At 34.9% G+C, this 72089-nt stretch overlaps 2 protein-coding genes across 3 annotated transcripts; one reads left to right on the top strand and one right to left on the bottom strand.

Moving 5' to 3' along the window:
* Window positions 1-15055: 15055 nt before the first annotated feature.
* LOC136043720 (piggyBac transposable element-derived protein 3-like) lies at window positions 15056-16951 on the bottom strand. Its single transcript, XM_065728624.1, has one exon. It carries the CDS (start codon window positions 16949-16951, stop codon window positions 15056-15058), a length of 1896 nt encoding a protein of 631 aa, XP_065584696.1.
* Window positions 16952-25612: 8661 nt separating this feature from the next.
* Window positions 25613-69349, top strand: LOC136043721 (solute carrier family 35 member E2B-like; the record flags this gene model as incomplete). Of its 2 annotated transcripts, none has more annotated exon segments than XM_065728626.1 (7): window positions 25613-25807; window positions 39029-39196; window positions 42607-42700; window positions 51245-51360; window positions 57291-57423; window positions 61990-62043; window positions 69146-69349. In XM_065728626.1, coding segments are annotated over 6 exon segments (767 nt in total), but the record flags the coding sequence as incomplete, so codon positions are not given.
* Between the last annotated feature and the right edge of the window lie 2740 nt (window positions 69350-72089).

Here is a 72089-nt window from a genome sequence, read left to right as displayed (position 1 = left end):
AGGGTGTAAAACACTTTACTTTTGGTACGTGTTTAGAGTACTTCAAGTACGCTGTCATCGACTGTCATCGCTGTCAGGACGTAAATCCAAGGCAAAAGATGCTGCTAGGTCATATTCGGATAATTTGGCAGCTAATGGGATGGGGAGGGGGGAGAGTTTCCTAAAGTAGATTTAATTATTTAAAGGGACAATATCCTGTATACGCCCCCAGGGCATAACTTTAAACCCTTGCCCTGGGGGCTATTGTGGGTTGTCATCCTTAAAAACATGATTTTGAAACCTTTAAATTGCGTTGAACAAAATGTTTATTTCAAAATTTGATGGCATGTGTCTGGGGAAATTATGGGTGTAGAAGGGGGTGCAGTTGCACTCCAATCACTTTCGACTCTTAAAAAGGAATCTAGACCATTCGATCTTCAGTAAAATGACCCCTTTCGAAGTTTCTACGACAACTCTTTCGATACGAAGTGCCCTGGTTTAAAACAAACCAAAAAAAAAAATATAAATTAATAATACATTGCGCAAACGTTGCTTTTTATTTTGACTGCGCTATTGCACTTCCTATGATACCCTGAATAAGTCCCTATGCAGGGGCAATGTACAGTTTAAGATCTGCCGAAGAGTGAACCAGTAGTTAATGGGGGTATTGAGATTTTACCAAATAACCTGGGGACGAGATTAAATACAAGACCTATGAGAATTGTAACAATAGTAGCAGCTAATAATATTATTTTGCAACAGAAGAATCAACTTCCTTTCCACTTTATTTTATTTTATCCAGTTGCTTTGGTGTTCTCATCGAAGCACTGTATTAGCTTGTGTGACCTATGTGGATCCGTTGCAACAATTGTAGATATTAATATTGTTTTTTTTTATTCCTTGGTTTTGGTTTTATTTATTTTTAGGTTATTTTAATTTTTATCTTTGTTTCACCACCACGAAATATGCTTTTTTCTACTGGCCGTAGCCCTGGTTGTTTGTCATTCATTCAGATTTCTCTCTTAGTTGTTTTAATGTACAGTGTTCCCTTAATTTACCTTTGATACACGGAAAATAAAATACTTATGTCTGGGACTTTCACTATAGCTTCCATTCTAGTCCAGAATAGCAACTAAAACAGCCAGATTCTTGCTTTATTGGATTACACAAGCTTCACTTAATATTGATGTTAAACTTCCCTGAAAGCCGCTTATAATAAGTTTCAAAGTGGTCTGTTTTTTCTTTATTCATTTTCATCATGTCTAACTTTTAGAAAGTTTGAGCCAAAAGTTTTACCGTTGTTTTAAAAGTAAATTGTGGACTATATGGGAAACTGCTAAAATTCAAAAGAACCTAGCTAAAAAGAAAGCTTGAGTAACATATAGTAATAAGTAAAGAAGTAAAGAAAAGTTCAAGAAGACAAAAGCCAAAAATAATTGAACTTGACTAAATCAAAGACAAATATAAAAAAGAAATCTGTTGAAATTGCGCTGACGAGGAAGAATTTTTTCTCCTGAAGATATTAGCATGTTCTTATTTTTACCTTTTTTTTACTCCAAAACAAGAATTTGCCTCTTCTATGCTGATGCTAGTTTTTTTTTATAAATATTTTAGATCACAAAGAGCGAAAATGCTAATTCCTAATTTACACTGTCTATTTTCCTTTATTTATCGGGTTTTTTTTCAGAGCCAAGTTTATAATTAAAAATGAAATAGAAGATATTTACCAACTAAATAAAATCACAAGATAACAAAAAAAAATAATTAAAAACAATTGTTTTTCTTCCACAGACTGTGATTCCGCATAGTATCAATTTCCCTCTGTGAGAAAAATAAGCATTGACATAGCTTTAGGTTGACAAAGACTTATCTTTTTGGGTACCCATCTGAGGCAAAACGAGAACCAGGTCGTCCCTGAATTGGGCGGGAATAGCTCATAAAAAGTAAAAGAGAGATTTAGATTGGGGTGAAGGAGTACGTTCAGCTGTGTTGGCCTCCTGAGGCTTGACGATGCTGTGAGTAGTAGCATTAGTAGTACTTTAGGTGATCCTGGGCTCAACTATACGTTCATTTCGTTTTCATTTCATTTATTTATTTTAATTCAAGGCTTAAATTTCTCATTACTTTTCTTTGTAGACCGACAGATTAATTTTCCCTAGTGTTCAGTATCTTCAACGCTTTATGAACAGTTTTTTTTTTTTACTTTGTCTGAGTAGGGAGCCATCATTTCTAGAATAAATATCAAGCTTTGCTCGAGTGATGTCTGTTTGAGACAAATGCTTCTCCATTCCTGCTTCTAAGTGTCTCGGAGTACGTAATTACAATGCAAAACTAGTGCTCCCAGTTTCAAAAGTCGTACATGAGAAGATAAAGAAATCGCTTTACAAATCATCCCAAGACAGTAGATGAGAGAGAAAGAGAGAAAAAACTATGGACACTGGAAATGGAATCTGATTTTCTGAATGGGTTACGTGAAAATTTACAGAATTGTAAATATTTCATGTTTTAAATAGTTTAAATAATGATCTAAATTCTAGAAACATTTTAAGGTTTTTAATATTTTAAACATTAAACCTAAAATATTAATATTTAGATAATTTAATATTTTGAATATTTAATAAATATTAATATAAATATTTGAAATTATAGTTTTATAAATGCTTTTCAAACAATAAGGAAAGATCAGGAGTTAGATTCTTATGGAAATTAAATAAGAAAAAAACAAGGTTTTTTTAACTGAAAGTAAGGAGCGACATTAAAACTTAAAACGAACAGAAATTACTTCGGATATGAAAGGGGCTTCTTCCTCACCAACGCCCCACTCTTTGCGCTAAAGTTTTACTCTTTCTCTCAACTCTTCTTTTTTAAACAGTAAAAAACTTTAGCGTAAAGAGCGGGGCGTTGGTGAGGAAGAAGCCCCTTTCAGTTTTGAATCAGTTGTTGGTAAAAGAATATTTATTCTGATTTAATTAGACATGGGAATTCTTTCAGTATTTACAAAATGGAGAGAACACTTTTCCGTCATATAAACTATTAAGATGTTTATTCAGTACTGTAACCTAATGGAATATGTGACGTCAGCGAATAAATCGAATTGACTGGAATTTCTGTCCGCTCCATTGATTGAACCTTTCGCAGTCTTAAATTGAGATAATCAAACAGTTCGTGGTAAAGAACTGTAGTAAGGAGCGACCCGGCTCAATAGTAACCAAAACTCTAAACAATTTTGATATCAATAGCTCCATCAAAAGAATTGCATTTTAATGCTGATTTTAAATATATAAGTTTCATCAAGTTTAGTCTTACCCATCAAAAGTTACGAGCCTGAGAAAATTTGCCTTATTTAGGAAAATAGGGGAAAACACCCAATTAAAGTAGTAGGATCTTAACGAAAATGACACCATGAGATTCAGCGTATCAGAGAACCCTACTGTAGAAGTTTCAAGCTTCTATCTACAAAAATGTGGAATTTTGTATTTTTTGCCAGAAGACAAATCACGGGTGCGTGTTTATTTGTTGTTGTTTTTTTTTCCCAGGGGTCATCGTATCGACCAAGTGGTCCTAGAATGTCACAAGAGGGCTCATTCTAACGGAAATGAAAAGTTCTAGTGCTATTAAGTGACCAAAAAATTTAGAGGGCATCTAGGCCCCCTCCCACACTCATTTTTTTCCCAAAGTCAGCGGATCAAAATTTTGACATAGCCATTTTGTTCAACATAGTCAAAAACCATAATAACTATGTCTTTGGGGATGATTTACTCCCCCACAATCCCTGCGGGAGGGGCTGCAGGTTACAAACTTTGACCAGTGTTTACATATAGTAATGGTTATTGGGAAGTGTACAGACGTTTTCTGGGGGATTTTATTTTGTTTGGGGGTGGGGCTGAGGAGAGGGGGCTATGTTGGAGGATCTTTCCTTGGAGGAATCTGTCATGGGGGAAGAAAAGTTCAATGAAAAGGGCGCAGGATTCTCTAGCATTACTATAAGAAAACAATGAAAAATAAACATGAAAATGTTTTTTCAAATGAAAGGAAGAAGTAGCATTGAAACTTAAAACGAACAGAGATTATTACGCATATGAGGGGTTCTAAAAGTACTTTAGCATAAAGAGCGAGGTATTTAGGAGGAGATAAATACCTTGCTCTTTATGGGACAAAACTTACGATTTAGTGTAAAGAGCAAGGTATTAACGAGGGTACTAACCCCCTCGTATACATAATTTAAATATAAGGTTATGAAAGTTTATTACGTAAGTTAATTCTTAAGTTACGTATACTTTTTACTAATAAAAACGTTCGTTAAAAATTAAAAGTTCTAGTTGCCTTTTTAAGTAGCCGAAAAATTGGAGGGCAACTAGGCCTCCTTCTCCACCCCTTATTTCTCAAAATCGTCTGATCAAAACTAAGAGAAAGCCATTTATCCAAAAAAAGAATTAATATACAAATTTCATTTTAATAATTTATTTGCGGAGAACCAAACCCAAACATGCATTAATCCAAAAACGTTCAGAAATCAAATAAAAAAAAATTATTTTTTTAGCTGAAAGTAAGGAGCGACATTAAAACTTAAAACGAACAGAAATTACCCCGTATATGAAATGGGTTGTCCCCTCCGCAATCCCTCGCTCTTTACGCTAAAGTTTGACATTTTGCCACGATTCTACTTTTTAAAACAATTAAAAGCTTTAGCGTAAAGAGTGAGGGATTGCGGAGGGGACACCCCATTTCATATACGGAGTAATTTCTGTTCGTTTTAAGTTTCAATGTCGCTCCTTACTTTCAGCTAAAAAAATTAGTTTTTTTTTATTTAATTTCATATCAAGTGCGGTATGCCAGTTTCACAATAACAAGGGATGATAATGGCGCAAAATTGCATTCGTATTCGCAATACCCGTGATAAGCAGAGAACTTCGAGTTTGTTCATTTGATTACAAGGAATGTTTACACAAGGCCACAATCAAGGGGGATAGCCATATCTCAAATGATGCGAAATCTCGAATAATGGTGATTTTCACCCTAATGAATGGTCAGTAAGCAAAAATACACCCAATTTTATCAGAAACACCGGCAATAAACGGGGGACTGGCACAGTTATCAACTAAGTTGAAGGGAACTAGCGCTGAAGCTAAGACAGAAAATATAAATACGTAGCGAGAAGTGGATTTTCTGGGAACAGAACTGGAGAAGGCCCGACTTAAAATGATTAATATGTAGGCTGATTCGAAAAGAACAAATGTGTTTTTGTTCAATTTTGATCCGTCAAGACGAGCACAGACATTACTTGAAGATATAGTTGTTATCTTTAACCAGTTTATTCCCAACGCCTCGTTATACCTTAGCAACATAAAAGACATTATTCTTGTTAAATGTAATAAATGTATAGACACGCAAAAATTTGGATTATGCCTGACTACACACAACAAGAATTGCTTGCAAGAAAGAAAATAAAACTTGCCCTTGGGAAAGCAAAATAAGCGGGCAAAGAGGCTATGTTGCGTGGTATAAAACTGTTTGTAGAGAACAAGAGTTATATATACAATTTTGCGACTGAAACGATAGAGCAGCGTACAGCACCTAGCGGTGAATATCGAAGGGGAATCGCTAGTGCACACCAGATATCGGCTGCTGGAGGCTTAAACTCAACGTTGATAGATGGCGGAAGACCAAGAGCAGATTCGCAGTTATTGATCAAAAGCGCCACATCTATATAGTCATTTGGTAGCGCATTTAGTGACCATGTACAATTGCAAAATGTAATCGAGGTGCATAAAACACCCATTTCTGTTACTGCACCAAAAGTTAAAAGGAGTGCACCTAGGAGAGGAAATTCTGAAATTATTAGCCCAAATGAATGTGCACGAAATACAACACATCCACCTTGTCTTAGAGATAGAGCCGCAATAAATGAAAGGCAGATCGTACCTCGTAAGCTATCTTTTCAAGATCAAAGCGATTGGCCGCAAGATTAGGGAGACCAGGACCATAGTGTTTGTGAAGGAAAGAATAAATATAGTGAATTGGAACATTCAAGGATAAAAGAAATGAAAATTAATAGTCCATTGGTATTCCAGTCAGTATTTTATGTTTTAGCATTATTTGAAAATTATTTAGAAAATGAAATTCAGTTTGAGTGGCTTCGGTATTTTGGTGTCCATCGTAAATATCAAGGTATGGACAAACTTATGGTGGAATAGCAATTTTTGTATCTGAGAATTTTTTGTCTAAGCATAAAGTCCAATGGTTTAAGAGTGCTTCTTGCAATTTGATATGGATAAGTGTCGAAACCGATGGATGGCTCATTATTTTTTGTGCAGGTTATATCCCTCCAGAGTCGAGCTTGTACGACAAGGAGGATACGTGGTGCGTATTAGAGAATGAAAAACGTTTCCTACCGATTCGTTTTGTCTTATGGGGGACTTTAACGGTTATGTTGAGGTTACTCCAGAAGTTTTAATGTCACCTCATGCCTGTACAAACAAAGCTGCTTGGGAGGTTTAGGATGATTTGGTAATCCATCTCCCTCCGAGGGCAAGTAAGGACCATAGTAGACGGAAAAATTATTTGGGTTGTAAAATTTTGATTTTTTGTGGTAAGGGAAAGTTGTTATTTTGAAAGGAAGACTTGGAAAGGATGGAGGTATGGGAAATTTTACTTGCTTTTCAGAAGCTACTCCAAGATTGATTGATTATATTTTGGCGGATGTTCCTCTTTGGCGTATCTGTGTTGATTTTGAGACGGTGGCAGCTGTAGGTTCGGATCACTTGCCTGTTAAGGCTACTTTTGAGTGGGTTAATTCTAAGAAACTAGTGGCTAACAGAGACAGGAAGAAAAAACGCAGGGAAAATGAGGATTTAAGGATTAGAGAGGCACTGACAGTAATAGGAGAAAAAGAAAAAGATTTTCAAAGTATGATGATAAATTAAGAAGTTCAGCGGGAATTAGAGAAATGTTTAGTTTTATTAGGTGATGGAAAAATAGAGGAGTTAGTAGCAGTAGTTTATGATTTTATATACGAGGTAGGTTCAAAGCTAAATTGCAGAGTTAAGAATGATTAAGAATGCATATTTTGATGATGATTGTGAAAAGAAACACCAGGGAGTTTTAGAAGCCCTTCGGAAAGCGAGGGATAGCATAGGTAGTAGGGAAAATACTAGATATTATATGGATTATAAATTGATTCAGAAAAAGTATAAGAAAATGTTGAAGAATAAGAAAAAAGAGCGTGAAATTAGGACAGGAGAGCAACTGAAGAAAGGTTATAGGGAAGAGGATATTAGGATCTTTTGAAATCTATAGGAGGAATAGAGGTTTAGGATGGTATATCCGCAGCAGATTCTTTGCTAACGTATTTAGAGTAGCGCGAAAATGAAGTGATTAAAGACAAAGAAGGAACTAGCTTGAGTGTAGATCTGGTATCTGCAGTAATTGATGTAGTAGTTAGGCCAATGAAAGAATTGAATTATGATTTGGTCGCTCCAATCCAGATAAGTGAAGTTTGGGAGACAATGAAAGGAATGAGAAGCGGATATGCTCCAGGTATAGACAGAATACCAGCCGCACTTTGGAAGTGGGGACGGTTTTGGCTTCTGCCTGATATAGCAGGGACATTTTCTGGTATATTGAACCGTGCAGAATGGCACTTGTCTTGGTCTACGTCTATTCTAGTGCCGTCATGATTAAGTCTTGGTCTACGTCTATTCTAGTGCCGGGATGATTAAGAAACAAGTTAGGAGAAAAGAGGCAAGATATTTGTCGTGTTTTTTTATTTAAAAGGGGCATTTGAGCGGATAGAAATTAGAGTTGTTGCTCGCACTAGGGCTACCTTAGAGCGTATTTGTTAAGATTATAGCTTCTGTGTATAATATAGTTAAGTTGTAGTACAGGTAAGTAAGGATTTCTCTAGGGCTATTAGAAGTAGACTTGGTGTTAAGCAGGGATGAACAATTTCCTCAAGGCTATTTTCATTGTAGATTAATGATTTTGAAGAACATTTGATAGACAGAGTCGCCCCAATAATTAAGTAATTAAGTAGCAAGAAACTAGTATTAAACGTAGAGAAGTCGGCAGTTTTGGTTTTTAGGAAAAGTGGAGAACAGATAGATCCGTAGTGTCAGTTTACGTATGAAGGTAGGACAATAGACCGTGTGGATGAATTTCAGTACTCAGGTTATAGGCTATCTTCAGATGGGAAATGGAAGAGAGATCTTAAGACGGTAGAAATTAAAGGGAAATAGACTACTAGGAATATTAAGTAAACGTAATATTAAAGAAATAAGGGATGTAGGATTGCTAAAGTATATTTTAATGCTAGGGTTAAATCAGCTTTGCATTAGGGGCAGCTTTGGGGGTAAATTTAGAAAGAATGCAGTTGACGTTTCTTAAGCGTATGTTAGTCCTTGATAATAAGCTTCTTGAAAATATGGCACACTATCTGACATAATTTTTAAATGGTATTGGCTAGAACGCTAATTCAGTAGGGTTGCCACTGAACGCAATGAAAAATTACCATTTTCTTTCAAAATACACCATCAAAATATCACCAAAATAAAAATTGGCTGTGAAACATTTTAGTGTACTGAATATGTCCATATCTGTTAAGCAATTTTCATACCCATGCATTTTTATGGCACTTGGTATTTACCAAGTGACACATAGCGACCACAATTTCTGTCGGTCCCGGTTTTGCTAGTTTCGGCACCATCAGATAAGTTTGGACGATGAAATTCGGCAGGTGTATCAGCGACCAGACCAAATTAAATTACGTATAGTCTTTTCCCCGACTTGACCATCTGGGGAGGAGTGGAGGGACGGTTAATTCGAAAAAGTTAGAAAAAATAAGGTATTTCAACCTTACGAACGGGTGATCAGATCTTAATGAAATTTGAGATTTAGAAGCATATCGTGTCTCAGAACTCTTATTTTGAATCCCTACTGGATTCGGTGACATTGGGGGTGTTGGAGGGGGAAACCTGAAATCTTGGAAAACGCTTAGAGCGGAGGGATCAGGATGACACTGGTGGGAAAAATAAGTACAAGTCCTGGATACCTGATTTTCATAACCGGAACGGATCCACTCTCTTTGGGGGAGTTGTGGGGGGGGGGGGGTAATTCGGAAAATTAGCAAAAAAGAGGCATTTTTAACTTAGGAACGAGTGATTGGATCTTAATGAAATTTGTTATTTAGAAGAGCCTCGTAACTAAGACCTCTTAATTTTAAATCCCGACCGAATCCAGTGTGATTGGGGGAGTTGCGGGGAAGTAGTCTGGAAATCTTGAGAAACGCTTAGAGTCTAGAGACCGGAATGAAACTTGGTGGGAAGAATAAGAACATGTCCTAGATACGTGATTGACATAACTGGACCGGATCCGCCCTCTTTGGGGGAGTTGGGGAGGGACCTAATTTGGTATTTCGGAAAAACTAGAAAAATGAGGTATTTTAATTTACGAACGGGTGATTGGATCCTAATTAAATTTGAATTTTGGAAGGACCTCGTACCCTAGAGCTCTTATTTTAACTCCTGACCAGATCCGTTGACATTGGGGAAGTTGGAGGAAGAAACCTGAAATCTTGGAAAACACTTTGAGTGGAGAGATCGTGATGATACTTGGTGGGAAGAATAAGCACAAGTCCTAGATACGTGATTGAAATAACAAGACTGGATTGGCTCTCTTTAGGGGAGTGGGGGGGGGGTAATTAGGAAAAATTAGAAAAAATTAGGTATTTTTAACTTAGGAACGGGTTACCGGGTCTTAATGAAATTTTATATCTAGAAGCGTCTTGTGCTTCAAAGCTCTTATTTAAAATCCCGACCAGATCCGGAGGCATTGGGGGGAGTTGGAGGGGAAGCCGGAAATTGCGAAGAAAAGATGCTATTTTACGAAAATAATGATCAAATTGTGATTTTCTCGTGAGGTAAAGTTTAAAATCTAGAAAGAAAATAACTTTAAGGAAGGTTATATTTGGAAAAAATATTGTGTAGGAACATTAGGACTAAATGATTAAACAGAATGATTTGAATTTTTGCTCAAATACAACACTGTTTCTTTTTAATACTGTATAGTGCCGTGTAAGATTTTATAAGTGTTTGCCTTTTTCCCTTTTTAATATTTTGTATTTTGGTGTTTATGTTAAAAAGCTTGTGCTTGCTAGTGATTTATGTTCCACTAAATCAAAATTTAGTGCTAAATATCACCTAGTGCTATGATCATTGCAAAAATGCTCATTTCAAAGAAGTTCAAATATTTTATTAATATTTTAATATTTCAAAGAAGTCTACTAGCGTCATAACTGACGCTGTAGTACGGCAAAGACAATATTATTTCAAAAATTTTGATGTTAATTTTTTTTTTTTTTTTTTTTGCAGGGGCAACCAAGCGCCAAGGCTTATTGAAAGGGAAAGAAACTAATAATTGAAACGGTAAGAAAAAATATGTATTGTACCCAATTTTCCATAGAAATATATACTCTCAAATCAGGCAATACTTGATGAAGAAATAAAATGAAATGCTGAGTCTAGTGAATATGCCTTAGAAAAAATCAATAGTTTCTAAAAAAAAAAAGACACGCTAAACGTTAGTACACTTTCATAATGAAAATAGAACGTACTGAACATGTTTTTCTCAAAGCAAAATTTTGGGCATATTAGAACTGTGAAACGTAATTTTTAGGAATATAAAGCGGGTATTTAGAGGTGGAAAAATAAGGAATATGGGTAGATTCCAGAAGCCAATTACCATCAATTGTAATTAGCTACTTCTTATCATCCTAAATTTAGATATTCCTGCAGTATTCTTCATTTCTTACACACTGTTGGATATCAAAATTAGCAGTAGCAGGTTGCAATATCAAGCAAACATCACCAGAATCATCCATAAGATCCTGACAAGCACCATCAAAAAGTTCGTGGCAAAGAGGTAACGAACTGTAGCACCAACCGGCTCAATAGTAACCAAAACTCTAGAAAACAGAATTTTAATACCAATATACACATCAAAAGAATTGTATTTTTATGCTGATTTTAGACCTAAAGTTTCATCAAGTTTAGTCTTACCCATCAAAAGTTACGAGCCTGATAAAATGTCCCTCATTTTTGAAAAGAGGAGGAAACACCCCCTAAAAGTCATAGAATCTTAATGAAAATTACACCCTCAGATTCAGCGTATCAGACAACCTGACTGTAGAGGCTTCAAGCTCCTAACTGCAAAAATGCGGAATTTTCTATTATTTGCCAGAAGAAAGATCACGGATACGTGTTTATTTGTTTTTTGTTTTTGTTTTTTTAGTTTCTTTTTCCCAGGGGTGATCGTATCAACCCAGTAGTCCTAGAATGTCACGAGATAAATCATTTTAACGGAAATTAAAAGTTCTAGTGCCCTGTTAGTGACCGAAAACATTGGAGGGCAACTAGTCCCCCCCCCTCCCACGCTCATTTTTTCCCAAAGTCACTGGGTCAAAATTTTGAGATAGTCATTTTGTTGAGCATAGTCGAAAATTCTAATAACTATGTCTTTGAGGAAGACTTAATCCCCCAAAATCCCAGGGGGGGGGGGCTGTAAGTTATAAACTTTGCCCATTGTTTACATACAGCATTGGTTATTGGGAAGTATACTGACGTTTTCAGGGGGATTACTCTGGTGGTGTGGGGCCAGGGGGAGGGGTTTACAGGTGACGATCTTTCTATGGAGAAATTTATCATGGGGGAAGAGAATTTCCATGAAAGGGGCACTGGATTTTCCAGTGTTATTAAAAAAAATAAGAAATTAAATAAAAAAAAATATGTTTTTCAACTGAAAGAAAAGCAACATTAAACTTGAAATGAACAGAAATTATTACGTGTGTGAAGGGGTTTGTCCCCTCCTCAATACTTCGCTCTTTACGCTAAAGTACTTATAAGTAATTTCAAAAGAACTATTTATTCTAATTAAACGACCTGTTTGATTCAGGGGTCATTCTTAAGGAACTGGAACCAAATTTAAACTTTAGTGTAAAGAGCGAGGTATTGACAAAAGGCGATCTCTCTCATATGCGTAATAAAAATATACGAATAAAGAAATTCGTTACGTAAGATAATTTGTAAGTTACGTATATTTATTACTTATAAAAATGCTTGTAAATAAAATTAAAAGTCCTTGTGGCCTTTTTAAGCAATTAACAAAATTTTAGAGCAGCTAGGCCCCCTCCCTCACCCCTTATTTATCAAAATCGTCCGATCAAAACTTTGAGAAAGCTTATTTAGTCAAAAAAATTAAAATTAAATTGTATATTTTGTTTTTATTACGGTGAGCCAAAATCGAAACCTGCATTAATACAAAAACTTCCAGAAATTAAACAAAAAAAACAAGTTTTTTTTTAACTGAAACTAAGGGAAATTAAAACGAACAGAAATTATTCCGTATTATGTTATCTTCTCAACGTCCCGCTACTTACGCTAAAGTTTAACTCTTTCTCAGAGCTCTACTTTTTAAAACAATAAGAACTTTACCGTAAAGAGCGGGGCGTTGAAAAGGTGAAAGCCTCTTTCATATACGGAATAATTTCTGTTCGTTTTAAGTTTTACTGTCGCTCCTTACTTTCAGTTTAAAAAAAAGATTTTTTTTATTTAATCACTTATTCTAAGTCGTTTTCTGTCCAGCAGGATTTTTAAGGCTTTGGTAAGCTTTTAGTTTTTATTAGTTTCTACAGATGTTCTCCAAAAAATGTTCAAAGAAAAGTACATTAAATTAAATCAAAACTACATTAAATGATATTAAATTGAATTACATTAAAAGTAACACTAAAGCAAAAAAATAATAAGAAATGACCGTTTAAGAAGTCGACACATTAAGCTCTGTTGTTTTCGTTAGAGTTATTATTTTATTGTAGCTATCTAATACATAAAGGTCTTATACACGGCATTCTTGGTAAGCAAAACATAAATTAAAACCCATAATTAGCTCAAACTTTAACACGAACAATAGCCCCAAATAAAAATGCGGCTACCTTCCTCTTAAATCCTCTGAAGAGTAGTGTCTTTTGTGTTTACTCAAAACAGTTTGTATTTCAAGCAGAAGGTTGTTTTTGTCATAGCATCAACAAAAACATCATAAAATCAAAATGGTGATCCATGTCTAAAAATGAGAATATCCAAAACTAAGTGCGGTTGCAGCCCTTCAAATCCTCTATTAGGTTAATATCACTCATTCCTTATTAAAACAGCGATTTCTAAAAATTTTGTATTTCAATTGTGAAATCTTCAAAAGGGAAAGAGAAAGAAATGTCAATACTAGTCAAAGTTGCAGGGGAGATGCAAAAAGTTTTTTTGTAAGAATTGCATTAGAGACTGAAATCAATTCTGTAATTTCTAAGGGCGTTTTTTTTTTGCGGAAACTTTTTATATTCCGATTTTGTCCAGAAGTATAGAAAATTAGTTAATTTTCTTTTAAAATTTTTTTTCGACATTTTTATTTCAATTTAACTTCAACTTACTTTTTGCTTAATTGTTTTTATTATTCAATTGTATTTCAATTGTGAAATATTCAAAAGGGAAAGAGAAAGAAATCTGAATACTAGTCAAAGTTGCAGGGGAGATGCAAAAAGTTTTTTTGTAAGAATTGCATTAGAGACTGAAATCAATACTGTAATTTCTAAGGGCGTTTTTTTTTGCGGAAACTTTTTATATTCCGATTTTGTCCAGAAGTATAGAAAATTAGTTAATTTTCTTTTAAAAAAATTTTTTCAACATTTTTATTTCAATTTAACTTCAACTTACTTTTTGCTTAATTGTTTTTATTATGGTGTAATTATAGGAATATTTGCAGTCTTTCAGTCTTTCATTTTAGACATTATAATTTCTTATTAAAATTATTTTCAATATTTAAATTTTCAGTCAAAATATTTGTAGCACTGTGCAATTAATTATTAAAGGTATTTAGTGGTCGGTGTTGGATTTAGTAGACGTAGATCCTCCATTTTACTAAAAAAAAGTATTTTCATGTCCTATTTTAATGTAACTGTTAGTGCATATAAAATAATGTGCGTCACGCAATTTTCTAAAAGAGTTCCATCTATGTGTCATAAAAAATTGTGCAAATAGCAATTCTTTTTATCCAGACTACACGAAAGATTTAAATTTTACCTCCTTCTTCACCTCCCCTTCCCTAGACTTCCCCCTTCACCAGACCTCCCCCTTCCCTAGATCTTCATCTTTACCATGTGAGTGTTCCATAAATATATGAAAAACTTTGCCTTTTCTCTGGTTTAAAACCAAGAAAATGTGAAATACATCCTTTGAAGAATCACAAAATAAAGTCTTGGAATTCTATTGAAAGAAACTAAGCTTACAAGTTAATCCTTTTCTAAATTTTAATAGTTCGAATACGGTATGTCTAGAAATGAAAACTTGTACGAGGAGGTTAAACCGAATAATTAACCATTCAAATAACGGAATAATAGTTTTTATTAAGATATTAAATAAATATCTATGGAATGAAAAGATTCAATAAGTCTGTGCATAATTTATATTAGAATGTTATTATTTATGTATATTACAAAATATAGACATGAATTGCTGCGGAAATAATTAGCAACTTAAGTTGTGTATGCTAAGGTACTAAACTTAAATTGAGCTCCAGGAATCGCTTCTATGAGGATTTGAACACAACTTAAGTTGTGTATGCTAAGGTACTAAACTTAAATTGAGCTCCAGGAATCGCTTCTATGAGGATTTGAACGGGTCATTGGACAAAAATGATAGCCCTTTGCTTTAAAATATCAAGAATTAATAGGTTAGTGACAGTTTAAAGTTGTTAATTTATATTAGCCAAAATAGCATTAAACTAATTTTTAGTTTCTTTCAATTAGTTTTCTGGATAAATTAGTTGGAAAAAAATATTTTTATTGTCCAGATCATAATTAACCCTTGACAGGCCACTATAAGAACGAATACCAGGAAAAATCTCCAACGTTTCCCATGTGATGTCTAAGACAGACTATTGACAAAAAAGCTTTTGTTTGCATGATTTATTCAAAATTGTCAATTTTAGACCATGTTGTAAAAATACAACAGTAGCCTCTCAAATATATAAAAAAGGGGCTCTTTCACTTGGTGTGAAAGGCTTTAAAACAATTGCTTTTGGCAGTAAGGCACAGTGGAAGGTCACATTTTTCGCATTCAAAGGTGGTATATCCTGATTTGCACTCTTTGCAGCGGCTCTGCTTTTCAGTCTTTTTTGGCCAGTGATCAAGTCCATCAGCTTGAGCAGATATTGCCGGACGGATTCGGTTACGACTTCGAATGGGGCTGGGACTTGCTTCGACATCTGCGGATGGTCTACCACGTTTTAGTTGGGGCATCACACGCGCCAAGGCATACAACCCTGCAGCAACTTCAGACCTGAAGGTTCTCAAGTTCATCGGTTCGTCTCTCCTTAATGTCAGCGCTTTGACGTCTGACCTGAAAAGAAGCCAGCTATTGCAGACTGCTGTGTCAATAAGCCACCAGAAGATTCTCATATACCATTTTCGTGTCCGAAGATGAGTTCGGCACATCTCCACCAGCATGTCCGCTAAATCTACGCCACCCATATGACGGTTATACTCATAAACAATGGCTGGCCTTGAAAATTCAACCCTGGATTTATCCTTGACGCTCCAGCGTCTGCACGTATCCTGTGGTGTTATTCCTGCATACGTCGAAGCCAAGTAAACCATGTTGTTATCTAACCATTTCACTACAATAACGCCGGAATGAATGTCAGTCCTGTAATCTGAAGTTCCTCTCTCTCGTTTCTTCATTTCACCATCTGTGAGGGGCGGGCAGCCCTTCAGTCGTGCTTTGTTCAACATACAAATACAAGGAAATCCTTTGATTTTGAGCAAACTCATTAGTTTCAAGCTTGAAAACCAGTTGTCAAAATAAATCTTGTAGTTCATTTTCTCTGGCAAGGTACTTATCAGACGTAAAACTATGCTGCCTCCAACTCCAAGATCTGGCTCTATGTCATCTTCACCAAGAGTGCCCTTCCCTTGATAAACTTCAAAATCATGTACAAAATCTGACACACCAGCTCTTGTGAAAACTTTTATTCCCCACTTCGTCGGCTTTTTCGGCAGATATTGTCTCAAGCTGCTTCGCCCCTTGAGAGGAATCATTTGCTCGTCAATTGAATGGTGTTCTTCGGGAGTGACTTCAAGAAACTTGGAACGGATATGACCCAGGACAGGTCGAATCTTGTATAGCTTGTCAAATCCTTGTTCTCCAGATTTCTTAGCTTTACTGTTGTCGTTGAAGTGAAGAAGACGTTTGATTTTATCAAATCTTTGTCGGCCCATCTTGTCGGAAATTTTTGGGTATCTGGTAGCTGCTTCCCAGTGCATTCGAAAATAGGGAACTTTTATCACCCCCAATAATAGAATAATGCTCATGAAAACTTTTAGCTCTTCGACAGTGAGGCAGAGGTTGCATCCCTCAGTTTGAAGTGCAAAGAGGTTACTTTGTTCAACTATCAGCTCAAGAAGTTCATCGTCAAAGAATTTTTGGAAGTATTTCAGTGGAGTCTCCAAGATGCCTGGAACTTGGCGAGGCTCTCCTTTCCAAGACAGATCGACTTTTTCTATTTCTACTTTTCTCCAGCCGAATTTTTCTTGGACTTTCAATTTCTTCTTTGATTTTCCAGTACTTGCTGTTGGTTCTGGTTGCTGCTGGTGACTGGAGGGTGGAGTTTCCACCGAGTAATCGTCGCTGGGCTCAGTGTTAGCGTCCAAGTCATCCTGTTCCAAAAAGAAGTGGGGATTGTCCAGTAGAGGCAATAAGTCTTCATCAGAATCATCGGCAAAATCTTCTGGAGACAGGGAATCTGGATCATTGTCATCATCATCGTCGGACAAGTCCGACAACATGTCTTCTGGAATGTCAAAAATATACTTGGCGGCCTCTTCTGCATCAATTCGGCGATTTTGAGCTCGTTTTTTCAGTCTGTCGTAAGATTCCGCCATCTAGAAAGAAAAGAAAAATTATTTAACTTCTAAAATATAACATAGATTATTCCTATGGATTCGCTGGTCTATAATAGTAACAACCACAAGCCTAAGAAAAACAATATGTTTTGTTTATTATCGCATAAGCATTTTTGGTACGCGTTATTCGTTTCACAATTTTGAGCTACGATCGTCCGATGTTGTAGTTTTACAACATGAGGAAATGTATCTTGCTACTCATCCAAATTCTTGCACACTTTGTGAATTTCAACTACAGTAATTTTAAATTGTATATATTTTATACACATATGACATACAAGGAATTTCCCACCTTTTCATTTTATTTCCAGTTTCTGGCTTTAAAAATTGCTCACCTTTTCATTCGTTTTTCTTATCCTTTGGTTTAGTGACTAACTGCGTAGGCCAGGCGTCACACAGCAGCTCCCCGAAGGCATCAATCGACTGCCATCTTTCAGCAAAATCGAAAGATGTTCCTAAAAACAATATTTTTTTACGGCAAGATGTCAGTCTAAGCTCAAAGAGTATAGTTTTGTTTTTCTACAACAATTGTCTCTATAGGGTTAAATATAAGATAGTAAACACTCTCACTGGATTACTTTCTCTCTTACTTTCAGTTACTAAGCTCAGGAACGCAAGTTTTTTTAATCGCTCAGTGATTCTTTAGTTAAGATTGGTAAGAGAGTATGAATAGGTAAAATGGGTGATTATAGATCTCTAGTCAGGTTTGAGAAAACCCGAAACTTAGTTGTCGATCATAAACAATTTTTGGTGGTTGAACAAAGACAAAAAATTGCTGTTAGGACTAAAAACGACAGAGGTATTTCAAAATTACGTATTCACGGAAGTCTAATTTCTCTAATATACTGATGTCCCGTTTCTTTGTTTGATTTAGGTCGGTTTGAGAGTTTAGCGTTTTCTTTGATATCAGAAACCAAAAAACGTACCATTCGCTTTAGACCCTGGCACCCCACCGGTTTTGTTTTCAGTAACAAATGACTGATTTTCAAACAGTTCGTAGTAACGGACTGTAGTAAGGAGCGACCCGGCTCAATATTAACCGAAACTCTAAAAAATGGAATTTTGATACCAATAGCTACATCAAAAGAATCCATTTTAATGCTGATTTTAAATATATAAGTTTCATCAAGATCAGTTATACCCATCAAAAGTTACGAGCCTGAGAAAATTTGCCTCATTTTAGAAAATAGGAGGAAATACCCTCTAAAAGTCATACAATCTTAACGAAAACCACTCCATCAGATTCAACATATCAGAGAACCTTATTGTAGAAGTTTCAAGCTTCTATCTACAAAAATGTGGAATTTCGCATTTTTTTTTTTTGCCAGAAGACAGATCACGGATGCGTGTTTATTTGTTTGTTTTTTGTTTGTTTTTTTGTTTGTTTGTTTTTTCAGAAATAATCGTATCGATTGAGTGGTCCTAAAATGTTGCGAGAGCGCTCATTCTAACGGGAATTAAAAGTTCTAGTGTCCTTTTAAAGTGACCAAAAAAATTGGAGGGCACCTAGGCCCCCTCCTACGCTCATTATTTCCCCAAAGTCACCGGATCAAATTTCTGAGATAGCCATTTTATTCACCTTAGTCGAAAAACCTATTAATTATGTCTTTTGGGATGACTTACTCCCCCGCAGTCCCTGTGGGAGGGGCTGCAAGTTACAAACTTCGACTAGTGTTTACATGTAGTAATGGTTATTGGGAAGTGTATAGACGTTTTCACAGGGATTTTTTTGGTTTAGGGGGGAGAGTTGAGGGGGGTTACGTGGGAGGATATTTCCATGAAGAAACTTCTCATGGGGGAAGAGAATTTCAATGAAGGGGGCGCAGGATTCTCTAGCATTATTTGAAAAAAAAACAATGAAAAAATAAATATGAAAAGTTTTTTCTACTGAAAGTAAGGAGCAGCATTAAAACAAAACGAACAAAAATTATTACGCATATGAGGGGTTTACCTCTTCGTTATACCTCACTCTTTACGCTAAAGTGTTTTTAATAATTTCAACTATTTATTCTACGGCCTTTGTGATTCAGAGGTCATTCTCAAGGAATTGGGAAAAAATCTAAGTTTTAGTGTAAAGAGCGAGGTATCGACGAGGGTTGAAACCCCTCATATACACAATAAAAACATACGAATATAGAAGTTCGTTACGTAAGTTAATTCGTAAGTTACGTATATTTTTTACCAATGAAAATGTTTGTAAAAAATTAAAAGTTCTAGTTGTTTTTTTAAGTAATCGAAAAGTTGGAGGGCAACTAGGCCTCCTCCCTCCCTTCTTTTTCTCAAAATCTTCCGATTAATTGCAATTAATTAATATGCAAATTTCGTTTTAATTATTTATGGGCGGAGAGCCAAGATCAAAACATGCATTAATTCATAAACGTCCAGAACTTAAATAAAAAAACAAGTTTTTTAAATGAAAGTAAGGAGCAGCATTAAAACTTAAAACGAACAGAAATTACTCCGTATATGAAAGGGCTTTTCCTCCTCAACGCCCCGCTCTTTACGCTAAAGTTTCTTAATGTTTTAAAAATAGAGTTAAGAGAAAGAGTCAAACTTTAGCGTAAAGAGCGAGGTGTTGAGGAGGAAAAATCCTTTCATGTACGAAGTAATTTCTGTTCGTTTTAAGTTTTAATGTTGCTCCTTACTTTCATTTTAAAAAAAAACTTGTTTTTTATTTAATTACGGAAAACGGCGGCTTACCATCGCCTGCCTCTGATTTTTCTTATTTGAGAGAGGCTACCTTGAGCGACATATCATTCAAATCCGAAAAAACAGACAAGTCTCTTAAAGTCCTTTAGGACTCCAGTGATACATACTACATAGTGTCACTCGCAAATTTGAGGAAGCAACAACACTCAATACAAGCAACAACACTCGCAAATACACGCAATACACGCAACAACACTCGCAATACAAGCAACAACACTCGCAATACAAGCAACAACACTCAACACGCAATACAAGCAACAGCAATTCTGTAGGATCAAGAATCTTTTTTCAGACTTTTTAATTCCTTGATTTTTAATAAACGGTACCTTTCGCTTCCCTCCGTGTTTGTGTTTTCCTGATACCTGCTGGTGTCCTCAACAAAACGGAATAATCATAGTATCATACCTCTCAACTGAACACAGAAGTATTTCGGACTTAGTTGGTTTGGAGGAGACAAAGAAAGGCAACAGAAAACTGCTTCTTGCAAAGAGCTTATAGCATTTAAATAGACAGAGTTGGGAGGCCTTAAATAGGACACGATTTGAACGGTGGAAGCCGCAACGAATATAAAATCAAATTAGTTCTAATTTCTATCTCCGTTTTAACGGGTAGGGGCTTCGCAGATGGGGGCCGCAACTCAAACTTTTGAGATACGGTGAAATTTGGACCCAAAGTTTAAAATTACATTGAATGCGAGAAAAAAAAGTAGCTACCGCGCTTTGTTTTGTAATTTTGATCTGATTTTAACACTAATTTTTAGATCTCGTAGTGAAGGTCCAAAATTCTGTTGCACAAATTTCTAAACTCTGCGGAGGAAGTATCCTAGTGACATGTCTAGTTATTAAATATATCTAGATCCGAATCAAAGTCTAAAATCGTACCGCAAATTTAGAAAAAAGCTGAGAACTCGGTTTAATTTCTTACAAAATTTTAATATTATTCCTCTTTTTTTCAGAAATCCAAGTGAATGTTCCGGAACTGATTTGGTAAAATGCGAAGTTTGTTACCTTTGCATTTTCTTAGTTATGTCTAACTGGCTCAATTTAAATTATGAAAGTAAAATCTGTTTCTGACCTTAAATAAGTTATTCGCTTACTGGATTTACTGCTTTTGTATTTGTTTGACCTATTTTATTTTCATCTTTTTTCGCCCAAGTTGGACAGTGAGCAATAAAATGAGCGAAATATGGCCTTGGTTACAAAAGTTCAATAACATACTTTCAACCCACGACTTCTTAGAAATAATCTTAACTTAGAATCGAAGATCTGAGCTAAAGTTTTCATCTGCGTTAAAAAAACAGTAATGATGGAAGGAGCCCCCCCTCCCCGTTTTCAGCATGCAAATTTGGAATAAGTTAAAACTGATGTGGATCAGTACTATCGTAGTGGTTCAAAACTTCTGTTAATGCTTGAAATTGTGAGGTCGTTTTATGAAGGAAGAAAAAGTATACGGGAAAAAATATTTTGTTATCCTCTAAATTCCACATTTTTTGCCACAGCGTGACATGTTGAGTCACTTGAAAGACGAAAACTAATAATCCTCAATCCAAGATAAAAAAAAAAATAATCGAAAATTTTTCAGTGAAATACGCTGGAAACTTATCTCAGGGATGGAATGACCGAGGGAATGACAAATTACGGTTAATGACGTGATATAAATCTTAAAATTCAATAATAATAAAAAATCAGTTAAAATTAAGGAGCAAAATTATAACATAAAATAAAAAGAAATAATTCCGTATATGAATCGGGACTATCCCCTTCGAAATGCATCATTCTTCACGTTATAGTTTTCTAGTACTAAAAAAGAATCTTGTTCTAATTAAACGGCCCTTGTGTTTCAGGAGTTATTCCAATCTTTCAATTTTTAATTTAATTTTAGATTTTGTACAAATAGTGCGAGAAATTCGGCTCCCCTCTCCATGAAAAATTCCTCAAAAAATCTCTCCATGAATAGTTCCTCCCTTGTAAACACCTTATCCCTGATAAAATCCTCCGAGTAATTCCAACCTCGCTGAACATTACCCCTGGGGAATTTTCTCGGACGATTCCACCTCTAGTATTCTCCTTAGCCTACTTTCATCTGAAAAGGATTTGTTTTTTCTTCAATTTCTGATCGTTTTTAAATCATGCTGGAAGACACCCCTCCGTGGAAATTTTTCCCGTAAATCACCCTTTCTTTCCTGATGGATAGGTTCTCCCGTGGAAAATCCCTGCATAAAGAATATTTACCGCAGAAAATTCTTCCATGGAGAATTTTTACAGCGGAAAAACCTCCCAACGGAAAAAACAGGCAATTCCAACTGCAGGGAAAATTTCCTCCAGACAATTCCCCCGCAAAATATCACATGTAAAATCAAGTCGCTAAAGGGAAAAAAAGACATATAAAAAGAATTTCCGATAGGAATTCAGACGAATTCCCCCCGGTGAAAAAAACAAGCAAATGTGATTGGTAAATATCAAAGATAAAAAATTCCATGTTTTTGCAGATGGGAGCTTGGTACCTCTACATTAGGGTTCTCTAATACGTTGAACCTAACGCTGCAGTTTTCATTGAGAAACCTTGATTTTCTGGAAATGATTCTCCCCTTTTCCGAAAATCTTAAAAATTTTCCCAGGATCGTAGCTTACGGTTAGTCCCCAAAGCTGTGCCAAAAACCGACGGCACGCCGCCAATGACATTTCAGTGCATTGCCGCTACAAATGCTTTGACTCTTATTTCCCTAATTTTAAGACAAAATGCACTATTCAATAGCACTTTCAAAAAATTTGAATTTACCTGAAAAAGTTTTTGAGTTTACTCGTCTACTGTGGACTTTAGATTATCTTTCACTTGTTTTTGTCTTCTATACTACAACATAGTTATTTCTAATTAAATGAGTTTCAACTAGCCCTGATATCCCTCAAATATTTTCTTTATAAATGTTCTATTCTTTCGCTTGAACAAACTAAGCTCACAAGCATTTAACCTGCCGGTCAATACAATAGCTAACACCGGGTAACGGGCTAAAACGGACTTAATTTTGAAAACTTTTATCACATTATTCCTGAGAAAGAAGATTCACTGGTAAAGCAATAAGGAATAATAGTCACTGTAACGTAGAGAGTGCAGAACTGGGAAGAATCAACCCCCTTATTATGTAGATTAGTTACTGATTATTTAAGTTCTAATGTCGTTTTCTACTTTCATACATTTCTTTTTATACTTGATTTCCATTAATTATCACTATCAAATCATTTAAGTTTACCCTTAGCTTATATGCCAAAGTTTAATTTTTGTATTTATAATGCTGCAAAACTGCAAATGAAATTCGAAGGAAAACTGTCCACTTATTTCTTATTCTTTATTAAGGGGGTCTTAAATGCCAATAACAACACTTTCGTCCTGTTTTGCATCCTCTATTCCTTAGCATCGTCTACCAAGTAATCTCCTTTCCTTTGATGTATGATCATGAATCATGAGCAAATCTTTCGTTGCTGTTCTTTCGAGAAAACCCAAAAGCCACATTCCCACAGCTGATTGGGGTATCTCATATTACAGCCTTCTCTTCAGCCTCAGGTTTTTACGTTTAGATTTTGTAGAGGAGGATTCACTGGAAAATTTTACTACGGAGTCGTCTGGATCATATAATGCCACAGCCCACTGAGCCAGGGCAAAAAAAAATTAAAAATGATTGTAGCTAAATAGAAAATTATCCAAATAAACCAATTTACATAAAAACCACATAACAGAACAACATAAATATAATCTTTTACTTCAGTATAAAAATACTTTATAATAACTGGGGAATAAAATGTTATTTTACAGTTTGATTACATGCATACTCTAAATATATTCTTCCAGCTGAAGAAATACTATAAGTTAAATTCTCTCTCTATTTTGATAGGAAGAACCGCTTGCGAGAACTTGGCCCTAAAAGCTATATATCTAAGAGCTTTCGGAGCCCCTGCCACAAAGAAAGGAAATCGACTAACTATCCTAAAACTTACGTTCAATAATGCAATAGTCGATAAGCGTCTCTCCATTTTGTGTGGACTTTGTAACTTAATATTTAGAGGCAAAAGTGGCACCCTGAGGCAATGTGACCTAAAAAACTAAGCCGATATTCATTTAGATGTTCAGATTTCAAAGTCAATTAGCTATCTCCATTTGCAATGATAGATAGCTATCATTTGCTGCCCAGGCCTTACGAGCTCTGCTCTCTGTTGGGGCATAATATAGTTTTTGTATATTTTTAATTTGAATTAATAAATATTGATTGATTGATTGATTGATCTCAAAGTTTTCTGCCGAAGTCGGATCAGAATTAGCGCGCTAGACTTAAAATCCTTTCTGTGTGAGGACAGGGGTTTGAATTCTGGTGTTGCTGGTTATTTAATTTGGGACAGGGGTCAGTGGCATGGTTCTGTATGCTTAACTAGATTCGAGCCGGCTCTAAATGGTTACCAGGAGAAATGTGGGGATGGCAAAGAGGAAGGACGTGCAAAAGCAAAGGATGGTCCCTGACTCCCATTGCACTTCCTGGCTGAAGGGCGATGAAACTAAGATGAGAACCGCCAGCAGGAACTGCAAAGTCCAACACCAAACTCTTTACCTTCTCTTCTAGTTTTTGCTGTGATGCCATAGAAGGAAAAATAATGGCAAGGTTGAAATAAAAATTGTGTTCAAAAAATGTGTAAAAGAAGTTAAAATTGATGTGTCTTTCTTTTTTCGTCCAAGTCTTGGTCCTGGTAACAAAGCTGAAAACGGACTTTGGACTCCAAGAACTCTTACTCAAAAGAAGTTCCGTAAAGAACTGATATCAATTTCGTTTTCGAAACTTTTCAAAAACAAGCAAAAAAGTTCTATAAATAAAACAAGCGCCGATCAACTGACCATGCGCCACTGTTCAATTATCGGCAGCCCATCACTGAAGATTTTTTCGGCACGCCGACGGCACTCTGCCACCAGGCATAATTGCGTTCTCCGCTATCATCGAATTTTATTTTGGTACGGCTTTGCGGGCTACTTTCGACTGATGATATTAAACTGAATGAATTCTACATATTGTGAATTGCGATCAAAAGCCCATTATATATATATATATATATATATATATATATATATATATATATATATATATATATATATATATATATATACATTGTTATCATATTCCGCCTTTTAGAATTTTTGGTTGTTATTTAGCCGAGTCACTCCTTACTTACAGTTTGTTACCATAAACTGGTTGATAAACTTAATAAATGTATAAAATTAAAATAAGATCTTGTAGAGGGAATTTTTTCATTTATGTGAGCCTCTTAAAATAAGCTATTAAACTATGCTGGAAGAAATAAAAAAAACTGCTGCTAGTGACAAAATAAGCTTTGAAAAAATCATGAGAAACTTCTGGGGGGTTAGGCCTCTATCTTTCCCCTAATTGCGCCACTTCTTATTCTATCTGTAAGTTATTATTCCCAATTATCGTTATAATTCAATATCGATGGAATTTTGCAGTTACTTGGCACGTTATTTTACTTATCACACTGAAATCATCAAATCACTACAAAAGCAAAAGGGTAATTATAAACTTACCGGTGTCAAGCCACCGCGCCAACGGTCCAGGTGAGCCGCCGACATATCTTCTTGTGACATAATGTCTTTTACCATCGCCACTCCGCTGAGAAATTGACGCGACGTCAAGCATTAATTCCTTCAATTATTTTTAATAATGACTTAGGTTGATGAAGTATGTAAGATTTGACCTTGGATGAACAACGTAACTAAGTTAAGGAATATATTTTTTATATAGCCCTAACAATTTTCATGATCTGGCTGAAAAAGGAGCCTCACAGCCAAAAACAAATCGTGAAGACACGTATATAATTTTTGGCAAAAATACTGCTGGTTATTTTTCTGAAAACCTCTAGCGCTGCAGTGACTCTCTTCTCTTTACGCATTGAATTTTAAAATTTTTAACCATGGATACTCTTGAAGCCAGGCGAATATGTAAAAATTTTAGAGTATGATGTGTGTTTTACTCATTTGAATCTTGAAGAATGGGATGAGGATAAACCTGTTGGTCTTGACTTAGATAGCCAAGCTACACCTCGAATATTTTATTTACTGTGTTTGGGAAAGTCAAAGGTAAGCTAAGCCAAACATTGTTTGTCTTATAGCCTGGGCCAAGTCTACTTTTATCTCTATAATACAGGCAATATTCTAGTTGTGGTGCTATGTGTCCAGAACCTTAATAATTTCTTTGGAATGTATTTTGAAGTAGCCTACATAGGCTACTTCTACTCATTCTCCCTCTAGACTTTTGCTGGTCTTTTAAATGCTGGTAAGCTTAGATCAGTTTATATTACTGATCATAATGCTTATAAATCAAAATTTTATTCAGTTTGGAAATAAATTGTTTAACATTAATATAGGCCACACCAAAGATAGCTACTTATAATACAAATCCATATTCAATAAGCAATTCTAATCTAAACCATTTTTCTGACTTTTCAATTTAAGTATACAATTTTTGCCATTGAGACTTTGCCATCAATTAACAATGGTGCTGCATTTGTCACAAACCATCTGAATTTGAGGCAGAGGTACTTGTATGACAAACCCACTACCACTCAAGTTGTTCATTTATTGGGTCAATGTTCCTATTACCTGAACAATTGCTTAGCATCATGAAACTATTGTTAATAGATACATTTTGACTTTTGGAACATCTTTTCTCTCTTGCAGAATTATTGCAAACCTCTCTGTTATGTAGTTATTATATACTTGCACATTAGGGGGGGGGGAAGCATAGCATATATTAAATACAGGAATGGTTAGTTTATGTATTTAATATATGCTATGCTTTACCCCCCCCCCTGATGTACAAATATATAGGCCAAATTTTTTTCTAAACTATTACAGATTTGTGATTTCAAATATCCAATCAACAAAAATGGAAATGATTACAATTCTATATGTGTAAATACAGGATATTTTGGCTGTAATAACTCCATAATGGTGAGTTTATGGTAGTTTTGCAAGAGAGAAAAGATGTTCCAAAAGTCAAAATGTATCTATTAACAATAGTTTCATGACCCTAAAAAATTGTTCAGGTAATAGGAACAATGACCATTTATTGATGCATTATAGGATTTTATTTTGTTACTTTCTTTTAGCTTAGCATAAGGCATCATAAATAGAAGTGACAGGATTAATGGAAAATGTATAATGTAGGCTATATATTTGCATATTTGGTGGGTTTATAAAGTATTTGGACAGTGTAAAATTTGAAAATAATTCTTAATAGGCTACATACTCTGCAGAATAATCATGACTAACATGCTAGGCATGCAGACTTGCTATACTTTACCCCTGCCCCCTAATGTACAAATATATAACACAAATCTGTTTCTAAGGTGTTGTATTTTCATCTAACTTTAGTATGTTTTAATTAGGATTAAATGTCATAGAAACATACTAGAAGAATATTAGGTAGTGGGTATATCATATAAGTACCAAACTCTACGAAAATCTGGAGTCCAATCTTGCCAAAGAATGTAAGACAAATCCTAAAAAATTCTGGAATTATGTCTCTAGCAAGAACAACTCCCGTCGAACTATCTCCAGACTGGTGAAACCCTGTGGCACTACCGTAACCAACATAACCGTACCGTAACCAACATAACTGATGTAGCAAATGAACTAAATAGGCACTTTGCTTCAGTTTTCACTTGTGAACCAGAAGGCCCCCTGCCAAACTGCCTGGGCTATGAAGCCCCCACAATGATGGAGCAAGTCAGCATCAACCCCTCAAACGGCTTCAAAATCTTGACACAAATAAATCGGCTGGACCAGATCACTTGCACCCAAGACTGCTGAAGGAACTGGCAACCATCATCGCAGGACCACTGTCTGACCTATTCCAAAAGTCTATTAATGCCAAATCTGTCCCATCTGATTGGAAAACTGCTTTTGTGACCCCAATATTCAAAAAAGGCAGCAGACTTAAAGCAGAAAACTACAGACCTATAAGTCTCATATCAGTAGTCGCAAAAATCCTTGAAAGAGTGGTCAATGATGCAATACTGGAACATTTGAAAGTCAACAATATCCTATCCCCTAATCAGCATGGGTTTCAACCAGGAAAGTCAGTTGAAACAAACTTACTGGAAACATATGACATCATTACAGATTTGCTTGATAAAGGATTGCCAGTGGACCTAGTTTTACTAGACTTTGCTAAGGCCTTTGATAAAGTCCCACACAAAAGGCTAAGAGAAAAGCTTACTGCTGCCCAGTTACACCCCAACCTGGTTGATTGGCTTATGGACTTCCTGTCAGGACGAACCCAGAGTGTCAGGCTATTTGGTGTTGGAGGTGAAAAGGTCTTTTCCGAGCCCTGTGATGTCATCAGTGGAGTACTGCAGGGAACTGTTCTTGGTCCTACACTGTTCAACATCTACATCAACGATATATTCAGCGAGGTGGAAAACAACTTGTCTCTCTATGCTGACGACTCAAAGCTATTTGGAGCAGTGAATGTAAAATCCCTGCAAACAGATGTCCAGAAAATCCAGCTGTGGGCAGACAAATGGCTCTTATCATTCAATATAAGCAAGTGCAGCAAGCTACACTTTGGATCCTCAAACCCATGCGCCCAATACCATATGCATGAACATGCCTCCAACTCCGATTCACCCATCAAGACCAGCACAGAGGAACGCGACCTTGGGGTCATTGTTGACAGCCTTCTCAAGTTCCATGCCAACACCATCAAGAGCGTGTCCCAGGCCAACACAAACTTAGGTCTGATCAAAAGAACAGTTACCAGCAGATCCCCACTAGTTTTCCTGAAACTTTACAAGGCACTAGTCAGACCCGTTTTGGATTTTGGCATGTGCGCTGCCTTCCCAACATACAAAGGAGATGTCAGGCTAATTGAGGGAGTCCAGAGGAGAGCAACCAAGGCCATCACAAACCTTGGAGACAAACCTTATCAAGATCGTTTACGGGCTCTCAACCTCCCTACCCTCATGTACAGGCGCAACTGTAGCGACATGATGATGACCCGCAAATTGCTGAACTCATCATATGCCAAGATCCTGCCCATCCACCCAGGCCCCCCACAGTGCACCAGAGGACACTCAAAGAAGCTGTTCAAGCAGTCAGTCAGAACCAGGGCCAGAAAAAGTTTCTTCACCAACAGAGTCATCAACCCCTGGAATGAACTGTGTGAAGCAACAGTCTCAGCCCCCACCCCCGAAGCATTCAAGAAGGCACTGGATAAAGAGTGGGCCACAAAAGACTGGAAGTATGAGTGGGACATTCCGTCCTGCTCATACCTGCTATGAGACATCACCGATTCAACTCAGGAGCATTCAACAGATCTACAGATCTTAATTTGCTCCGAAGTGCAAATTAAGGTAATTAAGATAACAAAGTGTTGATATTTTAGCCAAAACATGAAAATTCTGTCTGAACTACTTTTAGACTAAATTCTAACAGTGTTTGGCTCTAGCTTTCATAGTTCTTTGGGAAGGGAATTTATAGATACTCTATGCTAACAATTAAATAAGACTTACTGAGGGATTGTCTCAACTGTGCAAGGATCTCTGAGTGCTATAATCTATATTCTTATTGTGTTGACAATTATTCCTCTGTTTATGCCTGCATTGAAGAAATGCAAAGTTATCCACTTCAGTTAAAAAAAAAAAAGAAAACAAGACACCAAAATTCAGTTGGGTCAATGGACAAAACAAGACAACCTACTATCAGTAGTCATGCTAAACAAGACCTGGGTTTGTCAGTTGATAAAGAGTTAAATTTACAACTTTCAAGCTGCTCAACTATAAAAAATCCATCCCAAATACTTTTCAACTGGATATCTGTTCAAGAACAAGATGACATGATCAATTCAAGAAGCATGCCAACTCAAGACCACATAGTAAATTCTTATCTAAATGGATGAAGAGTCTATGGAACATGCAAGACCAGTGTATAGTCTCTTCTAATGAGTTATTCAAATATCATTTAACAAGGAATTATGCAACAAGCCTTGGCAATTAGTTTGGGGCTCATCTTGCTAGTCAGCATGCTAACTTCACTGATGAGTGACCATCCTATTGCTGGCAAGTCATATTTACAGTAACAAAATACAAGAAAAGATTTTTGAGCTTCACACATTTGGTCAATCTCTATTTATGAGGTTTCAAAGATATGCAAATATATTTCTAAATTTGGGAAAAAGAACCATTAACATGACCTAAAGATCTACTGAAATAACATTTTCATTTTTGTAATTAAAGCCAAAGAAAAAGAGACTGAAGACCAAAAATTAAGGTGTTTTTGTTTTTGCCAACATTCCAATAGATATCTGTCAAGTAGGTGAATTTCTAAGACTTAGAAATCAGAAGGTTGATATATTAGCTTGTCAATACATTCCCTGAGTATATTTTTGGCACTTGATTTATTACTGAAAGTCACACTTTTAAGCACATTCATTGGCTTCTGAAATAGGTAATAAATAGTGCCTAGTAGTCTCTAGTTAATAAGAGCTGACTGAACAGATACTAGCCCACAGCTCAAAAACAGAATCATTATATGAAAGACACATTCATTTTCTAGATCCAAAGGACTTTATAGACTAATTTGAAAAAGAACTCGTTTTGTGACAGGGGATTGGTACTTGGACAGTGTCTAATTTCATAGAAGTTGCACTAAAATTGTAGACCTTTCCATTACAGGGCTACAAATTAGGTGAACATGCCACTCATGCCCTTTCTAAACAATCTTTATAATTCTAAAATTGGGTTGTTGAGAAGAAAACATGTTAAGAAAGCAAGTCTTACTTCATAATATATAGAATAATTACAGTTTACACACTTTGACTACAGCTCCACTTTACTTTGCCCCCAACCCTACAAATGTTCAAATATAAAGCCTAAATTATGTATTTAGTGTGTGATGTCTGGTTTTGATTTCTTCACAGTTGATTTAATTCATAGGTACATGGTTGGAAAAAGAGTAAGGCATTGGCAGAATACACAGGAATTCTGAGGAAAATGACTACTAGCCTATATTCAGAAAAAGTAAAAAAAAGTCATCAATTGATGTCATCAAAGCCTGATTCATAGCTCAGCAATAGATTAAATGTTAAAAAATAGTTTCTTCAACTGAAAGTAAGGAGCAACATTAAAACTTCAAATTAACAGAAATTATGGCATATATGAGGAGGTTTGTCCCCTCGTCAATGCCTTGCTCTCTATGCTAGAGTCTGAACTTTGTTACAATTCTTTAAGAATGACCCCTGGATCACAAATGGTGTAATAAGAATAAATAGCTCTTTTGAAAGTACTGAGAAAACAGTGTAAAGAGCAAGGCATTGACAAGGGGGTGAACCCTCTCATATATCATGAAAAGAGAAACCCAATGCAACAGCACAAACACATTAAAAAAAAAGAGACAGAAGGAGAAAAGGAAGACTGTTTTCCTAAATTAGTGATTAATATAGACCAGCACTTGAATGAGGCCTTAACCCTACTCATCCATACAATCACATAGGTCAAACAGCATAGCCAAACACAATCAACCATAAAGAATAATCCATGGACAGGCAGTCATGTCGTCAATAAGTATAAGTCGTCATTTACCAAACAATAGAAAAAATAATAAAGACAAATAATTCAGAGGCAACAACCCAACACAAGGGCTCATCAGGAGAATACACTGGCCTATAGGGTTTCGCCACTTTAAATTCTCTACCCAGCCAAGTGTTGTGGCTACCACAGAATATCCATGACATCCTCATGTCAGGTATCACCCCCAAAATACATGCCTATGAAAAAAAAACGGCAAATGTAAAACAACCAAGTAACACCAAAACAAGCTTATCCTGTTAATACATCCCTCTTTTTAGCAACAATAGGTAAACTAAATTTCTCATCGTTTTTTAAATAATGCTGGAAAATCTGGTGTTGAATGCTGAAAAATTATCTTTCCCCCATGGAAAGATCCTCCCACGTAACCTTCTCCCCTCCCCTCCCCCCTATTAGAAAAACCTTCCTTGAAAATGTATGAATGCTTCCCAATAACCAATACTACATGTAAACAATGGGCAAAGTTCACTACTTGCAACCCTTCCTCCATTGGCATGGGGGATTAAGTCATTCTCAAAGACATATTAGATTTTTCAACTATGTTGAATAAAATGGCTGTCTCAAAATTTTGATCACGTGACTTTTGGAAAACAATGAGCATGGGAGAAGGCTTAGTTGCCCTCCAATTTTTTGGTCACTTAAAAAGGGAAGAAAAAAAAGACATACATCCACAATCTTTCTTGTGGCAAAAAATATGAAATTTCACATTTTTGCAGATAGGAGCATAAAACCTCTTCAGTAGGGTTCTCTTACATGCTGAATCTTATGGTGTGGTTTTCATTAAGATTCTATGACTTCTAGGGGATGTTTCCCCCTTTTTTCGAAAATAAGGCAAATATTCTCAGGCTTTTAACTTTTGATTGGTATGACTAAACTTGATGAAACTTATATGTTTGAAGTCAAACAGTTTGTGGTAACAAACTGTAGTAAGGAGCGACCTGGCTCAATAGTAACCAAAACTCTAAAAATGGAATTTTGATACCAATAGTCATACCAATAGTCATAATACTCCCTAAAAGTCCTAGAATCTTAACGAAAATGACACCATCAGATTCAGCGTATCAGAGAACCCTATTGTAGAAGTTTCAAGCTCCTATCTACAAAAATGTGGAGTTTTGTATTTTTTGCCAGAAGGCAGATCACAGATGTGTGTTTATTTGGTTTTTTTTCCCCAGGGGTGATCGTATCGATCCAGTCGTCCTAGAATGTCGCGAGAGGGCTCATTCTAACTGAAATGAAAAGTTCTAGTGCCCTTTGTAAGTGACCAAAAAATTGGAGGGCACCTAGGCCCCCTCCCACACTAATTATTTTCCCAGTCAACGGATGAAAATTCTGAGATAGCCATTTTATTCAGCGTAGTCAAAAAACCTTATAACTATGTCTTTGGCAACCACTCACTCCCCCACAGTCCTTGTTGGAGGGGCTACAAGTTACAAACTTTGACCAGGGTTTACATATAGTAATGGTTATTGGGAAGTGTACAGACGTTTTCAGGGGATTTTTTGGTTTGGGGAAGGGTTGAGAAGAGGGGGATATATTGGGGGAACTTGCCATTGAGGAATTTGTCATGGGGGAAGAAAATTTCCATGAAGGGAGCACAGGATTTTCTAGCATTAATTAAAAAAAAGTATGAAAAAGTTTTTTCAACTGGAAGTAAGGAGCAGCATTAAAACTTAAAACGAACAGAAATTATTACGCATATGAGGGGCTCACCTCCTCCTAATACTTTGCTCTTTACGCTAAAGTATTTTCAGTAATTTCAACTATTAGTAATTATTCAACTATCATTCTATGGCTTTTGTGATTCAGGGGTCATTCTTAATGAATTGGGACCAAAATTCAAGGTTTAGTGTAAAGAGCGAGGTACTGACGAGGGCGTGAACTCCCTCATATATGTAATAAAAACATGAGAACACAAAAGTTCGTTACGTAAGCTAATTTATAAGCTACGCATGTCTTTTACTAATACAAACATTCGTAAAAAAAGTTTCAAGTTCTAGTTGTCATTTTAAGTAACTAAAAAATCTGAGGGCAACTAGGCTTCCTCCCCCACTCCTTTTTTTCTCAAAATCATTTGACCAAAACTATGAGAAAGCCATTTAGCCAAAAAAAAAAATGCAAATTTGGCTTTAATTATTCCTCTGCAGAGAGCCAAAATCAAAACATGCATTGATTCAAAAACGTTCAGACATTAAATAAAAAAAAACAAGATTTTTTAACTGAAAGTAAGGAGTGACATTAAAACTTAAAACGAACAGAAATTACTTCGTATATGAAAGGGGATGATTCCTCTTCAACGTTCCGCTCTTTACGCTAAAGTTTTTTACTGTTTTAAAAAGTAGAAATTGAGAGAAAGAGTCAAACTTTAGCGTAAAGAGCGGGGCTTTGATGAGGATTCGGCCCCTTTCACATACGAAGTAATTTCTGTTCGTTTTAAGTTTCAATGTCGCTCCTTACTTTCAGTTAAAAAATCTTGTTTTTTTTAATCACCATAAAAATCTGATTCTTTTGCTGTATCTATTGGTATAAAAATTTCGTTTTTTAGTGTTTCAGTTACTACTGAGTTGGGTCACTCCTTAGTTACAGTTTGTAACCACAATCTGTTTGAAAGGTCTCCAAATTTGTTGAAATAGCCTATATTGATTAATTTGTATCTTTGCAAAACATGGAAAGAAGGTTCCTAACAGTGGATATGATGCAAGTCTAGATAGTTTTAGATGGTTGAAGCTAGGTTAGTAGATGTTTGAAACTGGACTAGTTAAGCTTGGCAGAATGCAAGCTAGATGATTTTTTCTTGTAAGATATGTTCCTTTTCTTATAAGAAAACTTAACCAAAATTTGCTATTATATTCTAGCCCCTTTAAATAAAACTAGGGCAAAACTCCCCGGTATGTAGATAGTGTGTAATCTTGGACAAATATCTTGAATAAAATGTAAGTCTCCATATATACAGACAACCTTTACAGCCTAGTATATTTAGTCACGATTATCTTGCATTTTAATTAGATTAAACCTGTCCAAGATTAAGTCAGTTTGTTATTTAGATACTTTTTTCTTACTTTGATGTCCTCTTTCCAACATTATGCAGTATTTTTCAAGATTTTGCTCAAAATTTTCCTATGTGGTTAAGATTAACTTTCATTTAAAACATTCAGTATTGTAGGCCCATATGGCTAAAATATCCTAGCTAATCACATTCTCATTTATTTGAACATATCACATATCCATTTGGACATATGGTATGATAGAGATTTTATATTGATTCAAATGTTACAGTGCTGATTAGCTGTCTAACTACAGAGTATTTCATATTGGTCTTGGTAAAATTCTAGATGAGAGGCATATGTCTATTTTGGAAAGTAATTGAGAAAGGTAATGTAGACTCTCAGCAATGAATCTAGAGCCTCACCAGTCTGCTGGGAAGGTACTTTGAAGTGTGAATCTCCAACCCCTCCCCTTTCAAAGCACAATGACCACTGATGACCTTTTACTGTCTTTTTTTTAAATATGGAATCTTGAGAAATACATAGAGTGCTTCAATGAAGCACAAGGAAAATGTCTTGAGCCTCAAACCTTTACTCAATCCCAATATGTAAGGTTATGAATAATTGAAAATTTACCATTTTTTTAATTTAGTTGCTTTTCCATGAAGGTGAAAGCTGGATGCAAATCATGCATCAACACTAACCTTTATTATAGCACTATATTTGTTCAGTAAAAAGATGTCTTTTATTTCAAACAGCTCTCAACTCTCTTAGAATCCCTTTTTCCAAGTTTAAGCCATGTCAATACTTCAGCTAAGAGGTCTTTGTAGTGTGTTAGTCACCATTAATGTCCTAAAGACAGCAGTTTAATTTCAAGTTTGCGGCATCGAAGTCTTCTTGATAATGATAAACAAAGAGATAGGATGTCCTCTACCTCTAGAGTCACTTAAACTACCATGCTTTTTGTATTTGCATTTTTAGATGTGTATTCCCAGAGATTCAACATTCTTTTTCAGCTCACTCTTAATAAATTAATAACTTCACCAAAGTAGCCATTGATATCAAACCCTTGCATACCTAGTCCTTATGCTACTTTTGCAGTGGTAACTGACCTAGTAAAGAACCCTTTTTCTGCCCCAAAGAAAGTTCCCGTTTCCAGGAGTGGTAACTGTTATTCACTTTTAACTTGACAATAAGTTTTAATCTTGAAATTTTTCTTTCAGAATTAAATAATAGCCTCAAACCTTCAGAAAATTGCTTCAGATTGGAAAGTACGCCACTAGAAATGCCATGACCTAAAATCTTTCATTAGAGGTTTATAGCCCCCTCTTAAAACCAAAAACTGACAGTATCATTATGTCTCAGTTTTTCAACCCCATGCTGTTAGGTAGTATTAGATTGCTATACTTACGTAATACCATATGGTATTTTTCTCTGGGCCTAGACTACGAAATGGGGGGTTTCATGTTCAAGTCTAATACTTGAGGTTTTTTTGCAAATGGTGTCAAATCAAGTAAGACATGAACAGCTCCTTTCTTCAGAAGTAAAGTACCCTTCCCATTGTCAATCAAAACCACGATTGTGAAACAAGAATGTTGTTTCGAGTTACGAAACTTCTCTTGTGAACCAGAAAGGGCTGGATAAAAGAGTGAAAGAGAACAATGGAAGCTTGCAGAAAAAGAGCAAAAAAAGTAAATTCTCAATGAACTTTTTTGAGAAAGCAAGGAATAAAGGGCCTTGAAAGGTCATTACAATAAAGAACTAAGCTGCTGGGTACAAGGAGCCAGCTAATGACAAGATATTTGAAGAATCCAGAAATGAGCTGAAAATGGGCATTGAAAAGGAAGACCCAATTGAAATTCAGTTTGCCCAAACCATATTGGATGGGCCACTTTTGTTGCACACCAAACAGAAAAAGGAATCAGCAGCTATAGAAAGTACTCGGGTACTTATATGCAAAAAAAAGCAGTTGCTGATAACTGCGCTTTTGAAGGTCTAAAAAATGAAAAGTCAAAGCCAGTAAAAACAGCAAACAAAAACAAACCATGATTTTGAAATGGTGTGGTCTTGTGGTGATTTTCAGGTCATTAATCAAAGTACTGACCTTTGTATTCTTTAAGTTTTGCACCTTTATAGTTGAAAATCAAGGGAAAAAAGAAACATGGGAAGATTCATATGGAAAGCCAAGGGGTTGAATCACCTTGATATTATCCATTTTTTTCCAGATGATGATGAAACTCCATTGCTGACTGTCCTGGTTTCAAATTGATGAAAAATGGTTTGAATATTGAATATGACACTGATGGTATCATTTATACAGTAAATGGTCCCATTGGTCCTTTTTTGGTGTCAAGAAGGTTCCTAAAGCTCCCCTTTTCTGCCAAAAAGTCCCTATTTTGACTTCCTAAACCTGCGGCAGCCCTGTTTCTCCTAATGCATTTATTGTTACCATTACAAATCCCATTTTGAGTCCTTGAAGATGTCCTTAAAGTTCTTGAAAGGGCTCCTTATTATTATAATTTTTACTATTGTTGTTTTGCTTATAAAACTAAAGTCCAATACTTATCAATATTTCATTGTCGTCTATTACAAGTGTATATATTGTTTTCAACCAAACATAATAAACTTGACAATCTATAAGTCTTTTAGTTTACCATTTTAAAAGTAGGATACCTCATGAACTTAAATATTGCAGATTACATTTGCTTTCAGATTACAAAGTTGATATAGAAAAAAAAGAACGAAATTAATTGAAAAGCCAATAATAGCTTACAGAAAATGAGCCAAATAACATATTGCTTTCAAGCAAGGAAGTTAAGTTTAGTGACAAATTTACTGTATTTCAGGAATAAAAAATAAAAAAAAATACCATCAATTCTCTGTTTTTGGTCCCTCTAAATATAAAATAACAGTTGCTTCTCAGCACCCATTTTGATGTTAGGTAATAGCAATAGGATATGCTCAAGACTTTTTTTTGTTTTTTGTTTTTGCGCCATAAGCCAATTTGTGATCAGAAATAAGTGTACAAAAGCGGAAATATATAAAAATATCTGGCCATATGGGTGGGGGGACCTGGACATACCTATACCATATGTATTCTGTGGTAGGCACAACACTTGACTGGGTAGAGAATTTAAAGTGCCGAAACCCTATAGGCAAGTGTATTCTCCTGATGAGCCCTTGTGTTGGGTTGTTGCCTCAAAATTTTTTGTCTTTACTGTTTTTATTGTTTGGTAAATGACGACTTATACTTATTGACGACATGACTGCCTGTCTTTGGATTATTCTTTATGGTTGATTGTGTATGGCTATGCTATTTGACCTATGTGATTGTATTGATGAGTAGGGTAAAGGCCTCATTCAAGTGCTGGTCTATATTAATCACTAATTTAGGAAAACAGTCTTCCTTTTCTTCTTCTGTTTTTTTTTTTTTTTTTTTTTTTTTTTTTTTTTTTTTTTTTTTTTTTTTTTTTTTTAATGTGTTTGTGCTGTTGCATTGGTGATTTTTCTTTTCGTTATATATATATATATATATATATATATATATATATATATATATATATATATATATATATATATATATATATAAAACATGTTTTATCTGATTTCAGTCTTACAACACAAATTTAGTGACACCAAATGTACTTGAAAAAAAGAGAATAGAAACAACTGTTTTAGGACTCAAATTGGAATTTATGATGATAGCAGTTATTTATTTGGAAAGGGCATAATAACTAACGAATTAATTAAAATATCTTTCAATTTATAATAGAGTCCTATGCTTAACTCATTTTTTTTTTCAATTGGCATCATGGATTAACAAGAAATAAATACAAAAACAATGGTTTTTGTATTTTCTAAACAAGAAACTTTCTAAACATGAAATAAAAACAATGGTTAACAAGAAGTAAATACAAAAACGATGAAAAGGCCAAACTCAGCATTTTTTTTTTTTTTTAAGTTCTTGGTTTTACCCTGACATTATGGGGAATGGCTTGTATACAATTGCAAAAGTAGCAATTATTGTGATTTTAAAAAGGCACTGATAACCAAATAAATTTTTTTTCTATCTTTTTCTGTGATGCAGCATCCTTTTTTTTATTGATGTGAAAGTTTGATTAAATATTAAAGAAAATAGTCCACAAAAAGTGATTATTCGTTCTTTATTTATAATGATGTACCATAAGACTGACAATACAACTAAAAACACTTAAGATTAGTGTGAGGGACCCTGTCGTCCAAAAAAAAAAATTAAGATGAAATGTAAAATGATGAAATGAAAGTTTTATGAAAATGAAATGTAACAGCTGATGAAAATGAAATGAAAATGAGTAGGTGATGAAAATGTATTGAACTTTTAGGATAGGGTGCAATGGCATATTAATTGCACTTTTTTATAGATTTATGATGTTTATGAGTATAACTGTACACAAGGAGAGGGATTACCTACAACCTATGATTGGTGTGAAGAAACCTTTCCCCCCAAGACACACATGGAGATTTTAAAAATCTATGTCGGAAAGAGTACTTTATATACTTTGGTGTACTTTAAGTGTACTGTAAATAGGGAACTATTTTAAAACTCTGTCTTAAAAAATAATCTGATAACCAGCCCCCTCCACCTTATGAGGGTGGGAAGCATGTGCAAATGTGTTCATAAAGCATACATCATTGCACACAAATCATAGTGTTTATCATCTGTCTACTTTAATGTATTCTTTTTTCAGGAATGTCTTCAAATGATATAGAAAAACTAGATACTAGTTCTAGGAAAGATGGGCTTCGAAATCCAAGAGCAGTACTTCTGCTTGTTTTGTGGTATATATTCAGTGGATGTACACTGATCATGAATAAGTATGTATTGACCTACATGGGAGTACATCCTATTCTCTCTGGTAAGAATATTTTTCCTATTATAAACACCGTATTATTGTACGTCGGGGGCGCCAACCTGACACGTTTTATGCCAAAAGAACACGTTCTCACGTATCAGGACACAACAACATAAAATGGCAAAAAAGTGACACATTTCAGAAGTTTGGGACATAAAAGGGCAAAAAGGAGCAAATTTTGTAAATTTTTGACACAAACGAAATTTTTCCCAACTGGTTTCATATTTTGTCACTTTTCACCAAAGTAGTAACTTCTTTTGAGCTTCCAAGTTTTGTCAGAGATGTCGTAAGTAAAGGATTTTCTTCAAAGTAAGGAATTTACATACTTATATGAGTTTTGTGCTTTCACACTTAGTCATCTTGTTTGAATGTTTCTGATGAATTTTTTCGTTTTCGTTATGTTTAATGTTAACTGGCCGCTTTAAATATGTTTACAAAGCATCTTGTGGTCAATAGTATAACTGGTAAAAAAAAAAAAAAATCTCCAGTTTTGAGATTCAAGATGGACACATTTTAGCTAAAAATTATACATCCACAGTAGAGTTCATTTTTCGTTGAAGAATGGTTGCTTTTGAAAGTTTGTGCAAAAAAAAAATGTATTCTTGCACAGTACAATAGGGTAAAATTTATGCATCTGGGCTTAGATTTGATTGTAGGCTGTTATATTACTTATGCATGACGGTTTATCTTATGATCTGGGCTTGAATGTGTGGGGGCATGTATGTATGTATACTGGGTATGTATGTATCTGGGCTTAGATTTGATTGTAGGCTGTTGTATTGTTTATTGTGCATCATGGTTTATTTATGATCTGGGCTTGTATGTATTGGGCCATGTATGTATGTATACTGGGTATGTATGTATCTGGGCTTAGATTAGATTGTAGGCTGTTATATTGTTTATTGTGCATGACAGTTTATTCTGGGCTGGTTTTCGGTAGGTAATGGGTGATTTTAGGTAGCCTATCGTTTTGTTTGCTGTTTTTTTCGGAGGGGGAGGGATCTTAGCTATAAAGGCTTATTGATGGAATGTTATGTCTCATTTGTCTTTTATTGTTTTGCTTAGTGTTTTATAAATCTATCTATGTATCAAAGTAACAAGAGGTTATAGTTAGGAAAAGGACAGTAAATTTGTTTGGCAGTGCTGAAGGAGAATATGGCATACCTACTTTTTACTCCATCACTGCTGTTTGTTGATTTTTGTTTGGGGTTTGACTGCGTGGCATAAGAATGTGCTTATAATCTGCTCAAAATTAGAAAAAAAGAGCTGGTTTTTCTTTCCTTTTTTACACCAGGTAACTCTTATGCAGGTATGTGCTTAATACACAATGGTTATAATATTTCTCTTAGCTGACCATTTTTTACCAAAAAATAAAAAAAAAACCTTGAAAATGTATCATCCAGTCACCAAAGAAAAAAAAACAGTTACCAATACATTTAAGTGATAAGAAATCGAGGGGGGTTAATAAGGCCGGTTTCTAAGAAGATTGAAGAATTTTGTAGTCTGTATCCCACAGTTATAGGAAAAGAAAAATTGCGTGAAGCAATAAAACTGCTAAATTGGGAGATCTTAGACGTTAATATATGAATGGCTACATTATCAATATCCTTGACTACCCCTCAACTATATGTTGAGAAACTATCTATTAAGTAATTCCAATACCAGTGCAAGAAAATGGTCTGAACAATACCAGAATTTTGGTATAAACTTGTAGGCAAAATAATGAGTGTTTTACAGTTAGGAGGGGGTGAATGGGGTGTGTAGGATCCTCACAGGCCGACTTTATACCTCCAAATTGGATGGTAAGATGTCGAGCTCGAGGTGAGCTCAAACTTTCTCAACGCCACAAAAGAGGAGCTGCTGCTCCTCTAGCTCATCGAGCTAAACTTCAAATATCTTTTCAGGTCATTTTCCGTGATATCATGCCACTCAGGTATTAATGACTCGGAGCCAGAAACACGTGACAACAGTTTCACAATCTCATAATGGTCCTGTTATTTTTGTCTCCTATTTCGTAACATGTATCATGCCTCTCAGCCGTTGATGGCTCAGAGTCAGAAAAACGCGACAGGAGTTCGACAATCTTGAATCTTTATGATGGTCCTCTGATTTTTCGCTCCCCTGTGACGTTATTCAGCTGCATGATATAATGCTTCTCAGCTGTTTAGAGCCAGAACTACGTGACGACAGTTTGTCAATCTTGAAGCTTTATGATGGATGATCCATTTATTTTATGTTCCTTATTATTTGTTAAAAGAATTCGTCTTCATACGAAAAGACAATTACGGAGCACTACAGAGAAAAAAGAAGCAAAACATCACTTACACAACTATGACAGCGTAACTAGAGTTGAAGAAGTCGGCTCCATGCATGTCTTGAGATCTTTTGGTTGAGTTTCTCCATAAGTTTAGTAGCGGTTATGGAAGGATCTGCTATGTGAAGACCATTGATGAGTTTTGAATTGCGTGTCCAAATGGGATGTCCATCTCAATACATTTTTTTGTGACACGGAAGGAAGTGGCGCGGATTTTCAGTTTACTGGCAATTGTAAGATTCTTCTTATAGGGTACAATGTAGAGGATTTAGTAGAGAGCAACAGTGCTATACAGCGTTGCAAGATAACGGTGATTGAAACGAAACTTAGCAGACACTGTGGAAACATATGAAGCTGATATGCGGCGTGTGGTACCTTCTAGTAGGAGATGACGATTGTGAGAAATTGTATTTCCAGTGGGAATACCAAAGTAAACTCTTTAGTCAGAAGGGCAGGTATTGGAATTCCCTAGTACAATTTCATGAGGAAGTAGGCCTTTCCAGTTAAACAGCCCAGTTAAAAAGCACTACGTCAGACTTTTCAATGTTAAATTCAAGACCAGATTTTAAGTATTCTGCATTTTCACAGATTTGGAGTAAACGATTGTCAAAATGGGGATTACATTTGGAAAGTTTTGTATTCTGCACCCAACGAGCTGAAATGATTTGTATAAAGAAATTGATTTGATCAGTAATCAAGCAGTAAAACTGTCTTTTTTATGGTGACTTAGGTCAATAACTCAATAGCTGTAACTATTACAAAGTCAATAACTATTACTCATAATTGTAATTGCAACATTGCTGCTTTTTATAAAGTTATTTTTTTCTTTCAGACAAGAAGTCATGAGAATATAAACACTTTCAAATATATTTGGAAAAATTGTGATGCCGCCTTTTCTGGTTTGGGACATATTTTCAAAATTTGAACTTTATTTTGGTATAGCTGTAAATCCCGATCCGCTTTATTCCTTCTTGGATTTGATATTGTCTTTAATTTTGCTTTACTAAGCTTATGATTTAAATTTGTAAGATATATTATTGTATTTTTTTTGCAGCTATGGGCCAAGTATTCATGTGTTTTTTTGGTGGAATTTTTATAGGCCAGTTTTCTTGTGGTTTGTTCCGTGGCAATCAATTTAAGACAATCAGGTCGAAGAATTTTTATCGATCCATGCTATTTCTCGGATCATTAAGGTAAGATTGTCTCCAATATCTGTAAAGTCATCATGTTGAACAGAGGTGCACATAGCTCTGACCCTATGGGGGGCATCTGAGAATTTTTCTAGGGAGGGGGCGCTATCCTAAGATGAATCTGAAAGGCCCCCGGCAGCTAAAACTGAAACTTATGGTCTATATGGGCTTTTCACAACTACAGGGAAAATACTCAGAATGTTGAAATAAAAACTTAGAAAATACACAGAAGACGAGCTAAAAAGCAAATTAATAACCCTCTATGGGTCGAATCTGTATTTACCTATCTATTACAGCCTGTGTTTGCATAAATGAATTAACCCGTTAAGTTATACTTAAAAATTGAAAACCTAATATTTTACGAATCATGTTAGGTTTTTATTTTATGGAGGGGTGCACTTGGATGCAATTAGTATCTTCTATTATACAAATTGTAGACTTTAGTATTGTCAAGTTTTCAACATGACCATCTTTTATACTAAAATGAAGCAGTGAAAAAAGATAAACTGTTTAATATTGAGCCCTTACCATTGGGCCTTAAAGTTTAATCTCTGTGAGCGATGTTGGCTATCTAAAAGTTTTGAAAAATGTTTTGTCTGAGACTAGAATGTATAGTATACCTATCATGGATGAAAGTTAGGAATAACTTTTTTTAAAATCCTTGTACATGGAAGCTCTTCTGTACACGGAAGCGTATGTACATCCTCGATAATTAGCGCATATAATTAAGATGTTTTGCTTTTTCATAATTTTGAAAGAAGAGGAAAGAAAAAAAATTTGTATTTTTGTTTTGAATCATAGATATGTATATGCGTGTGTGTGAGTTAGAGCTCGTAGAATGAATTGAATGTTCTGAATTGAAAGAATGCATTTTATCTTGGCTAACAGTCTCAACCAAGGTTTTAGAGTTAAATTTAGTGATTTGATTTTATCTTCTGAACAAGTATTTTTAGAATCAGTAGTACATGATTTATCCAAAAGGTGAACAGGCTGTAGCCTAGGGCTTTCACTTTTGGGGAGCCCAAAAACATAAAAGACCCATTTTCATTGATTTTCAGTCAAAATTAAAGTACCTCTTGCGTGATAATAATTTTATATAAAATAAATAGTGACGGAGACTACATTGCCTTTCCATCGCACACATCAAAAGCAAAAAGAACAATAGGGATTTTTTTTTTCATAAGACAGTGGAAACCTAATTCGAATGAGTATTTCGGCCCTATTTCCAAGGGTCGTCCTCAGCAAAACACAAATATATAAAAGAAGAAAGACGATAGACATCGTTCTCACTTTGGCCAATTTAGGACTCCCTAGATTAGACAATCCATTTTATGTATTTTTCAAGTCAACACAATAGTAGATTTTGGATGAAAACAATTTTTCTTCTATAACAAGTTTTTCTAGGAGGCTCCTTAAAATAGAGAACACATAGAATCACATAAATTACCCCTAGAATCAGCTGAATATTGATACTTCAGTGAAAGACGAAACAAGAAATCAAGTCACAAACATTCTGACTAAGGACTTTCCTGAACACGATTCTTATTGAAGTTAACCATTATCATCAGTTTATTCGACACAGCAATTGCTATTATCCGTGGAGCTTGATAGTCTGACAAGTCAGGATTAAAAATGACAATATTCCTAATGTAGATGCAATTTAGTGATTTATGTTTCTTAGCAATATGCTTTCTTACCCCTGAGAAGTCATAGGCCTATATTTTTCTCAGCTGAGGGGGATAAAAAGGAATTATGAGCTTCAATTAATCAAAAATTCCCTTAGTATGAGATAATTTTTGTGTTAATTTTTTAGTAAAATAAGAGTTCGAGAGTTCATCAGATGGCTGTTGTTCACTTGTTGTCTACACATTAACTCTTTTTGGCGTTATAGCAGATTCTAACATGGCAAACGAAAAATTCTTTAATCCTTATATCATGACTAGAGAGATTAAATGATATGTTTTTGTGAATTATGCTGCTAAAAAATGTTTATTGCTTTTTATAAGAGTTGACATTTCTGAGTTCCTTATGAATAAAAATAGTTTAAGTTAAAGATCTGTTATTCCGTCATCTATACACTCTCCAATTGTATTTTAGGTTTACTCTATAGGCATTCGACATTCGTATTTGGCACTGAAATAATGCATGAACTTATAAAATGACCCTACATCTAAAAAGCTTAGAGCCTTAGCATGTCCAAATCTGGCTCCGTGTTTTTGAATTATTTTTGAATGGAAAAATTGAAGAGAAAGTAAGTCTTGGTGGTCGATAGTCTGTGTGCAAATTAAGCTGAAAAACAAGTTACCGCATTTTCAATAAAGAAGGCAAATTTTATTTCAAACTTATCTTTTATCGATTTCTATCAAAAATTAATTTTGCAGCTAAAGATGTCAAGTATTTCTTCGTTTTATACTGATACACTTTTTTTCTTTTTTTTAATCGATAAAAGTGAATTTTGGTATTCTGTTTGTCTGAATTTTTTCTTTGGTTTCTTATAATAGCGTGTTATAAATGTTTTCTTTTTAGTTAATCTATTCAATCCACAAGTTTAATTGGACAGACATAATAGCAGTATGTTATACAAAAGCCACAGGAAATCGAAGAGAATGGAATATTCTGCCCTCCTATATTGCTGTCGTAAGAACAGACACTTAATATCACAAAAATTCAGGACATAAATGTTGACATAACTGAATTTTTAGCTTAATACACCTTCATTTGTAATATAAGGCCATAAAATAAAAAAAAATCGGATGTTTTCACCCTTGGAAATTAAATTTACTAAATCGTTCTTGGGCTTAACAAGTCTGATTCTTTTAAGTTCCCTTTTCCCAGCCTTTCCCGTAGTTTTTCTGTTTTTCCCAGTCTCCTCCCTAGCTTTTCCTCAATTTTTGCCCTTATTATTTTTCAGGCTTTTCCCTATTTTTTTTTGTTTTCTAGTCCTTCCCAAGTTTTCCCCCCTTCTCTCCACCACCTGACTGAAACTTGGCACTTTGGATCGTTTACAGTGAATCGGACCTCTATATGCTTTTGTACCGAGCGTGGTTTTAGCTCACATGTGCGCAAAAGCGGGACTGAACTCATTTTTGCCCCGAACGAGGACTTAGATCGTAGTTTTACGACGTCGGTCTACTGGGGGTCTGGCTTATGCCCCCCCCCCCTCCCCGACAGTACACCCCTGGAAAATATTCCCCAAATGTACAATCGAGCGGCCAAAAGAAAATTAAGACAAATAAAATCAACGAAGAAAAGTGTATAATTGTTCATCAGGTATTATAAAGGAGGAGCGGTGGGTCATGTGGCGGTGGAGGGAGGTGCCACATTCCTAAAGGTTCGTTTTTCAATGCCCAAGTTGTTTAAACCTCTATGAGCCTTCAGATAAATATGTTAGGGGGAATAGGAATTAGTCTCTCTTTTCCCTTCATTTAGACTAAGCCTAAATAAGGGTGTTGCAGGGTTATCTCCCTTCTTATTGTTGAAAATGTCTCTGACGTTTATGTTTAAAGCTTTATGTAACTAAACTCATTTACTTCGTATTTCATAAAACTATGTGCAATGATGTGCAAGTACAAATCAGCTGTTATGAAGGTAGGTGGTGGATTATTTTGTATGCGGGAGGGGGGTGCATTTTAAAGCATGTATTTTAAGGCCAAAACAATCTAAGTATTATTGAGCCTTCAGATAAATATAGAATTAGTTCTAGGGAGGTGGTAGAAATTTATATCTAATCCCTCTTGATTTCCGGAAATATTTCTGGCCTACGCCTTTATTATGAAAGTAAAGGGAAACTTTGAATCTCAACGAGTGGAATTTATTCTGTATAGGAGACTTCCCAATCCTAAACCCCCCTCGTGACAGTTGAAATGTTGGAGGATGTTCATTCGATCGGAAATTGAGAGTCCTCAGTTATTTTTTTTTTTAAGTCAAGAGGAATTGGAGAGCAACACGCCCCTGCCCTCGAACCTTTTTGATAGCTGGTCCTACTGTAACCCCCTTAGAACATCTGATCAGCTTTTCGAGGTACCCATTTTGTTCAGAACAGTTGAAAATATCAATAAATTGGTATCCACGGATGACGTAATCCCAGAGCCCTTGGGGTAGGGGTGTAGACAATTATGCGGACTGTGAATTCTTTACTGATATATTTATAGCGGAAAAAAGGGGGACATGTTTGATCTGAACGAAAAAAGAATAAAAATATAAATATAAATACTATTAAACATTCTTGACCACATATTCTGCTTATGTTTACGAATAATGGTAAGAGAATTTTCCACCGTAAGGAATTATTCAGGTGGGGGGGGGGATTTTCCGCGGGAGCGAATAAGCCTAGCACCAGTACCTTGTAATTATCTTGCTTTCGTATCAAGTCAGGATTGATTATGTTTTTGCACAGAGCGATTTGATAGCTTGGACTGTGCTTGTTTTTGCACTTTGTGAGAACTTGTTTCCGCGACAGATCAGGATTTATTTCCACATCAGATCAGGAATTGTTTTTTTCCAAAATCGGAACTTATTTGCTATTATATCGAATCAGGACTTAGCCTAGTCCTACACCAAGTCAGGACTCGGCTCATTTTTGCACTTGGTCAGTTTGGAGTTAAGCTGCGAAATTCTGTAATTTGGACGTAGCTGGTTTCTTCGTCAAGTAAGTCCACAGCTTTAACTTTTGACATCTAGTCAGGACTTGCATCGTCTTTTTACCACGTTTCCTTCGGCTAGTTTTTTGCTCTCCAGTGATTAGGATTAAAACCTGGTACAATATTACTAGCTTTTTGCAAAAATGTTGGAGTTGAATTGTGGGGTTTGAAGAGGTGCCTTAACTTGAAGGCACGTCAAATGAACTGCTATTTCAAGGCTTTTGATCTGATGCCATGGGGGCTAACGGGTATGCCTGTAGACAGAAGACCGGAAACCGGATAATTTGACCTTATGATTTTGGTTATTTTAAAGGTCACAAAGATTTTCAATTTCTGATCGAATGAGCCCCATTCTAAGGATCTAGTAACAATTATTCTATACGAGGGGCCGGGGGGGGGGAATAGTACATCGGTTTTTACCAATTCAACACTTTTATTACGAATCTCAAAGATTATTTAGAAGGCCTTTTCACAGCCATCCACCAGCACAGTCCACATATGTCTCCAGAATAAATCCAGGTCACAAGGCTTTGAGCAGATTGAACCATTGATGTATGTATAGCATCGAAATTTGTTGAGTAGCTCGAAAGTTGTTTTAGTAGCGTCGAAAAACCAACCACCATCACCGCTTACCTCTGTGAACAGTCTGTTATTTTCAAACTTGCTGCCTATGGTAGTATTATTTTTTTTTTTTTTTTGATTTGATGTTCGATCGTTACGGATGTCACCTAAATCGTACCAAAGCCTCGCTTTTGGTTAGTAGTTCCAGTATTACGTGATAGTGTTTTTCTAAGATTGCATTTTCGGTATAACTGTGTAAAAAAAAAGAAAAAGTTCATTTTCAAAATTTCAATCTGAATCAGAGGTAATCCACTAGAGTTACATGTAGTAAAGGGTCATAAGGCCTCAAATCATTATTATTATTTTTTTTAAGTTACCTTGTATGGAGAGGATGGTCACGGAAAACTTGGATGGGGCTTATATGATTGGAAATTGAAAGTTCTTATGCTCGTTTGAAGAGGTAAAAGTGATCGGATGGTAACCTGCCCCCTCCCATGCCCGTTTTAGCCGTCCTTCCCCGAAACACTTCCGATAAAAACTTTGAAGTAATGATTTTGTTTAGAGTAGACTAAAGGTCAAATTATTATGCCGCTAGGGATGACATGACCCCTACAGCATCTGGACCAAGGGCTGTTAGTTGTGTAAGTTGCCCTTTGTTTACCTATAGGGTTTTCGGAGGAAAGAAGCCTGGGTTTTCAATAAGGCATAAATTATCAAGGTGAAACTTTCAAGAGGTTTCAAGACGGATACTGAATATAATAAAAAAAATTAAATACACATTGTTTTTCAAAAGGGAGTATCAGCAATATCTTTAGAATTGCAGAGGGTATTAAGTTGAAACTTCCGGAGCTTGTTGCGGAGGATCTTGAAAAGTAATGATAGAGCAGCCACATCCATCATATGGTCTTTTGAGCTCCCCCCCCCAAAAAAAAAACACCTGATCCAAATTTGAGATAGCCATTTCGTTCAAGATAGCCTAAGATCAAATAACTAAAGATCAAGTGAAACTTTCAGAAAATGTTTGGGAGGACGTTGAACAAAATGAAAACTCGCAAAATGCATGCGGATTGTCAAAAGTGTGCATCAGTAATATTTCAAGAACGACTGTTTATTAAGTTGGAACTTTAGGACATATTGAGAGGAATGTTGAAAAGTGATCAGAGGGCAACCAGCCCCCACCCCCTGTGTCTTTTTAGACCCCGTCCTCGGGCCCTGATCGAAATTTTAGATAGTCATTTTTTTCAGAATAGTTAAGAGGTCCAGTGACTCAGTCTCAGAGCCCTCAGGGAAGGGTTTTAAAGCGCGTAATTTGCCTCTTATTTACGTTTAGGATTTATTGTGGGAAATGGGGGGAAGGTTGATCATGGATGGGTCTGAAAAGGCTTAGGATATTAAGGTCAAGCTTCAGGGAACATTGAACCCAATCAAAAGACACTATATGCATCCAGGTTATCAAAAGGGTATATCTGCAATATCTTAGGAACGGCCAAGGTTATTACCTTGAAATTTCCAGAATTACTGCTATTACTGCGGCTGCTATTGCAACTAGTTGCAAGCGTGATTGCGACTACTTGTGACAGTGAGTACTTGTGACTCTGACTACTTGCAACTGCGAATGTGACTACTTGTGACTGTGACAACTACTACTACTTTAATCTTGACTGTAAATATGACTGCTACCACCACTGGTACTTTTGCTGCTGGTACTGCTCTTGAACTAAATCAAAAGAATTTTAATTGCATTCGGGTTGTCACAATTGCTTATTCCCAATATCTCAGGAGTAGCTTAGGCTATTAAGTTTGTTCTTTTAAGGAATATTTAGGGGGGTGTTAAACTAGGTCAAAAGAATCTATATGCATCCAGGCTCTGAACGGTATATCTTCAGTGCGGTATCTCCGGAACACATAAGGGTTATTATGCTGAAACTTTCAGGAAATCTTGAGGGGGATGTTAAACTTAAACAGAGTACAGGCCCTCCAGTTGTCACAAAGGAATATCTTCAATATCTCAGGAAAGGCATGTGCATCCAGGTTGTTAAACGGCATTAAGCAGTATTAAGGTTGTTAACAACGGCAATCAAAGGGGTCAAATTAACCTTGACTGGTATGCCCACCCAATTGGATAATCTGTCTTGGCTTTTTTTTTACAATTAGCCATGACTTTGACTTTTCTCACAACTATTTCATTTTTTTTTTTATTCGAAAAAAAAACTGATAGTTGAAACTGTCAGAAAAAGCTGAGGGAAATGTTGAACTTAATCAAAAGATACTGTGAACCCCAATAGTAAAAGAACCAACTGCAACATCTCAGGAACGGCTAATGGTATTTTGTTCAATCTTTCAAGGAATATTGAGAGAGATGCTGAACTAAATCAAAAGATATTATGTGTATTTTTTTTTCTTTTTTTGTTGTTTTTTTTTTTTTTTTGGTTATCCCTTCTCCATATCATGCTGTGGCATTTGGAAGGGATGTGTTTGTGTTAATTTTTTGTCAATAATTGGTATTAAATAAATAAATAAAAGATATCCAGGTTGTCAAAATGGTGTGCATTATATTTCAAAAACGACAATGATTTTAAGTCAAAATTTTCAATGAATTTGAAGGGGGGGGGGGTAGTAAAATAAATCAAAAGACAATATTATCATTCTGGCTGTCAAAAGGGTATATGTGGAATATTTCAAGAATGGGCAGGGTATTAAGTTTGAACTTTCGGTGCATCTAGGTTGTCGGAATGCCATATGTTCCAAAACACACTTAGCAAGCGCTAACGTCTATGTCACAAATAAAACAATTTATAGAGTTAGCTATAAAAGAAAGCTGAGTGATATTCTCTTATTCCATTTTCATTCATATTTAATCTTATAAATACTCCCCATTGAGGATTTTTTGAATGTATGTTCCTTAAACTATTGTTAAATCAATATCTTAGTTCAAGAACCGTTCCAAAGCTTAATTTCAAATTGAATGAAATCTATTCAATAACTTAATAGAATGCAATTAGATATAACGCTCAGATCACCTTATGCAACTTAATGGTTTAAGTTACAATTCTATAATTTTATTCTAAAGCTGAAAACTTGAAAAACTGGATAAATTTTCATTATATTAACGAATAAAAAACTTTGGTTATCAAAAACGAACAAAAATTACTTTTTAAAAAACTTTCCGAAGAGAATTTTTCCAAAAAAAGTAAAGAATTTTTTCAAAGTGCTCGTCTAAATTAAAACTTCAGACGAGGGGGAAGCTGAGATTTCAAGAAATTAATTTAGATATATATTAAACATCCATTTCATTTTCCTTAGTTTTATTTTTCGGCAGTATTTTCTGAAGTTTCAAATTTTTTAGGTTTCTTACATTGCTGACGGGATCTCTTTCTTTAAGCTACGTTGCTGCAAGCTTTACAGAAACTATCAAAAGTTCTGCACCGATGTTTACCGTCTTTATTTCTCGTTTTCTCACTGGTAACTTTTAATCTTTCCTTTTTGTGTACTTTCTTTGATAATTTTTGTTTTCTATGTGTACCATTAATCCAAGCTTCACAGAAACTATCAACAGTTCTGCACCAATGTTTACCGTCTTTATTTCTCGTTTTTCACTGGTAACTTTTAATCTTTCCTTTTTATGTACTTTCTTTTATAATTTTTTGTTTTCTATGTGTACCATTAATCCAAGCTTTACAGAAACTATCAAAAGTTCTGCACCAATGTTTACCGTCTTTATTTCTCGTTTTTCACTGGTAACTTTTAATCTTTCCTTTTTATGTACTTTCTTTTATAATTTTTTGTTTTCTATGTGTACCATTAATCCAAGCTTTACAGAAACTATCAAAAGTTCTGCACCGATATTTACCGTCTTTATTTCTCGTTTTCTCACTGGTAACTTTTAATCTTTCCTTTTTATGTACTTTCTTTGATAATTTTTGTTTTCTATGTGTACCATTAATCCAAGCTTTACAGAAACTATCAACAGTTCTGCACCAATGTTTACCGTCTTTATTTCTCGTTTTTCACTGGTAACTTTTAATCTTTCCTTTTTATGTACTTTCTTTTATAATTTTTTGTTTTCTATGTGTACCATTAATCCAAGCTTTATAGAAACTATCAAAAGTTCTGCACCAATGTTTACCGTCTTTATTTCTCGTTTTTCACTGGTAACTTTTAATCTTTCCTTTTTATGTACTTTCTTTTATAATTTTTGTTTTCTAAGTGTACCATTAATCCAAAGCAACTTGAAATGTGAGAAGCCACTATACTATATCGGACTATATTAATATATTAATAATTATAATGACTTATTATATTAGTTAGACTATATTAATAATTATATATAATAAATATATAGAGATCTGTATAATAATTATATATAGTTATGGTACTTATCTGCTATTGCAACCCCACTCAAAAATTACCCTGTTTAAAACTCGAGAACAAACCAATTTCTTTTGATTGTATTAAGAGACAATTAGCTTACGCTCAGTGGAAAACAAATGGAGGGTGACACAATACATTAGACTTATATAATTTGGGCTATATATTTGCACGTTGGGGGGGGGGCAAGGGTAAAGTATTTGAACAGCGTGAAGCTAGAAAACAATTCTTGCTTCATAATATGCAGAATAGTCTTAGCGAATACATGTTGAATGCAGATCCGCTATACTTTACCCCCCCCCCCTCCCCCATTAATGTGTAAATATATATAGCCAAAATTTGTTTGGAAGTATTATTTTTTCATCATGTTTTGGTATTTTCATTAGGATTAACCTAACTTCACTTTTTGAGTGGGGTCGCTATAACAGATAAGTACTATTATTGTTATATATTGATAATAAATATATGATAAATAATAATAACAATTAATTAATAATTATAATACCAAAGATTTATATTATAATTAGGACTAGCTCTTAAATTACGAAAGTACAAAAGTAAAATGTGTATTTTTTTTTATTACTAATGTCATCATTTATTCTTATTTTATGTATATTTTATTTGATTATTTATTTCTATCTATTTAATGATTTATTTTTTATTTTTTTAAGTTTTTCAAATTCACTTAAAAACTAGTACTACATGGGCTTCTTGTTCTACACCAATATATGTTTCTTTTAGTGTTGCTTGTTTTATTCTGTTTCGAGTTTATATTCAAATTATCAATTTAATGAGATGATTAAAAAATTGTTGAAGGATGATTAAAAGAATAAAAAATGATCTCAAAGCCCTGCCTATCTTTGAAATCTTTTAATTTCATATATTCGTAGTTTCTACAGTATGTTATAGATTTCTAAATTGTTTAATATCTGGTTTGACATTGGTTGACAACTGGTTGACATTAATATCTAATGTCAAAGTTTTGCAGCAGTCTTGGACCAATTTTACCGAAAAAGTGTTTTAGGAGCAACAATATGATTTTGTTTCTTTTCCATCGATTAAAGGGTGTAGTTGTCAGTACCTTAAAACCTCGAAAATTGTGTTTCAAGGAATACTGTTCTGCTGATTTTGCTAATTTTTTCTGATTTAGGATTCGTAACTATTATCTAAATTAATCTTAATGATAACTTGGGACAACAAAAACATGATTCTTCACGGATCTGTCCAACTTCATTGTATTTGCATTGTATGTGGCATGCATTATCATGGCCATACATTTAGTCATAATGCCACCTGTATTTGTCTGTCTCGATTTGTTATTGTTTACAATCCTGGCAGTATTGTTGAGATGGTTTGACCCTCTCGTCTGATTACTAGTGCTGGGGGATTTTGGGTATTGGAGCAGGGCCGTCACGTATGGGGGGGGGGGGTAGGGGGACGTCCCCCCCAATGTTTTTGGTCACTCGGCTTAAAAAAATAAGTCGGCAAAATTGATTGTAACTCGTCGATATCCATCGATTAAAGGGTGTAGTGGTCAGTCCCTTGAAACCTCTAAAAAGTGTTTCTTAGAAGAATGTTTTTTTTTTCAGAAGAAAAAAATAAAATGGTAACAAATTCCTTAAAAACAGTTTCAAAACACGTTGTTTTTGATAGGAACATATTTATTCTTTATTCCTATTGCCTAGTCAGTGTTGTATCTCTTGGAAATGTTTCAAAATCCAGGTACAAACAAATTCTTGGTGTTACCTTTACCCCACCTCCTTTGGGAAAATATACTGGTGCTCTTGTGCCATACCATTCTTCTGCCTCAGTCTTCAACGCAGAAAATAAAATGCTTGACTCAACCAAAATCAGAAATAGAAATATCTGGCAACAGTTCATTCTTTAACATGGGGGGAAATGCTCCTTTTTTGGCTTTAAATCTTTTTGTTTATTATTGTAAAAATTTTATGTTATGACGCTTACGCCAGGGAACAGTTTCACATCTCGAGTATTTTTTGGATTTGATAATATAAGTTACGTCAGGGGAACTGTTGCGCGTCTTGAGCATTTTTTAGATTGGATAATATAAATTATGTCATTACGTCAGGGGACCTTTTGCATAATTATGTCAGGGAACTGTTGCGCATCTTAAGCATTTTTAGACTTGATAATATAAATTAAGTCAGGCTTGATCAAATAAATTACGTAATTACGTCAGAGGAACTGTTACACATCTTAAGCATTTTTTTTTACTTGCGAGTAAAATAAATTCATAACTTATACCCGTGTCCTCGCCTTCTAAGACGAATATTTCGGCTCTAAAGCAAAAACATGGCTTGAATAATTGAAAGCTAGATTGAACAGTTTTGAATTGGTCCCTGTGACATAGACTACAAAATCCAGCTTTACCGCACACATTTATTGCTCTGGCCCTAGGTTAGAAGTATACACAGCCTTCCTTTACGTAGTATAAGATTTATCAACCGGGCCTGAGGTCAATGTAAAAACTACAAAAGGTAGACTTTTACTATGTTACCGCAATGAGTCAAAATCTGTGACATAGGAGAAAAATTTAGGTTAAAACCTAACCATTGCTCTTCCAACAGAAATCCTAAAGCATAAATGATGAACGGTACCTCATTATGTCCTTTATAAGGAGCGGTGCTGTCTCAAAACAGGACGCGGATCTTGTAATTATTGTTATTCCATACAACAAGTTGCTGTTGAGCAGCCTGAAAATATTTTTAGAATGTTTAAGGCCCTGATTAAATAAATCTGATTTCAGAGGCGATTTTAGGGAGGACGGGCGTACTTGCTCCGGGTGCAGAAATTTTAGGGGTGCAATAAATTATAACGGTTATAATCATTTTGTAATTTTTGGAAATCGTGTTTTTATTTTAAAAAAAGTAGAGGGCGCAGTTGGCAGTAAGTGTAAGTAAATTGAATCTATAATTTTAATTTTTTCCCTTGTCTTTATTACCACTCCTTGAAAACAAAAGTAAGTAGACCGAATTTAAGCAATTTTAAATTCAATTTTAAGCAAAAAGTAAGTAGGCAAAATTAAGAAATTAGAGGCAGCCAGTTGGATAAGATAATTAATAATAATTCAGAGACTAAAGTAAGAAAATTCAGATGTAAATAAATGGAAAATTTTGTTAAAATTTGGCCTGAAATTTTTGGGGGACATGGAAAGGGTGCTAATCAATATTTCCCCTGGGCACAAGAGAGGCCTCTTAGTGAGGGCCTCTCAAGTCCCTTAACTTAAATCCTGTAACTAGGTTCTTAATTTAATGAGGAGTTGCAACTCAGATTTCATAACTTAGATCCTTTACTAAGAAGTCGTAACTCAGTCCCTTAGGTCTTGTTGTGAGGATCCCCTAAATAAGTCCTTAACTTTGTTAAGAATCGTGACAAGCACAAATTTACCGTGTAAGACGTTAAAATGGGCTAAAATTGTGTTATATAAGAGAAGTGCTAGAGCTCTGAATTGTCATGAAAGGGGAGAATGCAGAGGGACTTTTGAATATGCTAAGATGAAACTGATTTGTCACTGATGACCGTCACTCCTTACTTAAAAAAACATGTTATACTCCCCCTCTCCGCTTAGTTTTTCTTCCCGAGCCCCAAATTTTAAACCAATTGCAAAAATTCTGGAAGAATTATAGTAAAATTGTGTGGCCTCAACAGATAGTTACAGAAGATGGACCTAAAGGTTCGACTCTTTTCTTGTTTTCAATTGAGAAACAAAATTATGGAATTAGTTTTCAAATGTAGGTCTTTTATAAGAAAGTCTCATAATGTAACTAAAATCACCACCAAAACTGAATGCGCCCTTATTTTATTTTGTTTTTGCTAGCATTCAGTTGATATTTTTATTTTTATTTTCCTCTGTTGAAACTTCATTACGAGTAAATGTCAATGATAATTACCATAATTTTCTACAGTTTCAAGTTTTCTAAAAAAAAAATTCTAATTGACTCGTGCTTGTCGAAGCTTTCTTGCAGCACAATTTAAGTCGGTAAAATCTTTAAGAACTTTTTTATGAGCTGAATTGGACTGGAACCTCCTAGAAATCTAGAGATTTGGATGGTTTTTACTGTAGTTTCTTGTGAGTTTTATACAACTTATAACCCAAAAGATATGTTTAGAAATAAATAAAGTTTCTAGTTTCTTGAAAGTTTTATATAACTTATAACCCAAAAGATAGGTTTAGAAATAAATAAAGTTTTTAGTTTCTTGAAAGTTTTATACAACTTATAACCCAAAAGATAAGTCTAGAAATAAATAAAGTTTCTAGTTTCTTGAAAGTTTTATACAACTTATAACCCAAAAGATAAGTCTAAAAATAAATAAGTTCCTAGTTTCTTGAGAGTTTTAGCCAACTTATAGCCCAAAAGATGGGTTTAGAAATAAATAAAGTTTCTAGTTTCTTGAAAGTTTTATACAACTTATAACCGAAAAGATAAGTCTAGAAATAAATAAAGTTTTTAGTTTCTTGAAAGTTTTAGACAACTTATAGCCCAAAAGATTGGTTTAGAAATAAATAAAGTTTCTAGTTTCTTGAAAGTTTTATACAACTTGTAACCCAAAAGATAAGTCTAGAAATAAATAAAGTTTCTAGTTTCTTGGTAGTTTTAGACAACTTATAGCCCAAAAGATAGGTTTAGAAATAAATAAAGTTTCTAGTTTCTTGAAAGTTTTATACAACTTATAACCGAAAGGATAAGTCTAGAAATAAATAAAGTTTCTAGTTTCTTGAAAGTTTTAGACAACTTATAGCCCAAAAGATAGGTTTAGAAATAAATAAATTTTCTAGTTTCTTGAAAGTTTTATACAACTTATAACCCAAAAGATAAGTCTAGAAATAAATAAAGTTTTTAGTTTGTTGAAAGTTTTATACAACTTATAACCCAAAAGATAAGTCTAGAAATAAATAAAGTTTCTAGTTTCTTGAAAGTTTTATACAACTTATAGCCCAAAAGATAAGTCTAGAAATAAAAAACATAACTTAGCTTACTTTTGTAACAGTTATTTAATTTAAGGTGAATATACTAGTCCATTGGTCATTGCTTCATTGCTGCCAATCATGAGCGGCCTAGCCTTGTGTTCAGCAACTGAATTAAGCTTTAATAGTGTAGGTTTTGTTGCTGCAATTATAACCAACATTTCCGAATGGTAAGTGTCTTAAAGATACGTTCCATAATCTGTGATAGCATACGCATTAGTTGCAAATATTTAATTTTTTATATAATTTTATTTATTTAGGTAATTTTATATAGATTTAATACTTATCTAAGTAATTTATTGTTTTTTATTATAATTTTTTGGTATAGTTTAATATTTATTTTGATAAATTAATAGATCATTTAAATTATTATAAACAATTTAATGTTTAATTTTAGAATTTTTTGCAGCATTAGAAAGTTTATTAAGACTCATAAACTGCAAATATCGAAGTTTAGAAACTATAGGTTTTTCAATTTTGGGGGTTATGAGAGTTAATGGATTACTCAACCTTGAAGTTAAAGCCCAGCAAAGGGAAGAATGCTTAAGCTATCAACTGAAAGCTTTGCCAGTTTTTTTTTTTGTCACTTAGGTTTGTAATAAAAGTCATATGGGAGTTTGGGAGTTTGTTTTTTCGTTTAGAGTATGAACTTTTTGTGAGAAAACACCATTTCTCTAAAGCCTTAGTTACCTGTTATGTCATCACCGTTTGGGGAAAATTTTTATAAAACAGAAATTTTTTATTCCAGAGGTTAAAAAATTAGGTTGAAAATTAGAGGTTAAATCTGGATCCAGAGGTTAAATAGGCTAATCTAGATTTAAAACCATAAAACTGTAAAAATCTGTATAACTACACTAAGAAATCCTAATCGTGCTAAATCTCTTGGTAGTGGACAAATAAGGACATTTGAAGAATTTAATCGGAAAAAATAAGATCTTTGCGTAACATGAAAAGAGCTAATTTGACAGGTTCTTGAGATTAGTTCTAAAAAACTTTTTTCCACAAAAGAATTTTTTCAAATAAAAGGAAAGAACTACATTAAACCAAACAATCTTTATTTCGGATTGTTTTAGCTAGATGTTTTATTCCTCATAATATCGAGGAACAAATATCACTATCATAACCAAGATTACTGAAAGAAAAAAAATATGGATTGACAGTTTAATATATGAGTGCTGAAATTCATTCCTGAAAGTCTTAATAGTTTTGGATTGATTAAATTTAAAAACAAAGAAAACATTTAAAATGTATTTTGTATTCAGTAAAATGCAAATTCTGTTCTGGTCTCTAGAAGGCAAGGGGGCGTCGGCCCAACTCCTTCTTAGTTTTTGCGGGTATTGAGTTTGACTCGGTTTTTTACTGTAATTTCTCTTCAACTTTGTTATCTAACTCGAAATTATCTGACTTTATTTTCCTCATCTTTGTTTTAGTGTAGCTCTTTATTTTTCTGTGAAAAACTTATTTGAAATTAATTTCTGTTCATTTTCAATTGACAGTCATTTTCTTTGGTTAAGAAAAGAAAATTCAAATATTTTCGGTTATTCTCTGTAATAATTCTGATTTTGGCTATCTATTCACAAGTTAGAGAACAAAATTTAGAAAAAAACTTTTTCAAAAGCGTCTTGTATTATATGCCATTTTGACACCCTATTATGTTCCTAAGACATTGTATCCCTGCAATTTTGACAGCCTTGGTGCATTACATTCTTTTGGTGTAGTTCCATAGGAAAAGCGGAAGTATAATAGTTGCAGCCCTGAAAGTTTCAAATCAATACCCTCACTCGTTTTGGAGATATTGCTGAAACGTCTTATAGACAACCAGCACACGCATAGTGCCTTCTGATTTAGTTTTAAAGCTTCATAAACTTTCCCTGAAGTGTCTATTTTGTACCTTATTGCAGCCCTAATATTTCCCGCCTGGATACCTTGACAAACTGGTCTATTTTGACAATCAGGATGCACTTAAACTATTTTGGTTTCGTTTGGCAGCAGCAGTAATAGTGGAACTTCTAGCAAAAGTAGTTGTAATATTGGTAGCCCTCGAAGTTTCAGCCTAATACTCATAGGTGTTCCTCGGATATTGCTAATATATCCCTTGATAACCCACATGCACATTGTGTGTTTTGATTCAGTTCAATACCATTCTCACCTTCCCTGAAAGTCTTACTTATACACTTAGCATTAGCAATAGTAGTAGTCATAGTAGTCAAAGTAATAGTAGGAATATTGGGAGTAGTATTAGTTATAGCAGTTGTAGTATTAATAGTAATAGTAGCAGGAATAGTATTCAAGTCGTGCCTTTTTGTCTAGTTCAGCATCCCCTCCTCATACCCTGATAGTGTCAACTTAATACTTTAAGCAATTTCTAAGTTTTTGCTGATACACCCTTTTAATAAAGTAGATGCACATAGTATGCACTGGTTTTGCCCAACATCCCCCTCGACAGTCCCCTAAATTCCATATTAGTACCATTAGCCTTAGTAAAAGTTACACTAATTGCTGTAGCTGTAGTTGTGCTACTACTAGTAGTGGTAGATTGCCCATAATGCATTTTTATTAGTTCAACATCTGCCACGTTATACCTTGAAAGTCTTTACCTAATACTCAATGTCATTCCTAAGATACTGTTGATATACCTTTTTGACAGCCTGCAGACTCATATCGTGTTTCAATTTAATTCAAATTCCACCTCAATATTTCTTGATAATTCGTCCTTAATACTCTTAGCCTTAGTAGCAGTAGAGGCAATAATAGTATTTATACAGAACCTTTTGGTTGGTTCAATATCCCCCTCAACATGCACTCAAAGTTTCAACTTAATTCTCTAAGCCGTTCTCGGGATATAGCTGGTACGGCCTTGTAATAACTTGCATCGACAAAGTGTGTTTCGATTTAGTTCAACATCCTTCTCAACATTTCCTGGAAGTTTCACCGTAATATTCTTAGATCTTTTTTTAATATTAGTAATAGTCATAGTAGTAGTATTATAGCACCAGTTGCAGTAGTGCCTTTTGGTTAGTTCAACTTCCTCCTCAACTTCCCCTGAAAGTTTCATCTTAATGCTCTTTGGCGTTGCTGAGATATTTTCAATGCACTCTTTTCACAAATTACATGCACATAATGTGTTTTGATATAGTCCAATATGTCCCTAAACATTCTCGAAACATTCATCTTAATACTCTTAGCCTCAGTAGCAGTGAAAGTTGTAATAATAGTAGTAGCAGTAATAGCATTATGCACATAGCGCCTTTTGTTTTTTCAACATACCCTGAAAATTTCAACTTAATACCCCAAGTGGTTCGTGAGACGTTGTTGATACGTCCCTTTGACAGCCTACATGTAAATAGTATATTTTGAGTTCAACATCCTCTCAACATTCACTGAAATTTTCACCCTTAATAACCTTGAAGCTTAATACCTTAGACACTCAGAAGTAGTAGTAGTAGTAGTAGTAGTAGTAGTAGTAGTAGTAGTAGTAGTAGAAACTTGCAAATTTTGCCTTGGATCGTTCAACATCCCCCATAGCATGCGCTGTAGGTTTCAACTTAATAATCTAATATATTCCTAAGGCATAGCTGATATGTCCTTTGACAACTTTCATCCATGAAGCGTGTTTCAATTTAATTCAAATTCCCTGAAAGCTTCACTTGACCTTGGCCGTTTTGGACATCAAACTCAAACACGCCCCCCCCCCCCTCACCCTCACCCGTAACAAATACTATATATGAACAATGGATGAATTGCATAACTTCAAACTTACCCCGAGGGCTTTGGGGATGGGAGTGGGGTTGTCATTCCCAGAGGCATAACTATCGGATCTCTCAACTATGCTTAACAAAATGGCTATCTTGAAATATCGATCCAATGAATTTTAAAAGGGAAAGTGTGTTTGGGGGGGGACTCGTTACCCTTCGATCGCTTTTGACCCTTAAAAATACAATTGTCTTGGTGAAATGAATGATGTAAAAAACAAATAAATGCATTTTGCTCTCTTGGCTCTTTATCTAGACAACACTGTTGCGCCACCTATCATGATATTTTTGCCAGAGGTTAAAATATATGGTGTCCAGCAGAAAAACATATTTATGTAGTACGGGCTTTTGATATCCATGCAAGACGTGTCTGTTCAGAAACTATGGATATGCGCTCATGGGTTTACTGGGTAGGAAGAATCTGCCTGTCCGTGACTTCTTAGAACAGTCATTGTCCCAGAGAAATTGTCTCTGAACGTCCTGCTTTTTTCCTTGTAAGAAATGATGCAATAAATGGGATGATTATTTCCGTTACGAGTCCTCTGGAAAGTGTTGGGTGTGAACAATCTAAACTTCAGGAAATAAGAGAAGGTAGTTATGATTCTTGAGAAATCCGTCGTTTTTATGACTACATACCGAGGAACTACTTACTAGGGGTATGTCTGTCACAAGTATTCTGCACAGTGTTGCATGCAAACAATCCACATTATAGAAAATGGAACAAGGGGTTCTTACTTCTTGAAAAAACCTATTTTTTTACAAAATACAGGAGGTACTATTTACTTGTTGTCTGACACAAGTACTCCGCATAGTTTTGGGTGCTATGACTAAACGCTGGCACTTTTCTGTTGTTTGATGTGGCTTTCTTACTATTTCTTTCTCTGATGAAAATCCTTACACAATTCTTATTCTGGATCTGTCTGGCCTGCAATCACACCCTTCAGAGCATGAATAATCTTTTTTCTTTTTTTTTTCTCTTTTCAGTTGTCAGAATGTATTCTCGAAACTTTTACTTAACGGTGAGCGATATAGATACACGTAAGTTTTTTAAGTTGATTTGATTTTGATATCTCCTTTCTTAAAATTTTTTTTTTATTCTTCTTCTTTTTTTAAGTTAAGGTAGCAACTCACGGGTGTAAAATTCTTTTTACTCCCGTAAAAAAAAAATTTCTAGATTTTTTGGATTTCTAGATTTTCTAGATTTTTTTTATCTTCAATAAAAATTATAAAAATATAACCGGCAGATTGGAACCCGGCTATTGAATGCTTTGGTTATACCTCATTTTCTAGCTATGTCACCATTTTGGAATATCTTTTCCGAAAGTGATAAAAGACATCTGTGCTTAGATTATTATAAATTTCTGCTCAATTAGAGACCGTGGACAAACTTGTCCACGGTCTTCCAAGCTACAAATCTACTTTCACAATTTGAAGTATACAAATTTCAAACAAAAATCTCCAGGCTAGCGGAAATAAACTACCGAAAATGTAAAAATTACGCGTAAGAGTTGACCTGTTTCCTTGGCTTTGAATTGGTTTTGTATGATAACCAATTTCTGTACGAAGCACCGGCGCATGCAGGACGTTATATGGAGGGGTAACACGTTTTGGCCTCTGATCAGTCTAAACGTTTTTGTACGATCAGTCACCATGGGACCTGCAGCCAAGACGAATAGAAATAAAATCATATAATAATCAAAGACAGAAAATACTATAAATAGTATTAAACAGAAAATACTTGGAAAAGTTTTCCAAGATATGAAGAAAATAATTTGACACCGACACACTTCCTTAAAGAATCTTATAGATACATTAGAATTAATTGGTATATACTATTAATTATTGTATTGTATATTAAGTATATACAATATACAATTAATTGGTATATACAACATTTTTTTAATTACTCTGGAACGTAAGTTTTTTTAGAAGTGTTACCTTTAGGAATTCTGGGAAATTAAATGATGAAGATAAAACATGCCGACCTTCTCTACTAAAAATCTCTCCCTGAACAATGGATAGTTTTGAAATCCAGGGTCATCTTCCTTTAGCTGCGGGGGTCATGTCAACCTGCCTGGCATGTTTATTAGATTTTTTTGGTGATTATGAACAAAATGACCACTTAATACGCTTGAAACAAAATACGCTAAGGATAATTTTTCCGGTGGAAACGTCTGCAAGAAATTGTCTGGTGAAAATTACAGCAAGGATGGAATTATCCGTAAATTTATTTAAATAGTCCATTTCGCATCTCCTTAACTCATTGTTTATGCCATCTCCTCTTCTCTTGCTTTTCTCTGGTTCTCACAACAGCTATCACTATGGTTCTATCACAGCTATAACCATGGATGTGTTAGACCACATTCTGTCACTCACTTTCATTTTCTGATACAGAATGAATGATTTCCAGCAGATTTGTCGAAACAACCAGAGGATTCTACTCTTGATGATCGGAAATAATGGATGCTTCAAATTGCACATTTGCATTAGATGGTTGTTGCTTATCCTTTGGGTAAGTTTGCAACAGAAAACGGCTCTTAAGAATTTCTTATCAAATATGTCAAGCAAGCATTATTTTGACTCATCCCTTTTGTGAGTCATGTCCTCCTTGTTAAAACGGATTTGTTGCATTCTTGACCCTTCAAAACCCCTCTGCCTAAATGGTTTCGATGCAATTGTTGAATAAAAGTATTATTTAAAATAGATTTCAAATGTGGATAATAATGGAAGAAAACATGATAATGTGAGGAATATTATAGGTTATAAAGCAAAACCCTGGCTTCTCACTGATGCTATTTCATGCCAAAACGGCCGTTTTTGTACGTTTTGTCAAGTTTCCTCCTTTTTTTGCGGCAAGTCTCTGCGTCACAACGGCTCAACGTCTGCGTTCAAATTTTTCTACTGAAGCGTTGAAAATCGCATTCGTTATTCTGAACTGAAAACTTTGTAGAACCATAAATTGCAAGTAACTGAGAAACTAAACATGTCTATCAAAAGTTTTCCATTAATAGTTGACAAACAACATAAGAACCCCGTCTTTTAATACAAAATTTTAATCGGAGAGTCCTGGGTTGATATTTCCAGGGAAATGAACCAAAGAGATAAGACCTATTTTTCGTTAGGTATAGTTAGTGTAGGTTAATATAGGCTAGCCCTTGGCTTCTAGAACTTGATTTAGCCTATTCCTATGTGTATGCTTTTAAATGCCTCATAATATCTTTGCGCTTGAACGGCTGTAGTGAACCGTTTCCGTGTGATCATTTTTGCGATTTTTCTGCATCCGCTATCCTTGAGCAGCTTTGCGTTTAAATAAAATCCCACCAGTGGGAACCCAAGATCAGGGTTTTATTTGGGACCATCGAGGGAGGGGCAATTGTCTGGAACGCAAATATCATATTTGAAGACAGCACAAGTTTCATTTTTTCTAAGACGTTTGCTTGTGTGCAGCTGCTAATCTATGCTGTTACCCAAATCCTTACTTCAAGGCCACAAGACGTGTTTGCATACATAACAATTGCTGCATTCAAAAGCGTATTGACTGCAAATTGGTTCGGTACAGCAAAACTATGCAATAACAGTTCTGAGGATTTTTTAAATATCAAATTTAAAAAATACTTTATATTTTTCCCTTTTATATGATATATATGATTTATATTTTGCTACGATTATAATATATGTTATTATATTTGACGTGAATTGAAAACGCGAATTTGAAAATTTCAAATTCGGCAACAATGCTGTGATTCATGATGCTATGATGTGTTAATTCATTAGTAATTATTTTTAATTAATTAATTAATTATTATTAATTTTAATTAATTATGTTAATTAAAGGGTTATAATCCCTTTGAAACAAATTTAAGAACATTATCATTGAAATCTCTCCTTTTATTTCAGAAGCCTGGTTGTTAAAAGTAATTAAGAATTACTTTTAAAAGCTATTAATTAAAAGCTATCAATTAATATCTTCACAAAAACTGTAATCTTTACGTGAATGAAGGGGCATCCTCCCTTATATACGTGACCGGATCTTAATGAAATTTTATATTTAGAAGGAACTCAGAGCTCTAAATTAGAATTTAGAATATATATTTAGAAGGTCTCAGAGCTCTTATTTTAAATCTCCACCAGATCTGGTGACATTGGGGGGAGTTGGAGGGGGAAACTGGAAATCTTGGAAATCACTAATGGAAATCAGGAAGAAAAAGTGAAAACATTTGAAAACATTTCCTTTATTGGAAAAAAGCACAACTTTCATTTTTTCTAAGACGTTTCCTTGTGTGCAGCCACTAATCTACGCTGTTACCCAAGTCTTTACTTCGAAGCCACAAGACGTTTGTCTTGTGGCTATTATTGTAGCCATTATTTGTGGCCATTATTGTGGCATAATTGTAGATATTTATAATGTCTAAACCAAGATTTAGGACTACCGTCGCACTTTTTCATATAGATTAAATAAATGAAAAAACAAGTTTTTTTTTAATGAACTCTGAACTCTTTACGCTAAAGTTTGACTCTTTCTTTTAACTCTACTTCTTGAAACAGTAAAAAACTTTAGCGTAAAGAGCGGGGTGTTGAAGAGGAAAGCCTCTTTCATATACGAAGTAATTTCTGTTCGTTTTAAGTTTTAATGTCGCTCCTTACTTTCATTTAAAAAAAACTTGTTTTTTTTATTTAATTTCTGGACGTTTTTTAATTAATGCATGTTTTGATCTTGGCTCTTCGCACATAAATAATTAAAACAAAATTTGCATATTAATTTTTTTGGCTAAATGGCTTTCTCATAGTTTTAATCGGAAGATTTTGAGAAAAAAGGAGCGAGGGAGGAAGCCTAGTTACCCTCTAATTTTTTAACTACTTAAAAAGGCAACTAGAACTTTTAATATGTTATTAATATTTTCATTAGTAAAAAATATACGTAATTTACGAATTAACTTACGTAACGAACTTGTATATTCGTATGTTTTTATTGCGTATATGAGGGGGGTTCATCCCTCGTCAATACCTCGCTCTTTACACTAAAACTTAAATTTTGTCCCAATTCCATAAAAATGACCCTTGAATCACAAAGGTCGTAGAATAAATAGTTGAAATTACTAAAAATACTTTAGCGTAAAGAGCGAGGTATTACGACGAGGTAAACCCCTCATATGTGTAATAATTTCTGCTCATTTTAAGTTTTAATGCTGCTCCTCACTTTCAGTAGAAAAAAACTTTTCATATTTATTTTTTCATTGTTTTTTTAAATAATGCTAGAAAATCCTGCGCCCCCTTCATTGAAAGTAACTTTCCCCATGAGCAGTTTTTCCATGGAAAGATCCTCCCACGTAGCCCCCCCCCCACCTCAACTCTCCCCCCCCCCCTCCCAAACCAAAAAAATCCCCCTGAAAACGTCCGTACACTTCCCAGTAACCATTACTATATGTAAATACAGGTCAAAGCTTATAACTTGCATCCCCTTCCACGGGGACTGTTGGGGAGTAAGTCGTCCCCAAAGACATCATTATTAAGTTTTTTGACTATGGTTAATAAAATGGCTATCTCAGAATTTTGATCTGGTGACTTTGGGGAAAAAATGAGCATGGGAGGGGGCCTAGGTGCCCTCCAATTTTTTGGTCACTTAAAAAGGGAACTAGAACTTTTAATTTCCGTTAGAATGAGCCCTCTCGCGACATTCTAGGACCACTTGGTCGATACGATGACCCCTGGAAAAAAAAATTAAAAAAAAATAACAAATAAACACGCACCCGTGATCTGTCTTCTGGCAAAAAATACGAAATTCCACATTTTTGTAGATAGGAGCTTGAAACTTCTACAATAAGGTTCTCTGATACGCTGAATCTGATGGTGTGATTTTCGTTAAGATTGTATAACTTTTAGGGGATGTTTTCCCCTTTTTTTCTAAAATGAGGCAAATTTGTCAGGCTCGTAACTTTTGATAGGTGAGACTAATCTTGATGAAAGTCATATATTTAAAATCAGCATTAAAATACAAATTTTTTTATGTAACTATGGGTATCAAATTTCCATTTTTTTTTAGTTTCAGTTACTATTGAGCCGGGTCGCTCCTTACTACAGTTCGTTACCACGAACTGTTTGATGAAACGCGCCCAAGTGCCTGAAATACATAAGATTTAAAGCTGAAATGGTTAAGTAAATAATTCTCGCTACAATCTTCATAAATCAGACTATATTAAATGTCATAAATTATGTGTATATTGTCTATTACATTATATTTCTTATATATTTGATAATATTATAAATTTTGTCAAAATTATAACATGTTTCATAAACATGATAAGTGGAATAACGCAAAGAAAGGAAAATTGCTAAAAGATAAATAAGCATTCCCTGCGATAATACTGCAAATGTAAATTAAATACATTAAAAAAATTGAAAAAATTAAACATATTTCTTTTATTCTGTTTTTCTTTTCTCTTTTTTTTGAAGTGACTACAAATTTTGAATATAAAACCCCGAAACGCGTCATTTAGCTTTCTTTTTTCTTGTAAAACAAATGCTCTGACATCACTAGTGGTATATATATCCAAATTCCTCAACCTTCTCGACTTCTTGAATAGTTTCTGGCGAGTTTACAGATTAATTAACAATTATTGTTATGCTTTGTGTTATCGCAGCTCACAATTAGGTGTGTCACACAACACCCTGTTGCACAAAAGTGTTATGTGACATTTTCTGTACTTCATTCCATTTTTAAGATGTTCAAACGTTTTCATATTCGCAAAATGGATTTATTCGTCTTTGTCATCCGTTGAAATAGGTTGAAGTCAGAACTATTTATATTGTCTATCTTTGTCGTAACGTGGATTCATAAACAGAAAGACTTTCCTGTAAAGGCAGTGGGTCTTTATGATCCTTAATAGCAGAAAAAAAGAACGTGAGGCCTATTTTAGTCTGTTTTATGCTCTTATGTAAGATTTTTTTGTTTTACTTTATGACTTTCGAATTGCCACAGCTGATCTCAGGGAGGTAAATGAGGCTATGACCGTGGATTGCTACCTAAGTATTCTTCCTGTCTATGTGTATTTCTAAGAATTTCTAATTTTATAATTTCTAAGGATCTCTTAGGAATTTAAGGATGTCAAATTTTAGCTGTCCTATGTATAAATTCGACATGAAGCTTTCTGTTAACACTAGTGTAACTTCAGCTAACCTCGACTAAAAAAAGCTGATGAAAAAAGGGCAATATTAAAAAGCTTTTTAAAAATGACATTATCTCGTTGTGAATATGTCAAATTATCTTTATTATTTTTGTTTTATTATAGCTTTACAGCTTCATGTGATGATATACCGCTAATCCTGATAATTGCCTTAATTTATTATTTTGTGTCCTTTGTTAAACCTTCTCTTAGACACCTCTAGAAAAGGACTTATGTGACATTGTTGTATTTGTACTTCTAAGTCTCCATGTTTATTCGTCCAACATATGCTTTGTAATATTTCCTTCAACTCAAGTAAAAAAGAATTAATTTCATAGAAAGCCATGGTGGTTTCTGGAAGTCATGGTTGTCATGCCAATAAAATTGCTGAAGAAATCCAAAAAGACCTGTTATTTAACGGTTCTTAAACTGCCCTGACATTGGGTTACTTTGAATTCAAACATCTTTAGTTTTTTTTCAAATTCTGAAAACTTGAAAAGATGTTTTTTTGAAAATTCTGAAAAACTGCAATCTTATAAAACAAGTTAATACTCGTCTAGTTTACTGTTTATTACTGTCCTGAGTTTGCATCCAAAGTCAGTAAGATTTTGCCAAAGCGCTAAGCATGACAAGATTGAACATATCAAAGGTTCATAGAATTTGTTTGTTCAGATTTTAGCTGTGCATTGCTCAACCTCTATTTGATTTTTTGGGTATTTTGGGAACATGATTGGAATTAAATTTGTTTAATTTAAGAAAATTAAAATTCATTTTTTGAAGTTCTATAATGTGACCTATGTTCAAGCTTTTTTTTTCTTCAGTCTCATCGTATCGTAATTTTTAAAGTCTTTTCGCATTGTATTTATTATATCGTAATATTTAAAGTTGTATGGATATATAACCTTTTAAACCTTACATTTTGTAATTATATTTGTCTTCTTCTGAGATGCCTATTTAACGATCAACCTTCTTCTTTCTAGGCCATTAGAAATTCAAATATTTAGTTCTTTGATGTCTTATCTCGTCCAATTGCCAGTTGCATTCCTATTTTTGGATTCCATTACTTGGGGCCAGCTTTCCTCGTTCGGCGCATTGTTTGGTATTTTACTCAATGGGTTCTTTTTTCAGTCTCAGAGTGTGATAGAATATGCCTTACTAGAGTACATTAGCCCAGTTACTCATAGGTAATCTCTTTCTATAATTTCGTTTTTCAGAACATTTTTTTTTCATATATTCATGGTGCCAGGTACTTAAAGGTATCTGAAATGCTGCTAGTCATTTACCCCGTCGTAAACCTCGAGGTTTCAAATGTTTATTGAGCCTTCTTTTGAAAGAATTAACAGAGGCATTTGCAGGAATAATAACCCCGGAAGATTATTCCAGATAGAAATGCAACGCCGAATAACACTGTTCCTCAAGTACTTTGTTCTTAGCGTGCCCTCCTTTAGATAATTGGACCAAGCTGTGTGTCATCGTGTCTGCCTTGACAGCCGGACAAAGGAGGACACAATTCGAGAGAGAGCTCGTTTGAGGGAGAAGAAAACTGTGCTTGTAGAAAACAGGCAGCAGAATCCATATTGGCGATCGCCTAGATGATTGTCTGATTCCAGAAACTGTTGAAATATCTTATTGGAGACTCTCATGGACTTTTCCGACGCAGGAGAGGAGGCCTATAGGAGCCCATGCTCGTTGGATCGCCATCTGGCTTTAGGGTAGCTATGATACGGGTGGGCGTTTGTGGGAAGGTTTTAGAGTAAAAGCATGTCAGAAAAAGCAAAGACAGTGGTCCAGCTATTTTGGCAGTGCAGGATTTGAGGACAATATTTGGTATGTTTTCAGGACCTGTGGCATTGGTCACATCAAGAAGCCAAAAAAAAGGAATCTTTGGAGCAGAAAAATTCACACGATTCAGGACAGTATTAATCGGAGAAATTTGGCACATCTCTATCGTCGTCGTCTAAATTCGGGTAGTCATCAAAAGCTCTAGCAGGAGCTTCAGCCTTTGCTTGTCCATCTTGTACTACAGTCCCGTCAATCTCTAGAGTAAGAATTGAAGTCCCCTTGGACGACAGTAAAGTCTCCTTGACAGTTCTCCGTCAACTCTTTACCGAAGCATGCTGAAGTTTGGTGGTGAATTTCTCCTGTACTGAAACCGGGACTGCCGAATGGCATGAATTGTATCTTTGCGTGTGTTGATGAATGCAATTTTGTCCTCTTCGCTCTTTGAATTGCTTGTGTGCCTTGTGCTTTGCTCGGATAGTCTTCTTACACTGGGTGTTCAATCAAAGTAATTCGTTACTGGATACCTAGATTCGGTTTGAAGGGAAATATTCTTCGACAGAGTTAACTATGGCCTGCTGGTACTTCTCGGCAGTTTGATCTCGGTCTTCAAAGAGGAAGGCTCTCCACTACTGAGTAGGGTACAAAGGATGTTTCTCTAACCGTCACTATCACCTTTTTTGTATTGCTAGATTTTTCGCTCATGCTATATTGGAACTGGAATATGAAGTTTCCACTTGAAACTCAAAGTAGTCAGGGTGATCTGTAAGAAAAATTTCAAGACGAGATGATCCGTTTGGGCCGTGATACGTGTCAAAATCTACAAGTTCTTCCAGCCCGTATGAGAGAGAGAGAGAGATCTTACAAGTCTGACCCTTCCTTGTTGGTATTTTTGCTGTGAATCCACACGCTTTTATGGACGTTGAAGTCACCACGAAGAATAATGTCATACATAGCGCACTTTCTTCGAATGTATTCGAAGGAGGCTTCAAGGTAGCTGGTAATCTGGTAGTTTGGAGGGTTATACACGGTACCACCAATTAAAGACTTATTTTGGAGAGTCACCCTAACCCACAGAGCTTCTTTGCCTGCTGAATCTGGTATATTTAGGCATGAAAATGGTACATAGCTCTGTAGACAAAACAGTAAAACCTCCTCCTCCGTATTTAGTGCCGTCACTATGTTCAGGGTCTCGTCTTAGGAGCGTGTATCTTTGTAGGGGGATCTCGCTGCTCTGTGTTTCATGGTTGAGATCGGTTCTTTTGATACACATGATAGATGGTTTGGCCCAGTTCACTAAGCATAGGAATGGTCAAACTTAGATCTGAGACCACGTACATTGCACTGGGCTACCGTAAACAGGTCTGTTTGGATATTTGGTGGATGTACTACAGGTCATCTACAAAAAGCGCATTTTGGTCAAAGGGTTCATTTGGTCAAAGGGTTCAAAAAGGGAGGTCAAAGTGCCTCCCTTCTTGTATATATAAATTCGTTCTATATCAACATCAGTGTAAATTAGCTGGTATATGAATTGGTGAGAGTCAAAACTGCCAAGTGGAGCGAATTTAGTTGCTCTTTTCTTGCCATTTTAAATTTTATTTATATTACATTTATTTTGTATTATTGTAGGTATAGTATAAATATTGTATTTAAATACAATACTAAACCTAACTAAATAAATACTAAACTACTAATACTAAACCTGAAGAGACTTGACTCAATCCACAAGCGTGCATTGAAAATTATTGGAAATGTAGAAGACTTTATGTCCCTTGGTTCCCTTTACCGTCTGTCGTGCTCAGTTTTTGTTTTTAAATTTTTATCCGGTTTACTTCCGTCTCCCTTCCACAATCTGTTCCGGTTGATATCTGAACAACATAATCGAAACACGCGCTCTGCCTTTGACCTTCAAGTGGGACGAACTCCAACAGTACGTTCAGAATTTTCCCAGGATTTAGCATGTGCTAAAGTATGGAACATGCTTCCAAAAGAGCTGAGATGTAGGAGCTCCCTCGGGTCTTTCAAAAATAATTTAAATAAACATTTAGTTAAAGTTCAATAAGTGAAAGATAAAAAAAGAAAGATAAATTAAATTAGATGAAGCTTAGATTTTTTAGTATATTCAGGTGAGGTAGTTGTACGTCT

The sequence above is a fragment of the Artemia franciscana genome, unplaced genomic scaffold (assembly GCF_032884065.1).
Source record: "Artemia franciscana unplaced genomic scaffold, ASM3288406v1 Scaffold_867, whole genome shotgun sequence".
NCBI classification, from domain to species: Eukaryota; Metazoa; Arthropoda; class Branchiopoda; order Anostraca; family Artemiidae; genus Artemia; species Artemia franciscana.
The sequence above is the reverse complement of the archived record's forward strand: the minus strand, read 5'-3'. Positions and strand labels throughout refer to the sequence as shown.

What these genes read in the sequence shown, in the direction of transcription:
- LOC136043720 (XM_065728624.1), bottom strand. Translation starts at nt 16,951, where the DNA reads ATGGCGGAATCTTACGACAGACTGAAAAAACGAGCTCAAAATCGCCGA.